This window comes from Silene latifolia, chromosome Y (assembly GCF_048544455.1).
Source record: "Silene latifolia isolate original U9 population chromosome Y, ASM4854445v1, whole genome shotgun sequence".
NCBI classification, from domain to species: domain Eukaryota; kingdom Viridiplantae; phylum Streptophyta; class Magnoliopsida; order Caryophyllales; family Caryophyllaceae; genus Silene; species Silene latifolia.
Window position 1 is genome coordinate 467495129 of NC_133538.1, and position 72089 is coordinate 467567217.

Here is a 72089-nt window from a genome sequence, read left to right on the forward strand (position 1 = left end):
TGGATTAACGCTTTAATCGATTCTACTTCTAGAACTCTTGGTCGATAATATTACATTAACATTTATCTATAGCCCAAAACACATTCAACAAGGGGACGGTGTGGCCGATGAAACCCTTATCGAAAAACTTTTGTTGAGTTCAATCCAAATTTCGAATAAATGTGTCCATGATCCAAACCCACATTAACTTGGGCACGGTGTGGCCGATGAAACCCTCATCAACATGAATTCGGTGGATAGACATTTATCACCCACTTCCCCTACGTAACAAGGTTTGTACCCCGGTGTGGCCGAGTGCACTCCCTCACGAAATAGGTTTTCATGGTTTCTACTCTTTGGTAAGGCTATGTCTCAATTAATTGTTTTAGCGAGAGGTCATGTCAATTTATTATCTATCACGTTTTAAGTGAACTAAAGCGGTGAACTCGATAATTCTAATTGACACGGTCGATAAACTCGATGAAATGACAATGCATGTTTAGTTATGGCGATTTAGCGATGCATGTGACATAAAATAAAATGCAAGCATAAAATAAATAAATCCTAGTATGGCCTTTCCTAAAATAGAAAAACTCTTTAACTATTACAAATTCGGAAACCAACTCCATTGGTCCCTTGAACTTCGGTTGTGGCACGCATCTCGAGGTAACACCGTCTTTATGTATCGCCATTCTTGAAGTAATCCGTCTTTTGGAACTCCGGAATGAATAAAATTACATAATAAATTACATAATTTCCTATTATACATTTGTAACTAAAATAAAATAAATCTATTAAATTACAAAACGGTGATACGAGATCATAATAAAAATTACAACCGAATCGATATTCCCATACATTTCGGGAAATACCAATTAAAAACTAAGGCCATACTAAGTAAAATTACATAATTCAAAAATTACATAAATTAAAATTATGACAATCATAAAGAAAATGCAGCATTATAATATGTATAAACATGCTCAATTTTTATGCTAAATCGCCTTTTAATTAGCCAATATCGTATATTACTCGGTTTTTACGGATTTGCGTGATTTCAACATTTTATAATCACAAAAATACATAAACTCATATTTATGCATAAGTTAATTACCCTAACCTCTTAGGACTCAAAATATAGTCTTCACTAATAATTTGACCATAATTAACCCTTATTTATAAAATTGTTCATAAATGGACCAAAAATACAAAATTAAGCCATTAAACTTCAAATAAATCGAAAAATTTCAAATAAATTTGAAATTTGAAATTTAAATTCATGAACATTCTGGAAAAATCCATGACACTCATAATGTTCAAAATCTTAGGTTAAAAATTTCGAAATTTTTCCGGAAAAACAATGTTGCGGTTTATCGATTTTTAATAAAATAATCATAAAAACATGCAAAAATTATTTTCATTAACTTTTCAATTTTAGATCTGAAAAATATGATAAGATGCAACATTACACGTTTTTCTTAAGTCATAGATTATGTTTTATTAATTTTCAACTAATAATGTCACTATTTATGCCATTTTTCTTCAAAAATTCATAAATCATGCTAAAAGACTTCTTTATAGCCAATTATTTTACACACATCTTGTAAAATTGCATGTGACAACATATAAATTTTCTATGACCAGATTCGAAATTTAACTCATATTGACCTATTTTTCTCTTAAATCCGAATTTAATAATGAAAAATTCATTTTTCGAGCATAACAAGTCCAAAAATTATGAAAATTTGCAGGTTATCTCAAAATAATATATGTGACAACATATCCAAAAACCAAGTGAAAATTCGAAGTATAGCTATTTTTAGACCAAAAATGACATTTTTACTCATAAAATCACATTTAAATGCCATTATTGCAAATCATGAACAATAAAAATCCGAAAAATTAACCAAAATATCCTAAAACACTTTAGGACCAGAAATATTAACATGCATGTGATAATTTCGTGATATATCATAATAACACAAATTTTACAAGTTTTATTTTGTTATTCATATAACTCGGAAAAACTTTTAACCAATTTGCATGCAAACAACCGTGGCTCTTGATACCGATTGAAGGAAATGTAGATTCATATACATGTTAACATACTCTTATATGTCTAAATAATTTGTCATAAAATTAATTACGGATTTTATGCATGCAAACAAAATAACAAAGAGAAGAAATCATGTTCTTACAATGGGTATTTCGGTTTAATAGGGCACAAAAGAAATCTCCTTTTCTTTTGTTCTTGAGCTTTCCTTATGGATGAACAAGATCTAAGTATAAGATCTCTCCCTAAGCTTTATACCCAAGGCTTTCTCTTAATCTAATTAATATTATTTGATCTAGTATAATATTAATCTTATAGAAAAATTGAACCAAAATGCTTGTTTTGGGTTCTCAAAAACCGGTTGAGAGAGAGAGATTTTAGAGGATTTTATCTTTCTAAAACTTAATACTTTTAGAAGTGTAATATCATGAATGAATAATGCACTCTTGCATGTAGTGTATGTTAAAAAATAAAAGACAAAAACACTTTTCCCTTTTTCTTTTTTCAACCGTGTAAGAGGAGAGGAGAGGGGAAGAGAAAGACCCAATGCATACATTAGTTTGCCTTCACAAGGTAAATAGGGTTGCATGCCTACTCTCCTAATATAATCATTATGTTTACCACTAATTGTAAACACAATATTAATCCTAATCCTCCTCCAAATTTTCGGCACATTTGTATAATATGGATTCCATATTATTTTGTCAATTGTCAATATGTCACATGTTACATGTCACATAAATTTGTTATGTATTTTTTTAACATATTAAAAATCATCGTATTGTCAAAATACGTCACATACAAAAATCGACTTAGTAATATCATAATTACTAGTACCAAAATTTTACCAACTTATAAATCGCATTTATAATGATTCATTCAAATCCAATCGTTTCTTTAAACAATAATTTCATCCGAGTAATGATACAATTCGATTACTCAGACCGTATCTCATTTAATCATATTTCAATTTGATACGTAAATTTTACTTCCAAAATCGTCCGTCAATTTTTCAAGTAATTTAATTAACTCGTAACATTATACGATTAATTAAATGATCAATTAAGAGTATCGCCCTATAGGTATGACCAGGGGGTCAATCGATCACCACCGTCACACGACATTAATGTCAAACTCTAGTCACCAATCATTACCGATATATGTTGACCGATTTGATAACACAATTACTTCCCAATTGTATTCTTCAAAATGAGATTTAATAATGATATTTAAATCATGTGATCGCACTATTGTTGAGGACACATTTCCCAACAATATCGGTAATGATTGGCTGACTAGAGTTTGACATTACTGTCGTGTGACGGTGGTGATCAGTTGACCCCCTAGGTCATACCTAAAGGGCAATACTCTTAATTGACTATTTAATTAATCGTATAATGTTGCGAGTTAATTAAATTATTTGAAAAATTGACGGACGATTTTGGAAGTAAAATTTACGTATCAAATTGAAATGTGATTAAATGAGATACGGTCTGAGTAATTGAATTGTATCATTACTCGGATGAAATTATTGTTTAAAGAAACAATAGGAATTGAATGATTTATTATAAATACAATCTGTTGTGATTTATAAATTGGTAAAATATTTTGGCACAAGTAATTATGACATTACTAAGTCGATTTTTGTATGTGACGTATTTTTATTAATACGTTGATTTTTAATATGTTAAAAATACATGACAAATTTATGTCACACATGACATGTGACATATTGACATTTGACAAAAATAATATGGATCTCATATTATCAAAAGTGCCGAAATATTAGAGGAGTATTAGGGTAAAATTGTGTTTATATTTTAAATAGAAAACATAATGATTAAAAAGCTAAAGTAGCCATGCAACCCTACTCACCTTGTGAAGACAAATATGGGCATGCATTGGCTCCCCAAAAAGGCTCCTCCCAACCGGTTTTCCTAGAGGCTTTTAGAGAGTTTTTCCTCTCTAAGATTATTCATTCATTCACATTAAAAATTTCTAGTGTTAGAAAGATAATTTCCTCTCTACATTTTAATGATAAATTAGAGAGATAATATACTCCAAAAATACCTTCTCCTACCCGGTTTTAGGAGCATAAACCAAACAATTTTTGGTTCAATTTTTCACTAGATTAATATTATACTAGCTCAAATAATATTAATTAGATTAAGAGTTAAGCCTTGGGTATAAAGCTTAGGGAGAGATCTTATACTTAGATCTTGTTCATCCATAAAGGAAAGCTCAAGAACAAAAGAAAAGGAGATTTCTTTTGTGCCCAATAAAACCGAAACATCAATGTAAGGATGTGATTTCTCTTCTATTTATATTTTGTTTGCATGCATAAAATCCGTTTTAATTTTATGACAAATTAATTAGACATATATGAGTATGTTAATATGTATATGAATCTACATTTCCTTCACAAGCACCTGAGGACCATCAACATCTGTTCCAACAATGTCGTTTTACACAACAATGCTTGCAGCTCCTGGCAAATTGGCTGGGATTATCATCTGGTTTACTACTGAAACCTGAGTGTCATCTGAGACTAAGGTACTTATCTGCATATGCTAGGAAGGTATGTAGTGCTGCTGTGGTTGGTCTATATTATGGAATATGGAGATGCAGGAATGTTTGCAGATTGGAGGGGTATGTTCCTACTCCTACTCTGTTGGTACTTCAGATCCAAGAGGATTGCAACAGACGGATTCAAGGTTGCTTCAAAGGATACATGAAACATACTGATAGTGACTGGAATAGGCTGAGAAATATAAACATATAGACTCAATTTTGTATGATGTATAGCTTTTTGATAGTTTTATAAGTCACAAGATTAGTGTAATGATTCATACTGTCATTTTTTGAGTTTAATGATATATTTACATTCCACAAAAAAAAACCTAGGAGCCTTACCTTGCAAATTGCCTTACATTTTGACAAGTATGTTATGTATACCAAAAACATTGATTTTATATTCCATTCTTATCTAATTGTGTCATAAAACTGCAAATCTTATCTAAATGATGTTAGGCATGATTTTAAAATTTTAAAATTTTGTCTTAAAGCTTTTCTTATTCAATTGAGTAATAATAAGACTTCAATTTCGTTAATAATACTATGTATTGCCCTAAATCGAGAATCTACCTAAGAATTTTGCCTAACATTTCATATATATATACCATAGTGTATATGATTAAATTTTAAAGTTTGTATTTAAAACATAGTTCTTTTGCTTCATAGTGTTGTTTCTTTGTTAATAATATAGTGCTTTGCTTAGATGTGGATCTCAATGTTTGCTTACCTTGAGGGTAGTATAGTTTTGATGAGTGAAGACGCGTAGACACGCGTGGTTGTGACTGAGAGGATGTGAAAAGAGAGTGAGTTGATGAGTTTGCGAGGATAAAGGGGTGCCAATAACGTGCGATGAATGAGTATAGTACCTTGAGAGCTATGAATGTGAAACATGCGTTTTATTGGAATCAATGTGAGTTTGTCCATTTTCTTCGGATTCGAGCCATGTAAGTAGGTAAGTGCATGATGTTGTGAAAGAGAGAGTTGTTGCATGAACGAGGATGCTATTAGGCTATATTGTGGAAATGGTTTTTAGTGCCTATATTGAATTCGATAAGATGGTGATGTGGGTATTGGGAATAAGGGAATCAACTTTTGAGGAAGGAAACTTTTATGCTAAGTAGTGATGTTTCGCTATTAAGGAAGTATTATTTTGTGATCCAAGGCTATTGATGTGATCTTGTGGATAGTTTATGCCGGAAATTGGGAGAACAAGAAAGTGAGTTTAGCTTACCTGAGGTGTCTTGGGTTGAGTAAGATGAGTACACGAGGTAACTTATGGATAATGGGTGATGTGTAACCAAGGTTAAGTATTTGTGGATGGTTTGGACTTATGGATTGCATGTTGAAGGATGTTATAATTGAACATGATGTGAGAATTATAGTTGACAAATAGTTGAGATTTGAATTGTGGAATAATGAGAAATAAATTGAGGTACCTAAGGGTAGAATGAGGCGTTATCTTGGGTTGTTCATAGTCGTGGGAATATGTAAATTGAGTTCAAGGATTAATGAGAATTGAAAAGAAGGTAACTAGATGGAACTTGAGGTGATCAATTAGATTGGACGGTGAAAGATATCTAATAAAAGCCGTAGTAAGAAGTGAATGATGAGACTATTTGAAAGCTAGTGTACACGTTTGATAGGGTAATTGATGGTTATCCTTTGAAAGTCGGATTTCGGGGAGCGGTAAATTGTGTTGTTAAGTTAGTTAAACATTGAGGTTATATAGGGTAACAGTTTAATATAAGTATGCATGCACGACGAGAGAGAGTAGTTGGTGAGATTTTGGTCGAACGGTGATAGTATAGACGTTGCTTATAAAGTTGCCTCCCAATCGTCGAGTGAAGCGCCCACGGCGTATATTGTGATCTTGTTGTAGTGTCCATGTGAGGAGCTAGAATAATGGTCTTAGGCCAAGAGTTCATCTATTAGCGTTGGTGTGATAAAATAGGAAATTTTGGAACAGAGTTTGAGAAGGAAAACCTCATGCCCAGGTGACACTCGACCGAGTGGTCGCCTACTCGGCCGAATGGTCGCCTACTTGGCCGAGTGGCCTCCTACACTCGACCGAGTGGCCTGCCTTGACCATTGTTTTGTCAATAATCGACCAAATATAGAGTGTATACCCTTATTTTCGTGATTATATCGGTCGGTTTGTGCCGGATGAACATCTTGACCCCATATGGGTAAGACCTTGAGAATTGTTTACGTTTGACCGATTTATGTGGCTTTTGATATTTAAGAGTGAAATTTAAATGAAATTTGTTAATTGACATGTGTTAATTGAAGTGATTTGATGTGTATAAATAAGACGAAAATGCAAGTTATGTGTCACATAGTGGTCATTGCATGATAGTGATTGTGGTCTTCCGTATAAGCGGAAGGGGTGATGATGGATGAGAACAGATATGGAAACACATGCGTGATCATTTGATGGATTTGACGTGGTATATGCGTGGCATGAGGTCCGGAACTGGAAATGTTAATCATGTTGAGTTAAATGACAAGAAACTTCGCATTAATTGATTTTTTCCTAGAATTCACATAATTGGTGTTTTGATGTTCTTACATGTGAAAGCATGAGGATTGACGTCATATAGATATGTATTAATAATCAATTATACCCGTGATAGATATGCTTACATATAACCAACATGAATTAGGAGTTGTTTATAGGATTTAGATTGAAACCGTGGGTTTAACCTGACGTTTGACTTTTAGGAGGCTTGTAGATGGGGAGAGGGGGTTATATCGACGGAATTATAACTATATGAGATCTGATTATGGATTTGCAATAGGTAAGAGAGAGTGTTGAACCAGAAACATAAGCATTTGTCGAATTTGGTAATGAGCGTATGAGAACACATTATGCGGTTTGACAGTTGAACTTCGGGACGAAGTTCTCTTTTAGGGGGAGTGAATGTAACAATTCGGAAATTAAGGAAAGAGAAAGTACAGAACGTGAGAAAGTAGTGAGTATTGAGTAAAGAACTTTGGGATTAGTGCGTTGTTTAGAAAAAGCATATACGGTTGATAGACATGTGAGGTGCGAGAGAATGCATGAGATTTGTGGAAAGGAGAGAGTGAGGTGAAATTCGGGGACGAAGTTCTTTTTAAGTGGGGAAGATTGTAATACTCCGTATTTTATAATTATGTAAATAATATTTTATTGTATTTATACGAGTTATATTTGAGACAGAATAATAAATTAATAATTATTATTATTATATGATGGTAATGATAATAGAAATAGTAGTAATAATAAGTTGTAATAATAATAATAATAATAATAATAATAATAATAATAATAATAATAATAATAATAATAATAATAATAATAATAATAATAATAATAATAATAATAATAATAATAATAATAATAATAATAATAATAATAATAATAATAATAATAATAATAATAATAATAATAATAATAATAATAATAATAATAATAATAATAATAATAATAATAATAATAATAATAATAATAATAATAATAATAATACGATATACGATACATGTATACGTATACCGCACTCACCCATATATACTCCACCCTATCCTATCCATACTACCCTTATCCTATTGTAATCCCAAAAAATCCACCAACCACCATACATTTTAGAGAGAAAAGAGAGATGAGAAGAGAAAGTGGAGATTTTGCCCTCCGCCTCGAGATCGTAAGGTAAACCGTCTCACACTACTTTTTTTATATTATTTTATTTAATCCGACTCGACCTTGACCCGCCACAGATCACCGTTGACCACCCACGGACCCCGTTGACCACCCAATTAGGGGTTTGACCGAGTATATATATATATATGTTTATAGCTGTTTTGTGCGACGATCTTAAGACGGATTTTTGACCCATAAACCATGACTGACATGGGGTGGTATTGGGTGGGTTTTGTCGAGGGTAGTGAGGAGTAGACCTGGCAAACAGATCGGGTCATGTCGGGTTCGTGTTCGTGTCACATGTAAACGGGTCACAGACCCTTCAACCCAAACCCGGCCCATTTAAATCTCGTGTCGTGTTCGTGTCGACCCACTTACATAAATGGGTCATCAAGGCTCAACCCTAACCCGCTAATATCGTGTCGGGTTCGGGTCGTGTTTTCGTGTCATGACAATATTTGGAAAGTTTGAGTATATTTATCTGATGAAAGATAAAAAAATTAGGATTAATTTATTAAACAAGTTATTCGTGTCGGGTTCGTGTTTAGAGAGCTCAACCCAAACGCGACCCAATTAAATATCGTGTCGTGTTCGTGTCGACCCACTTACGTAAATGGGTCATTGAGCCTCAACCCAAACCCATTAATTTCGTGTCGGGTTCGTGTCGTGTCATTATTTGCCAGCTCTAGTGAGGAGAAGCTAGTGGTGGTCTTGGGTGGTGGATTAGGTGGCTGTAGGTGTCGAAAATGGGTGGTAAAGGAGGGTTGTACAGACTGTTTTGTTGTTGTTGTTGTCATGTTTGGAGTTGTGGTGGCCGTGGTGGGAGCCAAGGGTGGTGGCTGGGTCCACCGTGGTCAGGAGAGGCCACGATGTTGGACGGTGACGACAATGGTGGTGACCGGTGGCGATTAAAGTTGTGTTTGGTGAGGTTGTTGGTTGTGTGAATGTGTGTGTGTGTGTTTGTGGCGGTTGTGGCGGCTGTTGCTGCGGTTTTGGGTGCTGGCCGTACACCACCATGGCTGGTGGTGGTGGCCCGTAGAGGCGGCGGCCAGTGGTGGCTGTTTTGGTGGTGGTTGGGTGTTGATCGAGTCTTAAGACTGATTTTTGTATAAGCTTTAAGACGATGTTTTGTGTAATTAATTATATACTTAATTTAATTAGAGTTAAGACGGGATTTAATAGTTAAATAATGGGTTATAAGTCGGGATTTAAATAACTTAATTAAGAAGGGTTTATATTTAATTAATTCGTATTTAATTTAATTAGATTAGTTAGTAATTAAATATATTTGATTACTTTAATTAGGTGACGGTTTTATGAAGTGGAGTTATTATTGGATCGGGTTTGCTTATGGAGCTTGCGAAAAGGTAGGTTTATCCTACTCAGTTTTGATAATGTGTCTATTTGTTAAATGAGTTGTTTGTCATTAATTGTATTTAATGAGTCGGCAATTGGCATGTTATACGGTATCTTGCATTCATTGTGTTTGTCATGTATATTGGAGGATATTGCGGTGTTGGTTGGTTACTTGTTCTATGGAGACGGAAGGCGGTTGGGAGACGGTCTTCCGCTTGAGTCACCTATTGGGGTTTCCCACCCCAATAGAAATGTACACATTAATGACTTGAGTTTGGAGGGACGCGTGTGGTGAGGCACGATGTCTGGTAGGGGAGCCGAGATGCTCTTGGGCCCGGTACCACCGACGTGTTCGGAGTACCTTCTGTGAGTATGGTGTCGTGGACGTGTTCCTGGCACCAGTTGTTGTGGGTACGCCTAGGCGTGTCCCGGTACCGGCGTGACGGTTGGATATTTGTTTGTCATTCATATCACGGTCATATTGTTGACTCACGCACTTAAGTCGTGTCACACTTTCTTTTATCGTTACTGACGTGTGTGTGTGTCTATGTTTGTCACCTATCTCTTTTGGGGTGGCCTGTGTCGATCCATATGATATCCTTTGGTCATATGAGGAGCAGATTTTGTTCAGGTTGTTTGGATAGTACGCGGAGGACGGGACGAGCTTGATGAGTCACGAGACAAGTATAGTTGACTAGAAGAGTATAGTGTCATGAGTTGTACTTTTATTCATTTGTTTACATTCATGTAATTCATTAACCATTATATTTATAATAAATGTTCTTTAATTGTAATTCCGATCTCACTACCTCGAGAAACCGAGATGGTAACGCTCCAATTATCTTGGCCGGATAGTTGAGGTGTTACAAACCCACCCCTGCCGATACCAACCCGCAACATGGACATTAAACTCCAGCTCATCGCAACGAGCGAACCCAAGCTAATTAGTGTGCACATCACCCTTATGATGGGAGTTACAAGAGGCGAAATAAGGGGGTAAAACCATCTCCCGACATGGCTCACAGTATCCATCTCATCACCACTAACATCCACAATCGTAATCACCACAATAATATAAACACTATGACAACAACCACAATAATGCAAACAATCGTAAACTTTACTGTAATAACCCATATAAGATAGACTTTTGTTTGTTTGTTTTCCTAATTCGAATTGTATAGTATGGTTGCCTTACTTCCAACTTCTCATAAATAAAGGAATTATTTAAACGCTTAGTTTTTATTAATATTTCCTCTTATACGTAAAGTGCTTTCTAAACCCTTGCCTTGCCCTTGGTTTTTGGTTCATCTGCCTCCTTATATGACAATGAGCCAATAATCATTATTCTAAATCACATGTATCTCGGAGCTCCTCCACTTTCCATGATCAACACGTTTTTGTGATCTTAATAATTTTCTTCTTGTGAGATCTGGTTAATTAAAGTTCTCCACCATCGTTGCCTCTGTCTGTTGATCAACCCGCCTTACTTCCACTATTCTTTTTATCTAATTCATCCAAATCAGATCTGTTCTACTTGGAAATATTGCAATTTATCTCGTAATTGTTAAGGTAACACGATTCTACCGATCCTATTAATCTTATTATTGTTCGGGGTTGTTTGTATTTGTGCTAATTGTTGTCGTCATAATGATGTGTAATTAAAGTTATAAACTTTGATATGCTAATGTGCTATTATATATATTGATTAATATTTATATTATTCCTTATTAAATAATCAATTGTTTGTGAGACGGGTTGAATTATGAGATGGTGTTAATTTAGACGTATGAACCATAAAGTTGAATGGATAATTATTGCAGGTGATTACATAGATTAGCAGAATGATGATACTTCATTAATGGTTGAGTGTGTGTACGTACTCACGTTTTATTATTATAAGCAATCAAGGTCTTACTTTGGAGAATGGTAATGGAAGGGATGATACGATTATGGGACTTCTGTGAACATGAATTGATATGGCCTTTAACCGTATGGAGTTGTACGGGTTTAGGAGTGGTTATTTTTGTATTGTGTTTTTATTGTCGATTTCTTTGATCGAGTGATGTGAACATTATTTGTGCACATTTAGTCCTCTAATTGAGCCTATTTTGCATACTATTATATCATTCCATGACCATTTTATCCGTCAAATACTTTCTATTTTGCTTTCCTAGTGCATTTTATATGTTTTATAGGAAAGGAGGTAATAAGGCGAAAATTCCCGTCTTTTGTGCATATTTGGAAGCTTTTTGATGATATTGGATGGACTAGTATGAAGACGAGACAAGAATGATGACCAAGGATGTAGGAATAAAGTGTATATAGAAGGATCAAAGGGTTAAGAGTAAGGATGAAGAGAAGGAAGACATTGCAAGAAGAAATTGCTCGAAACCCAAATCAAGAGTTGCTCCTTTGACTCTGAAAGTATGCTATATGGAACGGCATCGAAAAATCAAGTGATCTAGGCTTTTGAATCACTCCAATAGGAGTCCGGATGAGAAAATGACGTCCGTTTTACAATCCGAGCTCAAACAAAGAAGCTGTCCGCCAATCCGCTCGTCCCGAGACCAATCCGCTGGGATTCCCTTACAGCAACTTTCGCGTTCTTCTTTTTCTATGAAGGATGCGCATATTTTTCAAAGACCGGCGAAAAGGAGACCGGAGTCTCTCTTGAGACCGGCGATTCCCTACCCAACAATTAGCATTGTTAAATTACTATTTTACCCTTGTTTAACCTAATGATGCTCTACTATATATACCCCATTTGTAATAATCAAACCATCAAGTTTTCATTAGGTTAAATCAATCCTTCCTTAGATTAGATTAGGAGTAGATTAGAATAGATTATCATTTAATCTTTCCACAAATTACACATTAATCTTTCCTTAATTATTGTTCAAGTTTATTATTGAGTAATTCAAGTTTATTATTGGGTAATTAGAAGATTATTGGGTTTATTGAGAGATTGACAACCTTCCATCAATCATCAAGTTCTTCTATTATTCTTTACATTATTATTTTGGAATCTCCATAGGTATAATTCTCTTAATCCTTATTTTAATTATTGTTAATCTTTCTTACTTGTTCATCATGTTTGGCCTTGTTAATATGATTGACAACCTTGTTAGCATGCTAAACTTGATAATGAGTGAGTAGTCTCTTAGCTAGGATTAATGTGTAATTAGGAAAACCAACATGGGGATTGATTCATGCTTAATCTAATATGTTCATATAATTAATTTGCTTGCTTGTTGTGATGTCAACCTATGCACATGTTATGTTTGATGAAATGCTAAGCCTATGAATCCTTGCATTTACAACCATCTCTTATCTATTCAACTTGACTTGTAAGATATAAACCAACTCGAGTCTTGTTAGACCATGCATAGAAGTGATTAGGGGGAAAGTAAGTCGACTTGTAGGTGTTGTACAATCTAATCGATTCGGCTCCGGGACCCAACTTTTCCTAAGAACCGTAAGACATAAACCAACTCGGTTCCTTTACAACAATAATTGCTTGCTTATAATTGAGAACATGTTTGTATGATCAACTCTCATGAATCCCTTATGAACCCATGATATCCTAACATTTTTAATCAATTGTTTACATCTTTTCTTTTGTTGCTTGTTTATTACTTTTATTAGATTAGAATCATTAACCCATTATAATTGTGACAACTCCAAGCACAACCATAATTAGATTGAATAATTTGAGTAACCACCGTCTCATGGATCGACCTCAACTTACCGCTAACTAGTTTATGTTGAGTATTATAAATGTGTTTTATTGGATGTGACCCGACGATATCACCCATTAAAATGGCGCCGTTGCCGGGGATGGTGCTATGTGATTAAGTTCTTACTTGTTTGTCTATTTTGATTTTGCTTTCACCTTGAAGAACTTGTTCCTCAAGGATCGTTCTTATCGTTTTTGTGTAGTTTCCATGCTTGTAGTTATTTCCTTGTCTTAGCTATGATGGCTCAAGACTTGACATATGGAGTATGTGTTGGATCTTTTGATTATGACTATGGGTATGGGGAGTTTGAAGAGCAAACACAAACCTACCTTACTATTTGTACAATGAAAATCCTAACCACTACCCCCACTTTTCTTACCAAAGCCCCCACATCCAACATCCACAACAACCACCCTCCCAAAACCCACTTTACAATAAATGCCAAATGTCATCCTACAATGAACACCCATACCACCAAATTCCCATGTACTCCCAACAAGAGAATGAGCATAATTTTGACATGCAAAGTGTGGTTCTCCAAATGCTAAGAGACCAACAAAATCTCTATATGCAAATACTAGAAGATAGCCAAGCTAGGGACAATGTTCTCAAAAACATTGTTACTAATGGTGAGAAGTTGGCAAATCAAATTGCCCAAATGGAAGCCACCCGAATACTAAATGCAGAAAAGGGGAAGATAATGAGGGTGAAGAAGAATTTGGATGGCATTATGAAGCTACTCTTGTAAATCCTCCCCCACCTCCTAAATTCATAAGTATTGAACATCCCATATTCCAACTTGTACCCAACTTTACAAACATTCATGATGGATGTGAATATGAAGATGTAACTTTTGAGGAAGGGGAGTGCTTGATTGATTATGGACCAAGAGTGGATGATGAATTGAAGCATGATGAAGTTGGGGTGGAGAGCAATGATGAATGTGAGTTGAAGGTCAATTATGAGACAAGCACTTTGTCTAAATTGTCTAATGAATCTAGCTCACACACTAGCCTTGCTTCTCCAATTTGGGATACCTATGATGATGATGAGGAAGACCTCCCACCACAATTTCCTTCTATGACCCATGTAGAGGAAGTGTGTTCCCTTGACATTTATGGGAGTGAAGGTAAAACTTGGAAAGAAGAGGTTGATAAATTTGAACTTGCTATCTTTGGAGAATTGAGAGGCCAAGAGGAAAACTATGATTTTGGCATCTTTGATCATAGTTTGGAAGAAATTGAAGCTCTTTTCTTTGAAAATGGTACAAGTTCTAAGGAGGGTCAAGAAGAAAGTGAAGAAAATGAAAGCATGAACGACCTCAATGGTGAGAAATTGACTCCTCCACATCTTATCCTTCAACTATCCCCTCATCAAAGAAATGTGAACTCTCCTTCTACTATTGAAGGATTGATGAATTAATGCTCTATCATCATAGAATTTGAAAGAGATGGTAAAGAGTGGAAGCCTCCGGATGAATATGGGCAATACTTCATACATTGTATTGAAAAGAATCATGTGCTTGTTGGTTTGAAGCATTGGAAGAAGTCAAGTGCCAAGGGCAAAACAAATGGGAGAGTGTTTAGCAAGTTATATTCCAAGCCAAGATGGCTAAACTACGTTTTGACATCACCAATCTCCTATTTATGCTTACATGAGTCCCATTCAAAAGCCTTTGACCGGTTGTTGAGAGCATTAAGCAACATGGACAACATCAATAATCATGGCAACAAGGAATGAGTTTGGTGGAGTCCTCCCTCAAACCACCATTTGTAAGATATCCTTTCCTTTGACTTTGCATTACATTTACACTTGCATTTAGTTATATACATATACATTTAGCTTGCATTTGTATTATATTTCATATTGCATTTGCATTAGTTAGTTCATATAGTATAGTTTGCATTGTAATATATCTCACATGATTAGATTAGTTTGCATTGTATTTATCCCACATGATTCATGTAGATAGTTGCATATAGATTAGAATTCATGCATAGTTACTAATGACCAAACCTATTCATTTCTACACTAGAGATAGTGTTTAAATCGGTTTGGGAAGGTTTGATCATAGGTGACCATAGTTTACTAGAAAACATGCATCATATAGTGTAGTTTAGATTGCATTCATTTGTTATATATGTTATATAGAATTTCATTTAGTTAGAGCATGCATTCATTCATATCATATCATTGCATTTGTACTTCAATTTCCATAAAATCAAAAAATCCAAAAACATGTTTTTCTTTTTCATCCCTACTCCTACATGTACATTGAGGACAATGTCCAAAATAAAGTGGAGGATGGGAATTTATATTCCAAAACACATAAAAATTGAAAATTTTCGAAAAACCCCAAAAATATGTTCTTTAATTTCATAAAATCAAAAATCATAAAAATTTGAAAAATTTAAAAATCCAAAAACATGTTCATTCCTTTATAGTGTAGAATTGTATATATTGTTTACATTGTGTTTGTCCATCCTTTTTCACATTTATCGACTACGCCACATCCGAGACATGAGGATATTGAAGACCGCATGGTATGATCTTTCCAATCTCCTTTTTCCTCTTTATGTTAATGACTATGTGGCTTTATTTTGATTGATGCGGTATAAACAATGTGAATTTAGGACTTGCATTTAGATTATATGGCATATTAGTTGGTAGAATCATATGCATAAGGATGTATATATGTTAGTTGCATCATGGCATGTAGTTGCATGTTAGAAATTTTTTTGTGAAACCGTCTACTTGGGAAGCTTGACAAGTGTATATAGGCCCTAGTAGATGCTTTTTCTTCTTAAGATTTTGCTTGTTAGAATACTTGTAAAACACCCTAGGATGTGTCATGCTAGTATCCTTTGACCCATGGATTAAGGCCTAGTCAAGAGTACCTTGTGGTGTGATAACTCCTTGGCTACCGTTTATTCCAAGGTGACCCTTGAAACCATGCAACCATCATTCATCCATGTTCTACCACATTTTGTCATCAAAAAGGGAATGGGCACAAAAAGAAATTGTTCAAAAATTTGAGTTCAAGAAATGAAAAGAAAAGAAAAGAAAAAGTTTGCAATTGCATCAAAAGAAAAGAGGAGTAACAAAAATGAAAACTCTTATGCTTCAAATAGAAGGCATCCTACCTCATGGTTGTCTTGTTGTGAGTTGAAGGGGCGGAGTGAGACCCGTTAATTGTCTCATATCGGTTATATTATTATGATAGTTTAAATAAAGGTCTAATTTTTGTCACCTCTTTACTCGGGACGAGTAAAGGTTCGGTTTGGGGATATTTGATGTGAACATTATTTGCGCACATTTAATCCCCTAATTGAGCCTATTTTGCATACTATCATATCATTCCATGACCATTTTATCCGTCAAATACTTTCTATTTTGCTTTTCTAGTGCATTTTATATGTTTTATAGGAAAGGAGGTAATAAGGCGGAAATTCCCGTCTTTTGTGCATATTTGGAAGCTTTTTGATGATATTGGATGGACTAGTATGAAGAGGAGACAAGAATGATGACCAAGGATGTAGGAATAAAGTGTATATAGAAGGATCAAAGGGTTAAGAGTAAGGATGAAGAGAAGAAAGACATTGCAAGAAGAAATTGCTCGAAACCCAAACAAGAGTTACTTCTTTGACTCTGAAAGTATGCTAGATGGACGGCATCGAAAAATCAAGTGATCTAGGCTTTTGAATCACTCCAATAGGAGTCCGGATGAGAAAATGACGTCCGTTTTACAATCCGAGCTCAAACAAAGAAGCTGTCCGCCAATCCGCTCGTCCCGAGACCAATCCGCTGGGATTCCCTTACAGCAACTTTCGTGTTCTTCTTGTTCTATGAAGGATGCGCATATTTTCAAAGACCGGCGAAAAGGAGACCGGAGTCTCTCTTGAGACCGGCGATTCCCTACCCAACAATTAGCATTGTTAAATTACTATTTTACCCTTACTTAACCTAATGATGCTCTACTATATATACCCCATTTGTAATAATCAAACCATCAAGTTTTCATTAGGTTAAATCAATCCTTCCTTAGATTAGATTAGGAGTTGATTAGAATAGATTATCATTTAATCTTTCCACAAATTACACATTAATCTTTCCTTAATTATTGTTCAAGTTTATTATTGAGTAATTCAAGTTTATTATTGGGTAATTAGAAGATTATTGGGTTTATTGAGAGATTGACAACCTTCCATCAATCATCAAGTTCTTCTATTATTCTTTGCATTATTATTTTGGAATCTCCATAGGTATAATTCTCTTAATCCTTGTTTTAATTATTGTTAGTCTTTCTTACTTGTTCATCATGTTTGGCCTTGTTATTATGATTGACAACCTTGTTAGCATGCTAAACTTGATAATGAATGAGTGGTCTCTTAGCTAGGATTAATGGGTAATTAGGGAAACCAACATGGGGATTGATTCATGCTTAATCTAATATGTTCATATAATTAATTTGATTGCTTGTTGTGATGTCAACCTATGCACATGTTATGTTTGATGAAATGCTAAGCCTATGAATCCTTGCATTTATAACCATCTCTTATCTATTCAACTTGACTAGTAAGATATAAACCAACTCGAGTCTTGTTAGACCATGCATAGAAGTGATTAGCGGGAAAGTAAGTCGACTTGTAGGTGTTGTACAATCTAATCGATTCGGCTCCGGGACCCAACTCTTCCTAAGAACCGTAAGACATAAACCAACTCGGTTCCCTTACAACAATAATTGCTTGCTTATAATTGAGAACATGTTTGTATGATCAACTCCCATGAATCCCTTATGAACCCATGATATCCTAACATTTTTAATCAATTGTTTACATCTTTTCTTTTCTTGCTTGTTTATTACTTTTATTAGATTAGAATCATCAACCCATTATAATTGTGACAAACCCAAGCACAACCATAATTAGATTGAATAATTTGAGTAACCACCGTCCCATGGATCGACCTCGACTTACCGCTAACTAGTTGTATGTTGAGTATTATAAATGTGTTTTATGGGATGTGACCCGACGACATCACCCATCACCGAGACTCGTGGGTGAGTAGCTTTGAGTTTATACTCTAAGTGATGAGCATGGTTCTTGGAACCTTTGACAATATCGATATTAAAATTGAGTTGGAAATTGGTTACTGGTATTGAGTTATGATTTATGGGGCCTTTGAGCCGGGTTATCTTTACGGTCCAGTGTGACCATGGTTATTGAGTTAGTTATATTGTTTTGAATCGATATTGAGATGGAAATATTGTTTCGCGGTCTTATCCGCCAGTTCACTCACCCCTTGTCCTTGGCTTAGGTTCGACGATGAGAATATGATATCTGGTTACCTTGGATATTATATTATAAGTAAGACGGAGTAATGTGTATGACGTAGTGAGTTGAGATTTGTTTAGCTATAGTGGCGAGAGATGAGTATTATATTAAAGGAAGAGTATGGAGTTAGTATGAGGTTCAGATTAGTTTATGGGGAGTGTTTTTATTATTCTCTCTGTTTATTTTTATTTTTACGTGTGCTTGTTTCCACGCCATGACCAAAAACTATTCTGCTTATATTGAGGTATTATCTGTTACTCAGCTTTCCGGCTGACGTGTTTTCTCCCTTTTGGGCTACTCGTCATGGGGGTAGTTCCTTTCTGTCTTCAGGTTTTATTTCAGGTTACTTCCGTTGCAGTTCAAAAGGATTTTTATTTCAAGAGAAGATTTCATTTATAGTTTTGTAAAAGTTTTTTATTCCAATTTGTATTATTTAATTTTAAAAGGGATTTGTAATAAGAGACTTTGTATTTTAATTATAATATCCTTGTATTTCAGCCATTTTTGTATGTAAAAGTTAGTCTTAATTTAGCCGAAAATCAGGGGTGTTACATTTATTGAGTAGGAAAACCCTACCTTTTCGCAATCTAAGCATACACAAGCAATCGCACTACCAATCCTCCATGAAACTGTCACCTACAAATAATAATCACATATAATTTCTAGCTACCCCTCAATAATCAATCTACTGCCCAATTACCACTTCCCCCAAATCCCCCAAAATTAGGGTTAGGTCTAGTATAAACATAAGAGAAGAGATCGAGACTTACAACAATGATTGACGCGATGTAAGGTGAAATCCGACTACAAAAGCTAGATCCTTGCTAAGTTGATGATTCGAGTGATTAGGGAGAGTTTAGATAAATATTTTAGGGTTACAAATGATTAAGAAAACTTATTATGTGATTATATAACTCCCAAGGCATTCTAATCAAACCGCACAAAACACGACCCCAGACCGGGCACTCGGCCAAGTACCAGAGGCACTCGGCCGAGTACGCACTACTCGACGGATTGTCTCACCAACTATTTAAGTTTCTGAATTATATCATTCACCCTTAGACGCTAAATTATATATGTATTTAGCGTTGTTTATTAGATTACGCACGAACAACTGTGGCTCAAACACTTGCATTAAAGGGTAGATCACAAAGTTTAGGAGGATAGTTACGACCTTCAGGGTACCTTATGGCGATGTCCTTGTTTCCACACAAACAGGTGTGCTTGCTTGCAGAGGGAATTTGTAGAATTTTATGTCTTCTTCATCTTTTTGAAACTTGTGATTGTTGTTTCTCAACCCCTTGAAATGAACGAGAAGAGCTTTTTTTATAAAGTTCTCATTCGCCTTGGTGGACTTAGGTGGTCTCGGGCCCATTTGTGGGGGTAATTATTGACTTTGCCCAAAATTTCGGTTTTTTTTGTCTAGTGACTCGAATAATCTATTTTGTCACCTGAATCGACCCATATGTTATTTAAAGGGCACAAAATAATTAAATTGATTTAAAATGTGTTATTAACTCAAAAATAATTTATTTATTTTATGTACTCGACATATTAATAAATTTTCAGTGTCTATAGGCGGTCCACTCGCTTGATTATTCCTAACCCTTTTTAATTGTGAGGTGCTGCCATTTAAGAGGGGTTACTTTTTTTGCCATTTAAGACTACTAGCCAAAGACAAAATCACGGGGAGAGTATAAAAATTTAGGTTCAATTTGAACGGGTATGCCAAATTCATACTCCCTCCATTCAACTCCACAAGGCAATTATGTTTTATCACGTTTGCCAACGTAGCTTTTACTCGACAAATATTTTTAGTTACGTATTTGCAAAAATTATAAAAGTTAGATATTTTTAATGTACTCTTAAAGGCGAATCAAATAAGATCTCACATGAATATATTTTCACTTATGTATCGAGAGAAAATTAAAATTGAAAGTCCGCTTATGAATAGTGTGCAAAAGAGATAATGGCCTTGTGGAGTTGAATGGAGGGAGTATGTTGCATTATATTGATCGATTTCTCTCCCCGTGGATTTGTGAATTTTTTGGTTAATTGGCGTAAATTAGCAAAACAATGGGGAATTAGTGTCCGTTTCAAACTATTTTGCTCCATGATGTCCACGTCATCACTTTTAATTTTTTTCGAATTTTTATGTGAAGTCGCTAAGAATCTTAGCAGCTTTATCCATACCATTTTTGTAGTACCAAAGTGGAAGTTATTAGCAATTTTTTTTGGTCGGCATGAAAGCCGCTAAGGTTATTAGCGTTTTCGCCTATTTGCATGTATTTTGAGTGACACAATGTTGCAGGAGTTGCAGGCTTCACATGTTTGGAAGATGACAAAATGTGGAGCCGCTAGGGATCTTAGCGGCTTCACATATTCGGTATTTTTTCTAAACTTGCACTTGGTACTACAAAAATGGTATGCATCGAAGCCGCTGAGGATCTTAGCGGCTTCACATAAAAACAGGAAAAAAAAATAAAAGTGATGTTGTGGACACCATGAAGCAAAATAGTTTGAAACGGACGCTAATTCCCCAATTATTTTGCTAATTAACGCCAATTAACCAAAAAATTCTAAATTTGTTGTCGCGCAAGAAAAAATATTCAAAAACAATACATCCCCCCTACTACTAAGAGAATAAAAATTCTCAAAAGTTTTCCCTCCAAACTCCACCTAATTATATAAGGAAAGAAATAAAATTTTCCCACTAAACTATAATCTTTTTCTTAAAGCATGACTTTTTTTATTAAATTCTAAATTATAATTATATAATGTTTTAATCAAAATAAGATAAAAGGAGTATAAAATTATAAAATACAAAATCGTTAATTTTTCTTCGAAAATGACTTAATGCATAGTTAAACTATATAAAATAATAAAATAATATTATTAGCTACGTGAAAAAAACTCATCAAGATAATTTAAGCAAAGTTATAAAATAAAATCATTAACTTTATGTTAAAAAAAATCATGACATACTACGTTTTTTTTTCTCATATTAAAATACAATTAAGTGAAATATAAAAATTTGAAGGTATAAAATTTGGAATGAATCCTCATATATACTAAGAGTATAAAATTCTCCAAAGTTTTCCTCCAAAAAGGTATCAAGCTAAATAAGAAAACAAAAATACTTCTTTCTTTAAATTATTATCATTTCATCAAAATATAACCTTTTAATCAAATAATAATATTTTCTTTGAAAATCTAAATTATAATATTTTAATTAAAGAAGATAAATTCACTATAATTTTATAAACTGTAAATTTCTAAATTTTTGTTATGGATTATTATATATGAGAGAATGACTTGACACATTTTGTATAAAACAAATATTAAACTGATATAATTAGCTTCATCACAAAAAAAATAAAAAATCATTAACATAATTTGAGAAAATTTATTATTTGTAATCATTAATTTTATGTTAAAGAAAAAAAATCATTAAATATATTTTATAACTTTACTAAATTTTCTTGATTAGTTCATAGTTCATTTTTTTCTCATATCGAAATTCGATGAGGTATATGAAAAATATGAAAAATTAATAATGTATCAATTTAAAATATTTAAATAATAACTAAAAATAAAACCTCTATATATACTGCAAATGTGCGGGATTTACATTATTAAAATACCAATAGTATAATTGTTACATTCTCTAATATCCCTATCTAAAAAACCGCGCATTTGCGCGGGATCTATACTAGTAGGGTTATTAATGTACAAATTCTTTGTTGTTGCTTTCAGTAAGGTGTTTCTTAACCCTACCCATTAATATATTACTATTCCTAATCCATATACACCAAAACTATAACCCACTAAAACAACCTCCCCTACCTTTTTCACCTACTCATTTTCCAATCCAATCCTTAATAACCATGACAATTTAACAAACTTATTGTTTACACGTAAAAAATAATACAAGCATAATGTTAGCTTCAACAAGGGGAATACGAAGCAATTTCCAGATCCTTACAATTATCTTAATTTTCATTGTTTGGATTTCTGTTCTTCATTTTACAAAGGACGAAACTTCGTCGTCGACATCGCAAAATCAAGTGACGGAGGATGGTATAAGTAGCAGGAAGGTCATAGAAGAAGTGGAAATGATAATAGAAGAACAAGAATGTGATTATTTTAAAGGGAAATGGGTGTATGATAATGAATCATACCCATTGTATAAAGAGAAAGAATGTTCGTTTATGTCAGATCAACTTGCTTGTCACAAATTTGGACGTCAAGATTTGAGCTATCAATTTTGGAAATGGCAACCTCACCATTGTGATCTTCCTAGGTTCTTTCTTTCTCTCATTTCCATTTTTAACTACACTTTCAAATTACAGTTATTGGCTTTAATAATAAAAATGCATGAGCAGTTTAAATTTCAGTCAATTTAAGTATTTCCATATCATTAATTCTTGTATGAGACGATTTCATGATGAACTTATGACTTATCATAAAACCTCTTTTTATTTGTTTATAGTGTGTTATATACAATGTTGATCCTCTCCACCAATATTTGTGTAAGGCTCTTTATTCAAATACTTGTTTAAAACTATTTTATATCCTCTAGAAACAGGTTTAGTAACATTCTTAAGTTATACGAACCGTCGTTATACTATGATTTTATATTATTTTGTTATCGTTTTACCTAAGACTTTTATTTATAGAACTCAGTTAGTATAATAATCACAATAAAATCAACTATATTTCATACTCCCTCTCCCCCGGTCATTTGTTGTTCTTTTTCATATTGTGGTATCTCAGTCATTTGTTGTCCTTTCTATTTTAAGAATGAACTTGATAAGCAATTTGATCATTCATACTCAATTTGTTCCACTTGCCATTTAGTAATTGACCCCCTCCTCTATCCTTGGTCTTTATGCCAAAACCAAAGGACAACAATTGACCGGGACGGAGGGAGTATATCGTATTCTATAACATGTCTATGATTGATTATATTATTTAAAGTACTTACTAAAATAACGCATATTAAGGCAAATTCATAACTTCATAAAGTTCATACAGGTTTTTTTCAAAAGTCGGACATTATTTGAGTGGTTTTTTTGTTTGAGTTTGAACAAATATTAAATTCTTCAAAAGTAATTAATTAGCACATGTAGAATTTGTGTTAATATAAAGCACAAATAGTTTACAAATAGGATTCTACATTTAGTTGTATAATGCTCATTATACAACTGGCTAGAATTCGAGCTAATATATAAAGAACTCGGGCTATATATTTTGAGCTTATGTTTACCCATTCCAACAATTCTTCATATTTTTAGTATATGTTTCGAGTTCTTGTCATTACATCTACTAATGGTTCAACAACATTTTAATTACATGAGATTTTGAGTCTACATAGAGTATTTTGATTCTAATTGTAATGTAGAGTTTTTTGTTGAAATTTTGTATACAAATCCTTATTAATCTGTTGCTGAACAGTCTATATATATACATAAAAAAGAGTTTTTTCGAGCGATTCTAGAGCGTCCACATCATCAAAAATTAATTTAGGAAAGTTTCATAAATAATATTTTCCACATAAAAAATAAAGTGGAGAATCTTTTAATTATTATAATATCTATATTTCCTATTTTATATTCATGAGAAGTTTCTAATTTTTATATAAAAACTTTGACATTTCATCTGACAAAAAAATGTCGTTATAAAAATTATGAAAATAATATAATTAGATTCGTGGCAAAAAATGCTTTCATTAGATTATATATTTCATATGATTTGCACATACGAGTATTAAAGATGGTGTACTTCTTTTAATATGTTATATGTCCCACATTGAAAAACAATGTTAGTGTGGTGATTATAATACGTATAAATTATATAATTGTCCCACATCGAAAGATTAACATAAGGTGGGTAATCCTATGATTATAAATAGAAGTCATCATTGGAACCTATATACCAACCAAAAACCTTTTGAGTCTCTTAAGTATTGTTTTGGAGAGCTCTTAAGAGTTTATATCATTATCTTCACAGTATGATATATATACATATTTTTTCTATATTATGTATCTTCACAGTATTATATATACATATTTTTTCTATATTATGTATTATATTCAAGTGATGTTTAAAATCTATATATAAAAACTTATACATCTCATTTGCAAAAAAATATTATAAAAAAAAACATGCGAATATTAATAAATAGTACTCCCTCCATTCAAGACCAAATACAACATTTTCATTTACGCACTTGCCAAGACACAAATTACAACGTAAATATCTTTAAGTTTACATTATAAAAAATTTCAAATTTAATATTCTCATTATACTTTATAGGTGAATCAAATAAGATCCCACATGACCATATTTTGTCTTACATATTGCAAGAAATCGTAAAGATTCTATTCGTTCATGAATAGTGTAAAAAAAGGAATGTTGTATTTGGTCTTGAATCGAAGGAGTATAGTATTTGTTCATTATTATTAACCTGAGTTAGATGTCGAATTATGTACGAAAAAGATGGTGTATTTCTAAGTATGTTATTTGTCCCACATTGAAAAATATGTTGGTGTGGTGAATATATTACGTATAAATAATAGAATTATCCCACATCGAAAGTTTAGCATAAGTTGGGTGATCATATGATTATAAATAGAAGGTATCCTTAGAATCTAAATACCAACCCAAAACCTTCTGAGTCTCTTAAACATTATCTTGGAGAACTCTTAAGAGTTTATATCATTAACTCCACGATATGATATATATATTTTTTATATGTCCAAATAATGTTTATAATTTTTATATAAAAACTTATACATCTCATTTAGCAACAAAGTAACATAATTTTTTTTTTTGAAAAATTATATAATTAGATTCGTGGTAAATAAATGCTAGCATTAGAATATAGTATCATATTATTTGCGCATATTTTAATTACGATAAGAAGTTAAAAAAAATGTATTATACGAATATTAATAAATAGTACTCCTATAGTATTTGCTTATTATTATTATTATTAAACTGGGTTAGATGTCGAATTAGGTGTGAAAAAGATGGTGTATTTCTAAGTATATTGTTTGTCCCACATTGAAAAATAATGTAGGTGTGGTAAATATACTACATATAAATAGTTGAATTGTCTCACATTAGAAGATTATCATGAGGTGAGGTATCACATGATTATAAATATGAGTCATAACTTAGGGGTATCAACCCAAAATCTTTCGAATCGCTTAAAAATTATCTTAGAGAGTTATTATAAGAGTTTGTATTAACAACAAACCTTAATTACAACTGTTCCGAGTGTAATTCCAGAGCAGTTATTTGTTACCACCCGTGCTTGTAGAATGACGTCTTTGGTTGGCTTCTCCTTTCGGTCTCCTGAAACAGTGAACAAACTGAGGGCTCGGCTTTGGACCGAGCGAACTCACTCCGACGCTCAAGTCAGTAACTTAGAGAGGTAAGTTGTGGTTACTTGGCGAAGTATGTATTGTAAAGAGATAAGGAAGATATTACCAGATGAATAGTGATTCTTAGGTTGAATTGTGGATCCTCTCCTCAATGAGGGTTGAGGAGTATTTATAGACTTTCACCTTTTGTCACGTAGTGGCCAAGTGGCCAAGTGGCTAGCAGGTGGAAAGACTGATGTACCCTCGGCTGATGGACCCATGGCAGGCCGGCGGGCACTGATGACTCGCCGCCGAGGGGTCTTGGATATAAGTTCGCGGATATGTGCCCCGGCTGGCTAGTTGTCCTAGCCGAGGCACAAGAGACAGGCCAACAGGTTGCGTCGGTTAGGTTGTCTAAGTCGTTGACTTGCTGTGGATATCCTTGACCTTGCTCAATATGTTGACTTGGTCAGAGGGTGCAGAATATGCCCCATCATGTTGACTTGGTCAGAGGGCACAGAATATGCCCCATCAATTTGCCCCCAGCGTAGTCTATGCCGTGGTATGGGCTCCGATGTATGTTGAGCGTATATTCTGTGCAAGTTTGAAAAAATCGTCTGCCCCGGCTTCTTCTTCCTCGGCTTGGTTCTGCTTAGGCCGTACCATATCCCCCCTCCACATGGATGTGTAATGGACATCCGATGTGGAAAAGAGAGTGACGCTGGCCGAGACCGAGGTTGTGAGCGCCGTGTGCTTTTGATTGCCCCCAGCCGGTGCTGACAAGCTTGGTTGATCATGTGGCCGGCGGAGAACAGATACCTAGGAATTTGTTGAGGAAGATGAATAGGCGAAGAGATATGAAGGGGCGTGTTGAAGACGCTTGGTCACTGTTGCATTGATTGACGTTCAACTGTTGCAACGATTGACATTCCGTGGTTGCATGTCTGACACGTGTACATTCGCCGATTGGTGACGTTTCATGGGTTGTGCCCTGATTGGTCCTTCTTCATGGGCTTTCCCCTATAAATAGGGCAGTTAGTCCCTGAAATTGGCCACCAATTTCATTTTCTCTAAAAAATTTTATTCTTTCTAGCCCTCTTTGACGAAACTTCTCCCTAGCTTTCAGAATCGTTACTCCGGCGTAGCACTTTCTTCGAGGTAAACAAATAAATTTTTAACTTTTTCATTGTTAAGTCTTCGTTGTGAATCATGTCTTCTGCTGATGCCGGTCCTAGTAATCGTGCGCCGGGGGGTTCCCCGTCGCGTCTTGACGAGGAGGAGGCACTGGCCGCCGTCCCGCTAAGGTCTGGGGGCCCTAGGTCCCCTTCTCCCGAAATCGACCCAAAAGTTTTGGAGGATTGGGAGGATGACGCCGAAACTGATGAGGACTTTGATGATGTCGGCGAGGATGTTGGAAGGAATCGTCCTAATGAGGGGAGGCAGCTCATCATGGACCATGGCGACGCCTGTAAGGCCGGCCCTGACCGTGCTTGGACCCACAAATTCGCCAGTTGTTCCGGCGAAACATTCTTCGAAGGCCATTTCTACTTCGGCAGGGGATACAAAATTGTTGTCCCTGAGGAGGGTCAGGTCGTCTGTTGCCCTCCACCGGGTTGCATCGGCGTATACATCCGGCACTTGGAGTACGGGCTCCGGTTTCCGCTGAACGAATATGTTATGGCCATTATTAGAGCCATGAACGTCGCCGTGGCCCAACTGCACCCCTTGGCTATCAGGACCATAGTCGGCTTTGTCTGGCTCTGTCTCTTCAAGGGGGAGGTCCCAACGGTTAATTTATTCCGTCGGCTTCACCATCTTCGGCCGTCATTTCCTGGTCGCGTCGGATGGTACAGCGTGCAGATGGAGCCGGGTTACGTCTCCGTTGATAAGCTTACTTCCTGCAAAGACTGGAAAGATCGGTGGGTGTACGTTGAGGTGCCGGATGACTATCCCATTGCCCGGTCCTTTCAGCACCAAGTTAATTTGCGGTGCGAGACTAAGGCGGAGCATGACAGATGGGTCACCCGGAATAAGCTTAAGATGGACGCCGACAAGGTCCCTCTTAATGCGGATGAGAGGCTGGCGATGAGGCTTTTTGAGGTGGACAAGAGTGGGTTGCCGAAAAGATGGATTCCCCCGACGCAGATCATTCTTCAGGATGAGCTGCTCTGCCATGTCGGCCTCATACCGGCCCTAGCACAGGGTGAGTGGGTCGGTGTGAGGCCCATCTCTGCTCTCAATGTTTCTGTTTCTTTGAATTTTGATTTAGTTTTTATACTTAACTCTTGTTGTGTTTCCTTCGCAGACCACTTTGGACCGGACACATCGAGGATATCCTCCGGAGAATGGGGGCCGCACAAGGATAAGACCGTTCCTGATTTGCATCCTAAGGCTCTAGCCCGTGATCGCAGAACGTCGCCGAATGACCTCATGGATCAGAAGCTGAAAGGCTTGAATGTGGAGGCGGCCCAGGCGAAGGTTGCTAGTAACATGCCGCGCCGAACACGGAAAACAAAGTCTTCGGCGGCGACGGCGTCGACGTCCGTTCCTCCTCCCATCCCTTCAGTCCAGAAGGAGACGGTGGTGATTGTTGATATTACCAATGGGGGGGACTCTGATGCGGAGGAATCTCCCCTTGTCCTTAAGAGGAAAAAGTCTACATCTGCTGCTACCGAGGGCGGCAAGGAAATGGGCCCTCCGACCAAAAAGTCCAAGCCTGGTACTGATCTATCCTATGGCTCAGACTTAGCCGGTTCATTGGGCGTTCCTGATGACAGGCTCTCTGGTTTGTCCATGAATGTTGACATGGATGATTTGATTGAATTTTTTGTAGATCAACCGCTGCCGTCCACCGGACACACTATTGAACGGCGTGCCGAGGGGAAAACTGCGCAAGCAAGTGGTCGAGATGCCACCGTTGTCACCTCCTTCCCGAAGCCTACCCCCCTCCAGATTAAGTCGGAGGGCCTAAGTTTGATCAGGTTACTGGCGAAGTGGGCTGATACGGCCGGTGCTCTTATTGTGGAGCAAGAGAAGACCATGGCTGAAGCTGCCCCACAGCTCGAGCGACTAAGGCTTGAACTCGACGCGGCCAACAAGGAGGCTAAAAGGGGCCAAGGCTGAGGCTGAAGAGGCAGTCCGTGCTGAGAGAAAACTCAGGGAGGACGCCGAAAAGGAGGTCCTTGCTGAGAGAGCCAAGGCCGAGGCTGCGGCGGCTGAAGCCGCAAGTCCGCTTTGGAGATGCGTGACCTCGTTCAGAAGCATGCCAACCTTTACCGCACGCAGAGGGACGAATTTAGGGGCTTGTTCCAGGCCCAGGGGAAGGTGGTCCGGAACAAGGATGCTATCATCGCCCAAAGGGAGGAGGACATTGAGACACTCCAAACCGTTCTCCTCCCTAACATGTGCGCCCAACACGGACTCGGGCCGAAGAAGTCGCCCGAGGGAAGTGATTGGGGAGCTCTTCCCTCTTGATGGCTCCTTTCCGTGGGACAAATTTGACGAGCTGTTTGATGACAAGCTCGAAGCTAAGGAGGAAGCCGCGAAGGAGAAGGCCAAGGAGGAGGTAAGGGTGAAGAAGGAGGAAGAGGTGGCCGCGGAGAAGGCAGCCCTTGCTGAGAAGACTAAGGCGGCCAAGGAGGAAGCTAAGAGGGCAAGGGCAGCTGAGGCTGCCAAGAAAGCTGAGGCTGAGGCTGCTGAGAAAGCTGAGACTGCCAAGACAGCTTCTGGGTCGCCCATCAAAGATGATGCCGCTAACGCCGCGATGGCAAAGAACGGGCATAGGGAGACGGGCGGTCGTCACCAGGCTCACCCGGCGTCTCGGATAGCTGTAGCTGTTCGGGAGCCAATTATTAAGCCTTTCCTCCCTGCCATCTTTTGGCGCTTAAATGATACGTCTGTAACCTTTTGCCTTTCTTTTCCTTGTATTTTGTACAACTTTGGTAGGTTGTGTTTTGGCTTATCCCTATGGGGACGGCCGTCGTCTGTATTTTCCTCACTTGTAACCTGTTATCATTTTTAATAAGAGTTTGCTTATTTTGCCTCTGGCTTGGCCGAGGTCTTTTCTTGTCTTCGTCTGAGTTGTCTTCTTACGTTATTAATTGATCGCTTCTTTTGTTTCTACCTCGGTCTGGCCGAGGCAGTTAGAATGCGTATCTCAACTGTGTTTAACGTTCCTAAGTCATGCTGATCGCTTTTGCGAGTATCAACTGCGCTGGTAGTGGCCTCCTTATAGTGACTGCCGCGGCGTCTACCTCTTGGAGTGACTGCTGCGGCGTCTACCTCTTGGGGTGACTGCCGTAGCGTCTACTTCTTGGGGTGACTGCCGTGGCGCCTGTTTCTTGATGGTGATCGCCGTGGCGTCTACCTCTTGGAGTGACGCCTGCGGCGTCTACCTCTTGGGGTGATCGCCGTAGCGTCTACTTCTTGGGGTGATCGCCGTGGCGCCTATTTCTTGATGGTGACTGCCATGGCGTCTACCTCTTGGAGTGACTGCTGCGGCGTCTACCTCTTGGGGTGACTGCCGTAGCGTCTACTTCTTGGGGTGACTGCCGTGGCGCCTGCTTCTTGATAGTGACTATGGGGGGAAATGAACACTGATGGAAACTTGGATGATTCTTCATTAGATATAAACATGCATCGGGGTGCCCACAGTTGTCTTTGGGCACCTCCGCCGCTATACAAAGTATTTCCTGAGATTGTCAGTGTTCCAATGGCTCATCAAAGGCACACCCTCCATGTCTGTCAGCCGGTATGTACCCGGCCTCATTTCTTCAACCACTTTGTAGGGACCTTCCCGATTAGCCGTCGATTTGCCATGAATGTTCCCTTTGTTGGTGGCGGCCGACTTTCTTAGGACTAGGTCTCCTACTTTTAAGTCCCTTTTGTGGACTCTTCGGTTGTAGGCTCTTTTCATTCGGTTCGTATCCGCCAAGTTGAGGCGTGCTGTATCTCGGCTTTCTTCGACCAGGTCTAGGGAGGTTCTTAAACCTTCCTCATTTTCAACCGGGTTAAAGGTGGTCGTTCTGTATGTTGGCACCGTTGCTTTAATTGGCAGGACTGCTTCGGACCCATAGACTAGGTGGAATGGACTGTACCCCGTTGCTTCTTTCTCCGTGGTTCGCAGGGACCACAAGACGCCGGGTAGTTCATCGGCCCATCTTCCCTTTAGGTCTTCAACTGTCTTCTTCAAACCGTTGAGGATTGTTTTATTGGCTGCCTCCGCCTGTCCGTTGCTCTGTGGGTGACAGACGGAGGAGTATGCAAATTTGATACCAAGTTCCTCCAGCCAGCTCATTATTGTGTCACTCCAAAACTCTCGGCCGTGGTCGAATACCATGACCTGGGGTAACCCAAAACGAGTTATGACATTTTCCCAGATTACCTTTCTTACGGCCGCCGTCGTCTTCGCAGGTACTGCTACAGCTTCAATCCATTTGGTGAAGTAGTCAACGGCGACGATCAAGAACTTTCTTCCGCCGGATGCCGTTGGAAATGGCCCTAGGAGATCCATCCCCCACTGTGCAAAAGGAAGGGGACTAAGTACCGGCTGCAGGTCTCGGGATGGCGCATGTATCACCGGAGCATGCATTTGACAGTTGTTGCACTTTTTTGTTTTGGCTCTGGAATCCGCAAGCATGGTGGGCCAGAAGTAGCCGGCTCGGAAAGCTTTGTGGGCTAGTGTTCTTGCCCCCATGTGATGGCCGCAGATGCCTTCGTGAATTTCTGTCAGTATTAGCTCCGCGTCGGTTGGACCGACACACTTCAAGAGTGGCCTTGTCACGGACCTCCTGTATAATTCTCCTTCAAACACCAAGTATCTTGCTGCGATCCTCTTTATCTTCTGTGAGAGACTGCGGTCCTCCGGCAACTCATTCATCAGTTTGTACTTCATTATCGGAGTCATCCACGTCGTCTCGGCCTCTATGTCGCCCACCATGCCGACGGTCTCAGTAATGCTTTTGGCATTCCGATGTCCACCAAGACGGTTCGCGATATTCTTGATGGTTGAACGGCAAGCTTTGAGAGAGCATCGGCTCGGTTGTTCTCGGACACAGGAATGCATTGTATCTGGAAGGATTTCAACTTCGAAGTGTCGGCTTTTACCCTTTCCAGGTATCTTACCATCCCGTCGTCCCGAGTCTCGTACTCTCCTCTGATTTGATTAGCCACTAAGAGTGAGCATGTTTTTACCACGGCGTGCTCCGCCCCGGCAGCCCTAGCTAACTCGACTCCCTTTACCACCGCCTCGTATTCGGATGCGTTGTCTGAGGCCGAGAAGGTAAATTTCAAGGCGTGCTTAAACACGTCCCCGTTTGGGCCGGGGTGATAAGGATGCGGCTCGAGCGTTCGCCGTAGGGGGCCCGTCAGTAGTTATTTCCCATATGCCGGGATGCGGTTCTTCTTGGACGGTCGGGGTTCCTCCAACCATGCCGACGTTGGTATTCATCGGGTCTTCCTCCTGCTGCAAGGATGGGCTCTTCCCCTTCTCTGACTGCTTTGCCACTTTGAGGGATTGCATGTTGCACCCTCTGGCGGATATCTGGGTGTTGACCACCTCGTCCTTCTCGTTCTTGGAGACGAGCTTATGCGCTTCCCCCCGGTCCGAGACATACATCAGTGTCAGGGCCCGGATGGACATCACTGCGTCGGCCTCACTTAGAGTGACTCGGCATATGAGAACGTTGTAGGCGGACGAGCCGTCGATGACCACGAACTCAGCTAGGATATTCTTAGCCGCATCTCCCTCGCCGAACATCACTGGCAACCTGATTGACCCCAGGGGTACCAGGCCGGCTCCGGAAAAGCTGTACAGCGGATTGGTGCAGGGGCCCAAGTCCTCAATCTTCAGGCCGAGCCCCAGAAAGCACTCCCTGAACATAATGTTCGTGTAGGCGCCTGTGTCAATCAGGCACCTCTTGACCAGGTGGTTGGATATGTCCAAGTGGACTACAAGTGGGTCGCTGTGAGGGGCGATGACTCCCTCGTAGTCCTCCTTCCCAATAGTTATACCGGGGATGTTGGAAGCGGTGGCCGCTGTTTTTGGCACAAAGTTGATAGCCTGATACAGCTCGTTCAGGTGCCGTTTGTGCCCATGAGCGGACCCACCGTTCTCGTTGCCCCCGATGACAACATGGATCACTCCTATTCATTCGAAGACGGATTTCTTATTTGAGCCGCCGGCATCAGTCTTTTGGCCTTTGGCAACATACTTGCCGAGGCTCCCCTTCCGGATCAACTCTTCAATGGCATTCTTCAGATGCCGGCAATTGTCAGTAAGGTGACCGGTGTGGCCGTGGTACTCACAGTACTGGCTCGTGTCACCGTCTCCCTTCGGCTTGGGGGGCCTTTCCCACTTCTGGCCCTCGCCCTTGCTCAGGGCGAAGACCTCGGCGGCAGATACAACCAGGGGGGTGTGATCGTTGTACCGCTTTTGGTGGTACGTTCCCGAACTCCCCCCGGCGCCCGTCGAGCTCTGCTTCCTGGCAGATCTGTCAGACCGTGACCTATTATCGTCACGGCGTCTTTCGTCTGGGTTGTCCTCCCGGCGGCCCTTTCTCTCTGAGTGCCCGGCCTCGCTGGGGCCTACCCAGGTTTTGTGGTAGTCCTCCACTTTTATGGCTTGATCGGCCATCTTCCTGGCGGACTCCAGGTTCAGGCCGCCGCACTTGATGAGCTCATTCTTTAGGTCCCCTCTTGGGAGGCCTTTCATCAGCGCGAAGGCCGCCAGTTCGCTGTTCAGCTCACGAATCTGCTGAACCTTGGCGTCGAACCTCTTCACATAACTTCGGAGAGACTCGCCTCCCTCCTGTCTGATAGTCAGGAGGTCCGAGGTCTCCACGGCCCTCCTCTTGTTGCAAGAATACTGGGCTAGGAATGTGTCCTTTAGGTTGGCGTAACAAAGATACCGATCGTCGGGTAGCCCCTTGTACCAACTTTGTGCCATCCCATGCAGTGTCGTTGGGAAGACTCGGCACCAAACCTCATCGGGTTGCTCCCATACCGACATGTGAGACTCGTAAGCCTCTACGTGGTCGGTTGGGTCGCCTTCTCCTTTGTATGCTATGGGTGGCAACCCGGCTTAGTCGGACACGGGGTAGCTAGGACGAGGCGCCGAGGGGCCAATCGACCACGTGTCGAACAATACGCGGCGATCGGCTCCTCATATCCCTAGTCCGGCTCCTCTCCCCGTGGCGGGAAGGGCTTCTTCTCCGACTCTGGTGAGTCGGGCTTCTTCTCCGACTCTGGCGAGTCGGACTTCTTTCACTCCTCTGGGGAATGCCTCGTCGGTGCTGCGGCGACGCCGTCCTCTCGCGAGTGCGGGAAGGACTCAGGTCTACCACTAGCATTCTGGGCTCCCCCGGCGTCTCGACAGGGCCAGCTTCTTCCAGTGCTCCGTTTAAGTCTCTTGAAGTCACATTTTGGGCCCTGGTCTTCTGGACGGGTTCCGCCGCTCTTGTCGGTGTGACAAAGTGTGAGCTGGCGTACTACGATTATATCCAGGAGTAGCTTCAGTTTCGCTGCATCAACCACATGTCCCATGATGGTGACCTGGTTGGCAGGCAGCGGCGTATCTGGTATTATTGGCATCCCGTACTCCGGCTGAATTACTAGGACGGTGGAGGGCTGCGCAACACCAGAATTGTGGACGGTATCCTCATGGTAGAATTCGGTTTCGTCAGTCACGAATACCTCTTGTTGTTTTGACATCTTCTTAGCTTTTTGGGTGGGTTTTTGTTTTTTGTTTGGGAATGAATGTGACTAGCTTCTAGTATCTTATCCCCACAGACGGCGCCAATTGTTCCGGGTGTAATTCCAGAGCAGTTATTTGTTACCACCCGTGCTTGTAAAATGACGTCTTTGGTTGGCTTCTCCTTTCGGTCTCCTGAAACAGTGAACAAACTGAGGGCTCGGCTTTGGACCGAGCGAACTCACTCCGACGCTCAAGTCAGTAACTTAGAGAGGTAAGTTGTGGTTACTTGGCGAAGTATGTATTGTAGAGAGATAAGGAAGATATTACCAGATGAATAGTGATTCTTAGGTTGAATTGTGGATCCTCTCCTCAATGAGGGTTGAGGAGTATTTATAGACTTTCACCTTTTGTCACGTAGTGGCCAAGTGGCCAAGTGGCTAGCAGGTGGAAAGACTGATGTACCCTCGGCTGATGGACCCATGGCAGGCCGGCGGGCACTGATGACTCGCCGCCGAGGGGTCTTGGATATAAGTTCGCGGATATGTGCCCGGCTGGCTAGTTGTCCTAGCCGAGGCACAAGAGACAGGCCGACAGGTTGCGTCGGTTAGGCTGTCTAAGTCGTTGACTTGCTGTGGATATCCTTGACCTTGCTCAATATGTTGACTTGGTCAGAGGGTGCAGAATATGCCCCATCATGTTGACTTGGTCAGAGGGCACAGAATATGCCCCATCAGGCCGACAGGTTGCGTCGGTTAGGCTGTCTAAGTCGTTGACTTGCTGTGGATATCCTTGACCTTGCTCAATATGTTGACTTGGTCAGAGGGTGCAGAATATGCCCCATCATGTTGACTTGGTCAGAGGGCACAGAATATGCCCCATCAACAACAATACCATACAAATATTAATCACGTAGATATTTATAAAAGCGATTATATATTACTATATTAGTGATATTATAATATTTATTTTAAGACAATCGATAGTATAATAACTTTATTTAAGACAAAGTCATAATTAAAAAATAAAATGGGTGCTAAATATAAATAAATTTGTTTGTATCATATAATGATAATCTCTGCACTAAAATAGAAAATTTATGAATTATAATACAATCAAGTGTTGCATAAAAAGATCTTGAATCCACAAAGAAATCAATAATGAGCTTTTTTACTTTGATAAATAGTAGAATTAAATCTTTTTAACTTACAAATATAGGTAATTATTATGACTCATTACATTTGAGTAACTAAAATACATCATAATTTTTAACCATTAATCAAAATCGCACCAGAAAAAAGAAATATTTTGCATTTGTTTATACATTCTATTGTCCCTCAATTACATCTTAAAAGTCGTGTTAGGAAAAAAATGTAATTTAAATCATATCATTTGTACATATTTTAATTATGACAAAAAATGGAAAAAAACGTACAAATATAAATAGATAGTATAATATTTTCTCATTATTAAATCGGGTTGGATATCGAAATAGGTGCAAAAAAGATGGTGTACTTTTTTGTGTGTTATTTGTCCCACATTGATAAAATAATGTAGGTGTAGTAAATATACTATATATAAATAGTTGAATTGTCCCACATTAGAAAATTCACATAAGGTGGGGTGATCTTAAAAATTAATTTAAGAAAGTATTATAAATAATATTTTTTGATGTAAAAAATAAAGTGGAGAATCTTTTAATTATTATAAAATTTATTTCCTATAATATATTCAAGTGATGTTTCTAATTTTTATATTAAAAAATTTACATTTCATTTGGCAAAAAAATATCATTAAGAAAATTATGAAAATAACATAATTTGATTCGTGGTAAAAATGATATCATTAGCGTATAGATTTCATATAATTTGTACATATATAAAATTGTGTACTTCTTAGTATGTTATATGTCCCACATTGAAAAATAATGTAGGATTATATAAAAATAATATAATTGTCCCACATCGAAAGATTAACATAAGATGTAGTGGTCTTATGATTATAAATATGAGGCATCCTTGGAACTTAGGTATCAACCTAACATCTTTTGCGTCTCTTAAATAAGATGTTTTGACTTTTGATCATATCTAAATAAATGATTACATATAAGATGTAAATATTAAGACCTTATAACCAATTTTTTTTAACTAAGTTAATTACCCCGTTGCAACGCACGGGCATCCAAACTAGTATGATATTAAACATGACTTGTCAATTATATTTCCCAAGACTTTTGCAAGTCATCTAAGAAGTCGAACTATTACCCATAATACATGTGTTATTGAACATAGAACTCGAGCTTATATAAAAAAAAAATCGAGCCATCAGTCAGTAGCCATTAAAGCTCCACCTAATGCGTGACTTGCCAATTGAATTTCTCAAGGGTTTTGCAAGTCATCTAAGAAGTCGAGCTATTACACATACTAGATGTGTTATTGACAATAAAACTCGAGCTTAAATATGAAGAATTCGAGCCATCAGGCATCAATCATTGATAGTAAAAATTGATTCGATTGAAGAAAGAGAGTTATAATAGTTGATTAAATAAATTAGAGGGAGATGATGCTTAAGTAAGGCATAATGGAAAAAGATGGATATATAAAGAATTCGAGCCATCAATCATCAGCCAATAAATGTCCGTCCACCATTGATGGTAAAAATTGATTAATTTCTTTATGATTTTGATTGAAGAATGAGAGTTGTAATAGTTGATTGAATAATTTAGAGGGAGAAGATGATTAATCTGTATAAGAGAAGAAGATGGAGATCAATAGTTAGAATAGGGAAACAATTATGGAGAAGAGGGATTACATTTGATTTGTTTTAGGTTTATTATTTTAGGATTTAATAATTGTATTAGAGAAAGATTAAAATAATTTTGGATGTACAATAGCATTATCCAGTTGTATAATCTATAAAAAAATATAAAGCAATTAAACAAAGAAACCTCAAAACATAAAGGAAAACGTAAACACTACTCATTGTGTCGGGTTAAATGCATGATTATTACGGAGTATTTATTATAACGTTAATCAAGGACGTGCGATGTAATTGGTCTTGTCATAACGAGAATATGCAATAATTTACTTGCTTTGACAGCATAAATTACCCTTATGAATTAGTGAACTGAACCTAACGACCTAAACCACATGACTTTGTGAACCAAACATTTGAAAAGTATACCTTAATTATTTGGCTCCGTACCAATCTGCAGCATGATTATTGAAGGGTGTGGTACCTAGCTTTAGTGGTTAAATTTCGATTTTATAAACTACGGCCGTAGTCCGTCCCATACTTCTGCTTTAAGTATACGTAATTAAATTATTCATTGTAACGGAGATAGTACCTTTGGTTTTATGGGTCACTTATTTGTTTCTTTGTATGATGATAAATAAAGATTCAATGCCACAACATTGCTAGAGACTCTAAAGAACAAAAGACTTGTATTTGTTGGAGATTCCCTAAATAGAGGCCAATGGATCTCTATGGTGTGTTTGGTGGAGCAAGCAATTCCTAATACTTCCCTTAGATTTATGCATACTAACGGCTCTTTATCCACTTTCAAAGCTATTGTAAGTCCAACTTGAAATTGAAATGTTATCTATTATTTACCTTTGATTTTCAATGAATTAACTTGGTAAGTTACTAAATGTGATATATCTTAAAATGAAGGGATACAATGCCTCCATAGATTTTTATTGGGCACCATTATTGGTGGAGTCGAATTCAGACCACCCTATAAATCATCGGGTGCCCGAGAGAATAGTACGTACCCAAGCAATCGAGAAGCATGCTAGATATTGGACTGATGCTGACATCCTCGTTTTTGATTCATATCTTTGGTGGAGAAGGCCAAGAATGAAGATCTTGTAAGTACAACTTACGTACCTTTTTAACGTATTATCAAAAATTCAAAACATTGCTATTTCGCTCAATTTAGTACGTATTGTAACTATATATAGTCTTGTAAAATGGGAGGAGTGTTTATATTAGATGCCGATATGTTTGTACCACCTAATTCGATACACAAGAGACAATGCGATAAGTGTTTTTTTTTTTAGAAAAACCTCAATAACGCATATATACTTTATCATTTATTTACCTTTAGAAAGTATTAAAATATTACTCACGGAGAATAGAAAATATAATATGGGACTGAAAAAGACCAATAATAACATTAATTAAGTTTCTGTTTTTGACAAGTATACAACACTAACTAACATTGTATGATGTAAAATGATGGTTAGGTGGGGATCTTTTGAAAGCCAAGAGGGAATATACAAGGAGGTAGAAATGCTAAAGGGTTATGAAATGGCGTTGAGGACATGGTCCGATTGGTTGGAAATACATGTCAATCATTCCAAAACTCCAATTTTTTGGATGAGCATGTCTCCTACTCATGAAAGGTACTCTTATAATAATGCATCACAACTTGGCTAAAATAACACACGGAAATACGGAATACGGAGTACATGTTTTTGCAGTATTGTCATCCCAATTATTTATTTATTTATTTTAATTTAAATGAGCGCACTTATGTCGCGTGAAAGAATCAAACCCCTAACTTCATAATTAGTGTAAGAGAGTTTTTAGTATCTATGTGAGAGCCACATGTAAATAATACTATGAAATATTATTAACTCTCATACAGATCCGAAACTCCTTATCTTTGAGAAACGAAAGCAATAATGAGAACAAATCTTATATATATGGCAGGAGCGAAGAATGGGGAGGAGCAACAGGGTCAAATTGTTACAATGAAACACAACCAATAACAAGACAAGATTATTGGGGAAGCGGATCAGATCCGAATATGATACAGATCGTCGAGACGGCAGTAGATAATCTGAGGTCCAAAGGGGTAAACATACATGTACTCAACATAACACAACTATCAGAATATAGAAAAGAGGCACATCCATCAGTTCATAGAAAGCAATGGGACCCCTTGACGAAAGAGCAATTAGCAAATCCAAGTAGGTTTGCTGATTGTTTTCATTGGTGCCTCCCCGGAGTTCCCGATACATGGAATGAAATATTATATGCTTATATTATGAGTTTCTTGTGACAAATTTTGTATTTTTTGATAACTTGTAAACTATTCTTTGTGCACAAGCAATTGTACAAATTAATGACTACAAAATTGTTTCCTTGAATTTGTTGGTTGTTAATGGGTAAAGGCCCATGATGATTATGAAACGCGTGATTTTAAGTGGTATATATAAACTAGAATCACAAATTGTATTATATTCCCTCTCATTCAAACCAAAGATAACACTTACTTTTTGGCACTATTTATGGCAGTAGGTAATATTTGATATTATTCTTAATCTATAAAACTAAATATAATCATGTGAGATCTTATTTGATTTATCGTCATGAATGCTATAAGAACATCAAATTTTTATAATTTTTAATAATGTCTAACTAAATATATTCACGTTACAAAACGTGCATCGGCAAATATGATAAAGCAACTGTTACCTTTGGTTTTGATGGGAGGGAGTAGAATTGATAATTGTTTTTTAGCTCACTTAGATTTCAGCTTATAATAACTTTTGTTTTAGATCGTGTTATTCTGGATTGTTCACTTCTATCTGTTTTTTTTTATTTATTTTTGATAAAATGTGAGTGTATATATCAAAAAAGTGTCACCATACAATGAGACGGTTTATGGATCAGGGAGATCCATATTCCGTTCCACCCAAACTTAAATCCACATGCTACAACCCAGCATATGGTCCATCAAATAAACAAAGGAACCGAATTAACAAAAAAAGGAAAAAGACAACAAATCTCAGATTTGTTGGCAACCCTAATTCTGAAGAAAAACAAACTTGAAAAACATAAAAGTTATATTTAGGAAAAACAAACTTGAAAAACAAAAAAGTTATATTTAGAAAAAGTAAATATAGGATTTGCATTTATAATATTAACGGTGATAGAAATGCTGAAGATAATCATCACAAATATTTTAGTAAACTTAGAAGGATTGTAAACTATATAAATGCATTGTAAATACTTTGATCAATATCAAGAAGCTAATATATTTTCCTAAGTCATTTTATTCTCTTCTCTATATTATATTGGTGTTGGAATTCGCAAGTTCCTACTCCTACATTTGGTATCAGAGACATCGTAGGCTCATACCCTTTTGTTATTTAAAATAATGGCAGCATCAACAAGTACCACATTTCAAGTTCAACTTCCGAAATTGAACACAAAAAATTATGATAATTGGTCAATTCAATTAAAGGCGTTTTTTCGTTCGCAAGATTTGTGGAGTATTGTGGAGAAAGGTTTTAGAGACGAAACTAATGAAAGAGTATTTGAGGCTTTAACGCAAGAGACCAAGGCTGCCCTGATAGATACTAGAAAGAGAGATCAAAAGGCTTTGTATCACATTTTTCAGGCAGTGGAGGAGCCTATATTTATGAAAATATCGATGGCTGAGACATCACATGAGGCGTGGGATATTCTGCAGAAATCCTACAAAGGTGACGATCGAGTTAAGCAAATACGTTTGCAAACATTGAGAGGAGAATTCGAGTCATTGAGCATGGAGGAATCTGAGTCAATCTCAGTTTATTTTGATCGAGTACAATCCATTGTCAATCAAATGAAGACTAATGGAGAAGATATTAAAGATGAAAGGGTAGTTCAAAAGATCATACGTTCATTGAATGGGGACTTTGATAATGTCGCTTCCGCTATTGAAGAAAACCATGATTTATCAACCTTATATATTGAAAGGTTGTTGGGTTCATTGTCGGCACATGAACAAAGAATGAGACAACGAGGAAAAAGTTCTAATTCAGAACATGCTTTGCAAAGTAGGACAGATGTCACAAACCATGGTGGTTATCATGGTGGCCGTGGACGAGGTCGTGGCCGAGGAAGAAGTGGAAATATTTTTTCCTATAGAAAGGATAATATAAGAATGTAGATTTAAATTCTTCAGGAGACCACAAGCGCACGCCATTTGTATGTCGGGATAAATCAAAGGTTCAGTGTCATAGGTGTGAACGGTTCGGACATTATGCGTCGGAATGTCGAACAAAACTGAATAACAATCAAGCTGAACGAGCCAATGTTGCAGAAGCAGAGGAAACATTAGTTTTGGCTTGTAAAGAAGGACCAGATGCCGAATCAGGCAATATTTGGTATCTAGACACGGGTTGTAGTAATCATATGACAGGGAATAAAGAATTATTCTCATGTTTGGATGAATCTGTTCAAGGTGAAGTTAGCTTTGGAAACAAAAGTAAAGTTCTTGTTAAAGGTAAAGGAAACATTAATATCCAGTCAAAAATTGGAACAAATGTTACCATTGTAGATGTATACTATGTACCTGGGATATTTTGGAATTTATTGAGTTTAGGTTAACTCACAGAAAAAGGGCACAAAATCAACATTGAGAATGGGGTTTGTGAAATCAAAGGAAAGAATACCAAATTAATTACTAAAGTGAGTATGACAAAAAATCGTATGTTTCCTTTATATCTTCAGCCGAAAACTATTATGAGTTTACAGGCAATGACTAAAGACAACAATTGGTTATGGCATCTTCGCTATGGGCATTTAAATTTTCGAGGACTGAAGTTATTGGCTCAAAAGGATATGGTCACGGGTCTGTAGACACCTCGTTTCTGCACCTTCCGCAAACCACCCGGTGATGATTGGGCCGCATGTTTGATACGCGGAATGATTTGTGACAGTTCGTAAGATTATCGTCAAGTGATTGCTCAAATATTAATGTTTACCTCTTAGTTGTCATCTACGTCCCGATCATCTGTCGTTTTGTGAGAATTAGAGTACATTGAGTCCGGGCCTAAAACCGTCTCCATTTTCTCGATAACCGCTAAATCCCGAGTCGAATGTTCGGAATGTTCGGATATTTCTATTCCATATTTCATAAATTTTATCTTTTAGTAAGCAATTTCCCGTAATATTCACATAAGATATTAAGGAAAACCGGATTATTTCCGTCCTACCATAACTCAAACACGGAAATCTTTCTTCAGCAGGAGGAAACCACTTGGGAACAGACGCAGCAGGTGCTGCGCCTCTTCCAAGAGACGCAGTGGCTGCTGCGCCTCTTCCCAGGCCCTTTTTCTGCATGTTTCTCGTATCTTTTTCATATCTTTCCGAGATTCACTTCCAAAGAGTCTCCGAAACCCTAATTCCTTCACGTGATTAGTATAAATAGGAGCTTTCGTTCCTCATATTTCACACGCGAGTGTCCGCCCTTCTCTTCTCCCTTTGCATTCTAGACTTTGTTCTTACTTTTTGGCGTCTACGTGCTTGAACATTCGACCACGTAAGCTCGGATCCTTCTGAGTACCAGCCTCCCCGTTGCATGACCGACCAATTTGACCAACTACACCAATAATCAACTTAGTTAATTAATCGATTTCCTCTTACGAGGGCACTTTCTTTGCATTCGTGTCGAGCATCACTAATCGATATCTTAGTCCTTCTCGTTTCGTCAACATGTAAGTCTGAGGGTGTATAATCTCTCTTTTATTTATTGTATTTTAATTATTGTATAATCTATTGTAAGGTTTACGTCGAAAATACCATTAAAACTGATTTCTAAAACCATGCTTTAAAACTTCTTTTTTACGGATTTCCAGTAGATAACCGTCGAGAAAGGACGCAGCAACGCTGCGCCTCTTGAAGGAGCGCAGATTCTGCTGCGCCTCTTCGTGAGGCCGCCGCATTCCTCGCTTCCTTTCTTCTTCGTTAAATCTCTCGTTATTCATCCCAAAATCCTTTATTTGTTTCGTTTGTTTGTTAATTCTTCATCATGATAGCATCATAATTCACATGTATATTATAATCATTGTCATTAATATGTTTTTATCATCACAAATCCGACTTAAATCCCTTATAATCCAATATTTGCGGGTTTTCGTCATTAAATTCAATTCCGGGTTGTAGAGATTCAATTCATCAATATTGGGTTTCTGGAATTCGCCTTTGATATAGTTTACATCCGCTTATTAGCATGTTCATCGTATATTCATCATTAATCTATCGTATCTAACCTAGTTAATTCAATTAATTTGTTTGACTCATTAATATTTTTCACTTCTGTCATTATTCCATCATGTTAATTCGTAATAATCCGTCTTATCCATGTTTTATTGCTTTCATGACCCTTAATCACATGTAAATAACGTGTTAATCACTTTCATCCGAGTAAATAATTTTAATCGATCATTAAATTCACCAACGAGCATTAACAATTCGCAATTCCGGCTTCACGGCCCAGAATTCGAAGTCGGACAACACAGACGCGTCTGTGCGCTATTCAAAGGACGACGGCACTCTGCTTTTTTGTTCTGGTTGAGTTCTGCCTCTGAACTCCGTTGTTGCCTTGACCTAGTTTAATTAGTCTACAATTAACTAACTATTATTCGTAATATCACGCTAATTCCTGTTCGTTAGTTTATTTTATTCTTTTATTCCTTTTTCTCAAATTATCCGTTTTAAAGGTATTTTCGACATAAATCGCCTATCCCAATGTAATTAATGTAATTTCATTATTGTAATTCATAATTATTGTATTTCTTTTATTGTTTGTATGTTCTCACATGTAAATGAGCATTAAATCCCACTTCGACCCAATTGTTTGCTAATTACGTGTTTACCGACTTAGTATTAATTCTCACATGCTAGGATTAAAACTTGGATGTTGCATTGCATGCATATAGCCGACGATATATCGAGTACGAATAACTTCCCTAATCATTTGTAGAGGCCGCTATCGAGGCGGGCGAGATTAGGTGTTCGATCAAAAGAGCTTCCTAATACGTACCCTCACCCCTTACTCCAGATATCTGTGAACACCCGTGTTCATTGGCATCCACGAGAGTCATTCTAGACATAGAATGCTAAGGGTAACGATTGCTTAGTGTTCATGTCTCTACTTTGTGTCTTGACATGACACGAGGTACTCGAACGGTTCCAATTTCCCATAAAAATTGGTGGCGACTCCATACAAATGCAAACGCTTGTTTCCCAAGCGCCCCCGTGGCCCTCGCTGTCCACAGTTTGGCGAATCCGCTGGGGATAATACACTTACGTGTAGCCAAGGGTGAAACTTGAACAAGGTTAGGGAATAGTTTGTACAAGACAATTGTCGGTTTTCATAACTCGGTCTTCCTAGACCGTTTTATTCGGCCTTCCTAGGCCCAACCCAACCCAACCCATTCGACCAATCGTCCCGTCTAAACGGTCCTAATTCTTATTTGGGCCTAAGGATGGATAGCGATTGACTCATCCATACCATGATGCTTACTCTTGTTTGTATCAAGGGCCTTCACTACTTGAGGAAATGGACTAGGAATCGGCCTTACTCTTGTTTGGCACGAGCCTCTCCACAGACTTCGGGTTTGATGGTTCGGTATGGCAACCCACCCCTTTAAACCAAAACCCTTCTAAATGCACTCAGCATCCCGTTATAATGCTTGTATAAATATGTATACCTTACATGATCACCATTTCTAAACAAAACCATGACGATTTTTTCAAAAAAAAAAAACATCAAAACCCGTTTTCAAGCAAAATTTCGAAATGGGCTCTTAATTAGCGCAAAATCCGGTCAAAACTCTGTCCATTTGTCGTGTCAAAATTCGGGCCACAAACCCATTTCAAAACCTCACTTCGAGTCCACTCCTACAACTACACTATAGTTGACTAGGACACACATTTTCAAAGACCTTGTCTTTCTTCGAAACTCACTCAACACAAGTGGCACACACCCACTTCACGAGTCAAAACTTTTCCTCTTTTTAGCAAGTGTGTTAGAATGGTCGATCGTGTTTTGATTCGTCGCCGATATCTTATCCAGTTTCCAAGATGCCCGGATCAAGTGATGAAGCAAACTTCAACCAACTTCAAAATAGTAATGATCGAATCCTAGCCGCGCTAGCCCAAATGCAATCTACTCAAGAACAAACCTATGACCGCCTTGAGCTCATCGAAGGCCGTATCTTTGCCGTGGAGGGAAGGTTGCCTCCTCATGAAAGTGAAGTACTACGTGACTCTGACAACGAATCCAAGGACGAAAATCCTCTCATGGGGATGATCAGGCGAGAAAAGGCTCCAATACCTAGAGGAGCAATTGATGTACCTTAAGGGTGATGACATTTATAGGGAGAACAATCGCAAGTATGAGGCCGTCAATTCCAAATTGCCAACTAACTTTAGTATGACGGATATCCCTAAGTTCAAGGGACACGAGAACCCTTTGAACCACATCCGTGCCTTCAAGGATTACATGTCTATCAAAGGCATCAAACCCGAGATGTTCTTAAGGATCTTTCCTTCATCTCTTGATACCATCCCAAGGCAATGGTTCTACTCTTTAGATCACAAGAAGGTCGCTACTTGGGAAGATGCCGCAATCGAGTTCTCCAAGCAATATGCGGATAATGCCGAGATCCAAGTCAACATGCGTACTCTAGAGGTTCTTACCCAAAATGACAAAGAAGGATTCACCGACTTCCTAAGTAGGTGGAGGAAGACTAGCACTCAACTAGTAGAACGCCCGGACGAGGCCACTCTTGTGGAGAAGTTTGTGGATAATCTCAAGCCCATTTATGCCAATCGTTTGAGATACCAAAACATCAAGACTTTCAAAGACTTGACCGTACTAGGGACAAGGATTGAAGACGACATCCGTAAAGGACTCTTGTCCAAAACGGTAGGTCGAGGATACCAAGGGTCCACAAGTCGTTCATACGGCTCTACTAGTAAGACCGATGAAGTTAACCTTCTCGAGCCATCCAAGAAAACTACCCCACCAAGGAAATTTACAAACCTTGGGGACACTAACTCCAATGCTCTAAAGAGGTTAATGAAGCAAGGTAAACTCCAACCCATTGGACCTACTCCCGAACCCGAAAGGAAGTCCAAGTTTTGGGACGAGAATTCGTACTGTGAATACCATAGGGGCAAGGGGCACGACACAGAAAAATGCTACAAGTTGAAAAACGTGCTTCAAGACATGATTGAAGATGGTCGACTCCCAATACCACCAGGAGGTAAGCCCAACAACACTCAGAATCCTCTTGGAGTTCTAGTGATCACAAGTGATGAATCTACCTTAGATTGCTCACACCTCATTTCTCCCATCGAAAATGAAATTCATGCAATCGAGAATGAAGGGCTCTACTCTACCATCTCCCCTACCATTTCCGACTTCATCACATGGGCAAGGAGTGTAGATAGGCAAGTTTGGGAACTAGAAAACATGGTAACAACTTTACGCAATCCCAACGCAATACCCGAAGAACATGTGCCACTAATCTTCTCTCAAAATGCCACTATGCAAGAAATAATCACCGTGGTTGATAAACTAGTCGATCAAATCATACGACTAGAAGATGATATCGTGAGAATGAGGGAACTAGCTGCAATCAATGGAGTTTGGGCCGATGATGATGAGGACGAATATCTCATTGAAAACTCCCTAGTCAAAGAAATAGTCGAAAATGGTGAAGACCAAGATGTGGACCACCTAACTCGTTCGGGTCGCCCATATCAAAGCACTACTCAAAATGGTCCAACCAACGTCGTCACACCAAATGACAACGAAGATGACTCCACTGATCATTTGCTCAAGCAATTACGAAAACAAAGGTGGTCTTTCGGTCGGCAACTAGTAGCAAGCTCATTCCCACATCGCCAAGCTTTACTGCAAGCTTTGGCCAAACTAAATGTAGCACATAACTCCACTCCTGAAGATTTAGTCAACTTGGTCTTCCAAGAATCACCTAAGCTAAGTAATCCTATTACTTTCTCGATTTAAGACTTGCCACCTTTTGGCGCTAGTCACAACCTTGCTCTATACATCACTGTCATTTGGCTAAAGAAGAATGTGCCAATGACCTTGGTGGATGATGGCTCCGCGGTCAACGTCATACCCCTCAAAACGGCATACAAGCTGGGCATGAAAGAGTCGGATTGGACCCCTACCAATCAAGGTGTGCGTGCATATGACGGTACACGACGAAAGGTAGTAGGACTTGCTAACTTAACCATAGCCACAGGACCAATCGAACGAAAGGTTAGCTTCCAAATAGTGGACATTGAAGCTTCATTCAACATACTTCTGGGAAGGCCTTGGATTCATGCTTCCAAAGCGGTAACATCCACCCTTCATCAAAAGATCAAGATCCCACTAAATGGCAAAGTAGTGACGATCACTTCGTCACCCATCAAGGCAATAATCGAAAAACAGTCGAACAATCAAGTCCTTGCGGATCCCGTATACGAACTTGGGGGCTTCCAAAGTGTAAGCGTCATAGAAAGTGAGTTGGCACCCTTATACTATAATCCCTACTCTAACTTGGTGGTCAACCACATACTCAAATCCCAGGGATACTTCCCTGGAATGCCTTTGAACCCTATTCGGAAGAATACCTTCGCACCATACAAGGAAGGCAACTCGACAAGGATACCACTTAGACTAGGGTACAAACCTACAAAAGAGGAGGTTCTCGAAATGCTCGCCCAAGTCCAAAACCGCAAGCACGTAGGAGTCCAAATGAGGCCCTATCTCCCCACTTTGAATGGGTACTTTGTTCAAGAAGGAAGTCTAGAACTCTTTCACGGATTTCCCGAACCTTGGCATTATCTCGAGAGGAAGTTAGCCGGAATCGAGATCTTTCACGATTGCTACTTTATCCCTCCGAAACGGTTCCCTCTTGTCAAAACCCGTCAAGCACCTTGCTTAGACGAACAAGCTGTTAGCCTATTGTTTGGAGAAGATTGATTCGTTAGGGCGCGCAGATGAGATCATTACTATGATACTTCAAGACGATCGTTTCAACCCCACCGCGTTAATCACGTAAAACCGACGCAAGACAGCGAGAAAGGATGGAGAAAATCTATCAAATGGACCAACAATCAAGGAAGACTCTTCAAGCTCACCACTGGAGAAGGAGAGATGTTCAAAGGAGAACCAGAAGACGATGAGTTCGAGTCGGAGTTGGAGTCAGAGTCGGAGTCTAGAGAAGTCATTAGAGAGTCTACTCCTGTCGTTATCCCCACTCCCTTCGTTTCTCCTAGCTTAGTCTCGAGTAGTCACAGTAGTTCGGGAAATGCCCCAACCACTGTCCCTTTGCCGCCACTGACCATGGATCAGTTGGCTTCTTTGTTTCAACTTTACTCAAATTTTAATATGAATAAATCAGGTTCTGCTTACTCTTTGTGTTATCTTGAGTGCAATTCTGTTTACGATGATACTGAGGATGACCAAGACCCAGACTTAATCGAAATACCTCCCTACGTAGCCAAAGAAATACTACAGGAAGGGAAAGGGGGACCAGTAATAGAGGACACCGAACCCATCAACGTAGGAACCGAACTAGAACCCCAAGAACTTAGGATATGGACTACCTTGAGCTCTACCGAAAGGGCCGATTTCATAGATCTCCTAAATGAATTCAAAGACGTTTTCGCTTGGTCCTACAAAGACATGCCAGGGATCGACAGGGATATCGCTAAACATAGGATTCCGATTAAGCCAGGTTTCAAACCTGTGAAACAGAAGCTTCGACGAATGAGAACGGAATGGGCTCTAAAGATTAAGAAAGAAGTTGACAAACAATTCAAAGCCGGGTTCATCAAAGTTTCCGAGTATTCTGACTGGGTAGCTAACATAGTACCCGTACCCAAAAAGGATGGGAGAATCCGTGTTTGTGTTGACTTTAGGGACTTAAACAAAGCAAGTCCAAAAGATGACTTCCCTCTACCTCACATCGACATATTGGTAGACAATACTGCGGACCATGCATTACTATCCTTCATGGATGGGTATGTGGGTTATAACCAAATCAAGATGGCCATGGAAGATATGCACAAGACCGCGTTCGTCACCCAATGGGGAACCTACTGCTATACGGTAATGCCGTTTGGATTAATCAACGCCGGAGCTACATATCAACGCACCGCAACTACACTCCTACATGACATGATGCACAAAGAGGTTGAGGTATATGTAGACGACATGATTGTCAAATCTAAGGAAAGAGAGGGACATATCGCAAACCTTCGCAAGTTCTTCGCAAGACTACGAAAGTACAACATGAGGCTCAATCCTCAGAAATGCACATTCGGGGTAACATCTGGTAAACTCCTGGGATACGTTGTTAGCCAACGAGGTATAGAAATAGATCCTTCCAAAATCAAAGCTCTGATTGAAATGCCACAACCTCAAACGAGAAAAAAGAAGTCGAGGATTCCTAGGAAAGGTGCAATATATAAGTCGATTCATATCGAAACTTACGATGATTTGTGAGCCTATCTTCAAGAAACTCAAGAAAACAGACCACACCATGTGGGATGACGATTGTCAAAAGGCATTCGACCGGATCAAGGAGATATTGGCTAAACCACCAGTGCTCATGCCTCCACAACGAGATCAACCTCTTGGTTTATATCTCACAGTAACCGGAACGGCCATGGGTGCCATGCTGGCACAAACTGTAGGAAGTGAAGAAAGAGCTATCTACTACCTTAGTAAGAAGTTCTTGGAATATGAGTGCAAATACTCATAACTCGAAAAGACATGCCTCGCTCTTGTGTGGGCAACGAAGAAGCTACGCCATTACATGCTTAGCTGCTCCGTCAAAATATATTCCAAAATGGATCCAGTCAAATACCTCTTCGAGAAACCCGTCCTCAACGGACGTCTAGCAAGATGGACCTTGATGCTCTCGACCGACCTCAAATACGTGCCACTGAAAGTTATAAAAGGTCGCGCCGTCGCCGAATTCTTCGCAGAAAATCCTATCAGTGACGCACAAACAATAGATACTTAGTTATTTCCAGACGAGGATATACTCCAAACTGATGTAGACTCCTGGGACCTATACTTTGATGGAGCATCAAACTTAAGAGGATTCAGAATAGGAGTGTTGCTCATTTCTCCTGAAGGCGAGCATACACCCATTGCTGTCAAACTCGACTTCGAGGTGACAAACAATGCCGCAGAATACGAAGCTTGTCTCATTGGACTACAAGCGGCAGTGAGTTTAGGCATCAAAAACCTTCGAGTGCATGGGGATTCATCGCTAATCATTAACCAAGTTACAGGATCTTGGAAAATCCGAAGCGAAAGCCTCGCACCTTATCAGGCTAGGATAGACCAAGTCGCTCAATTCTTCGATCACGTAACCTACCTCGGGAGGAAAATCAATTTGCAGACGCTCTTGCGAAACTTGCATCATTGATTAATATGCCAGATCGCATGGTGGAAATGCCTTTGTGCATCGAACGACGGTCAGAGCCGGCTTATGTCCACCAAATCACCGATGAAGAGGAAATCGCGCAGGAACCCTGGTTCCAAGCAATCCTGAATTTTAAGCTTAATGGTACCTATCCACCAGATATGGATAAGAGGGGACAACGTGCTATACGCCTACTAGCTTCCCAATACATTCTGATGCAAGGAGAATTATACAAAAGAACACCTCTTGGTGTAGTCCTACGTTGCCTGGATCATCCACAGGCACGAAAGGTGATGGAAGAAGTCCATGACGGAGAATGCGGTCCTCACATGAGTGGGCCCATGATGGCAAAGAAAATCACACGTTTAGGATATTATTAGACCACAATAGAATCCGATTGCGTCAAATACGTAAGACATTGCCACAACTGCCAAATCTTCGGGAATGTACAACATGTCCCTCCTTCATTTCTCTATACAATGACATCCCCCTGGCCATTTTCTTCATGGGGAATTGACATAATCGGGAAGATAACCCCAGCCGGAACAGGAGGTCACTGTTTCATTCTAGTAGCGATTGACTATTTCACCAAATGGGTAGAAGCGGCTTCCTACACTGGTCTTACGGCTAAAAATGTGGCAAAATTCATACAAAACAACATCATCTGTCGATATGGTTGCCCACATGAGATCATTAGCGATAACGGATCGCATTTCCAAGCTGAAACCGAACAATTGCTAGCCAAATACAAGATTAAGCATCACCACTCTTCGCCCTATAGACCACAGACTAACGGCGCGGTAGAGGCGGCAAACAAGAATGTTGTCACAATTCTCAAGAAAATGATTGACAACTATAGAGATTGGCCAAGCAAGATACCCTTAGCCTTATGGGGGTATCGTACATCTGTCAGGACGCCCACTGGGGCTACTCCTTTCTATTTGACCTACGGCATGGAAGCTGTACAACCAGTCGAGCTAGAAATACCATCCTTGCGTATTCTACTCGAAAGTCAAATCCCGGAAGCCGATTGGAAGAGGGACAGATATGAAGAGCTCATCCTCCTGGATGAACGTAGGCTGCGCGCCTTGCATAATGTCCAAACATATCAAGCACGTATCAAACGGGCTTTCAACAAAAGGGTTAGGCCAAGGAACATCAAAGAAGGAGACTTGGTGCTTAAATCGGTTAGAGCTCTCTTACCTGTTGACCCACGGGGAAAATTCAAACCTAATTGGGCCGGACCATTTCTAGTCAAATCCATACTCCCAGGGGGTGCGGTTAGGATCACAGACCTAGATGGGAATGAGTTTTCAAACCCAACAAACCTTGACCAACTGAAACGATACTATGCCTAGAATAGGAATGAAAACGCGCCTCGCGTAACCCCACGTGTCGCTCTTGTGGCACTAAATAAACGGCCCCTGACCAAGCTGAAATAAGCTAAATGTCACTGTGCTCTTGCATTTTGACAAATTTGTCATCCTCGTATCATCAAACAAACTAAATTCGCACCTTCAGAGTAAGCAAAAGCTCATGCTTATTTTCTACGTTCATTACAAGCTCTTGCTTCGAACAATTATTGTTTTACATTTACTCGAACTACGCGCAAGGGTTTGATTTCGCTTTTTAAGTGAATACGTAGGCAATCCTTCACGGGATTCAACCCATCATATCTAAAATGTAAATAGAAGGATATTTGCATTGCATTTGAAATTCGACAAGAATAATAGATAGAAAATCACCACGGTTTCATAACCACTTAACCTTTTTATTTCATTCATTTTCTTCTAATAATAATACGCTACATAATAAAAAAAAATAGAATAGGCTAGGATTCTAAAAATCCCTCCTTTTTATTACAACAACAATAATAATAATAATAATCAAATAATAATAAAGAGACTTGGGCTATTCCTCCATCTTCCCCTTGCCCTTGTCATTCTTGTCATATTTCTTGTCACGACCTCGAGCCGGACGCTCTTGCACCACTTCAGACCTAATCACCAACGGCCTTTCTCGAGGTCTAGCTTTTCCATTCTTGCCAATCACCATTTCCACGACAGGAGCAGTCTTTGGTTTCTTCGAAGGATGAATGACTTGAAACCCGGCTTCTTCTTCTCCCTCTAGCAGATGCTTCTCTCCCTCGCGCACCTTGCAGTCGATAGGCTCGCGCTTCCTCAATTTCTCCCGCTCTTCCGGAGTTGTAGCCTTTCTCCACCTCAGATAAGAATCCGACACCCATAAAGCATTGGCGGAGAAATTCAAGAACCACATGTTTCTTTGGGCCCATTTGATAGCCCACTCTCTTCGGCTCTCTGTAGTAAGCGCCACAGCAGTCTGCGGGACGGTATCAAGCCTCGGAATCGTCTGTTTCAGCCCAACTTGCCTCATCAGCCTTTCCGGAAAGATGCATACCATAAACTCCAGTCCGGGAATACGCACCGACCTAGTGGGATCCAAAGAAGACACCCCAGTGACGGACTTGAGGTGCCACCACGGTACGACCCACCTGATCAACGGGCCATCATCACTCTTCAGCTTGTTCTTCCAATAATCACAGACCCGGGTGAAGTCCACCATATACAACCGCGTCCTCATCGCAATCGAACGAGCGTGATAGGAAAGCGCATGAACTGGGGGCTCGATCAAGCGGAGCCGTTCCATAAGCCAAACCTACCAAAAGCAGGTATTAGACATAAAAAAAAAAAAAAAAAAAAAGCGAAAACGAAAAAAAAAAGAAAAAAAAGAGAAAAAAAAAAGAAAAAATGTCTTTTACCTGCAGAATGACGGGACTCCCCAAGAATGGCAGATCATGGTTGGATTTCCTATTATCCAAGCCCAATATGATCTCTCCTAAGCATAAGCAAGCTGGGCTCCTGCGCAGCACCATCTGCTCAACAAGGCCCAAAAGACGGGGATCACCTCTCAAGTCTTAATCAACATGCCCTTGGAAGACGTACACATCCAACAAGCAAAAGCCAAATGCCCTCCGCCTAGCAACATGAGAAACGGTGGGGTCGGCCCTGTTGATAAATCAATCTATGAAGTCCAACATTCTCACACCTTTTGAGGTAACTAGTCGGTCCACCTCAAGTCTAGTCAATCCAAGCAAATCTCTAAATTTGCTTTTGTACCCTTGAGAAGTAGAAGGAATGGCAGGCAAATGTTCGGGGTCCCATCCACCAACAGCAGCAATTTCTTCAGGAAAGGGGCAGATATCACCTCCAGGGAACGCAAAAACATGGTAATTTGGGTCCCAATAGTCAAGGCAAGCATCCAAGAACGGTTTCACAACCTTGATAAGTTTCAAACTCAACAATGATCCAAAGTTATAAGAGCCCATATCATGCTTCTCCATATTTGAAAATTCGTTGGTCCATTCCTTCAAGCGGATCTCCAAAGTATTCATGATGAGAAAATTTATTTTGAAGAATTTTGTGTATTTAGACGAAGATGAGACGGAAGATTTGTGTGAATAAAAGCTCCATCGACGTTTCTATTTATACTAATTGTTGTTTCCAAAAATCCGTCAGAATAGAACAACCTGGGAACAGGCGCAGCACCTGCTGCGCCTCTTCAAAGGGACGCAGCTCATGCTGCGCCTCTTCCTGAGCTTCACTTCTGTGATTTTCCGCGTTGGATCTTTCCTAATTCCATAACGAATAATTTCCTATTCCTACAGGTTATTATTTTGGTAAATACGGGAAGATTACCATGTTTCAGGTTTCCTAATTTCGCGGGCACGCATTTCGAGGCGACATCGACATTTCTGCCACTATATCACACTTGTATATTTTCATTTTAGGAAATAAATTTCACTTTCATTTTAGGAAATAATTTTCATTTTAAATATTAATTTCTATTCTTTAATTTCATTTCTAAACTTATAGATTTCTATTTTTTCTTTTTTTAGGGGGTAACCCTCCCTACCGTCCGGTCATTTCCGGCAAAATTTTTGCATTTTTGCATTTTTCGCGTTCTTTTGAGTCTCTCATTTTGCGCTAATTAAGGCCATATGTATATAAAAATGTATGCTTTGCGTGTTTTTCTATGTAAATTTCGGCAGCATGACGGCGTAAACCGTCATCTACCAAACCTGTTCGAAACTAACTGCGAGATACAAGCAACACAACCCAAAGAAAGAAAGACACTCAGGCCATCGTATATATACCAAACGGAGGAAATGTATAAACTGGGGGCTCGAGCCCCAAAACAAAGTCCAAAAATGTTCAAAATGATAAGTCCCAATGTACAAATGTACAAGACACAGCCAACAAACAAAAAAGCTACACAAAACTACTGTTGGGCGCCCTCCAACTCTGCAACTCTCGCCACAAGAGCTGCGATCTAGGCATCCCGAACCTCGAGCTCCCTCAACACGCGAGCTGTCTCCTCCCGAGACTGGGTCAACTCTCGCTCCAGCTCGCGGTCACCCTAAACGATAAATTGGCTCATGTCAATCAATTCAAGCAAAATTAGAAAATCAAAAAATGGAAACAGGCGTAAGGTTCATACCTGACGACCTCGACCGCCGACAAGTGCCTCGACGGCAGTAGCTCGCAGCCGGTTGGCCACCCTCCATAACGCCACAAACCGAGACAGCGCAACCTGCATTTTCAAAAAGAAATTCTCAAACAATTAAACAAACTCAACCAAATGTGTTCTTACACAAAGGATATATAAATTAGAGGCTCACCCTCCGAATCAGATGCTGCCAATCGTCCAGGCCAGCATCCGTCACGACTACGTCAAAGTCACGCAGCTCGGAGATCGTCGTCCTCCCGGTCGCGTCAGTGTACTCGAGGGTCTCGGGGTACTCTGGGGGCTCGATGCCCGCCGCCTCAACCTCCTGCAAAGACAAATGGTTCTCATCAATCGATGATCTTTCATCATTCTCAAAAATCAAATCAAAAGGAAAAATAAAAGATCCTCACCACTACCGGCCAGTACGCCAATCTCCCGTAAAGGAACGCCGAGTAGTCCTCACCAGGAAGAAGAAGGGCGTCACCACTGGCACCAGCCAAGTCTGCCTCCCTCTCGGCCTCAGAAGGCTCCCTGAACATCGTCCTGGGAGGATCGACGGGAACCGTCAACACGCCCCGCGAGCACTGACGAGCCAAGCGCTCGCCAAGTACCACACAGACCCATCGACGTCCTCAACAGCAGTCGGCCCGAGCTCCTAGGCCGAAGGACCTCAGCCACAAAAGGAGGCGCTCCAGCGTACTCCGCCCAAGGTCTGGGCACCCACTGTGACAAGATAAAAAGGATCATTCCTACGATCAACTTAAAAGCAAATATAAGAAGCACGAGCAAACATAAGTAAGATACTCATGCTGCTCAGCTGAAGAGCGTTCACGTCCCGCCGGTAGACAATTGTGAGAAGAACGCTTGCTCTTCGTCCGGCACATCACCCAATCCCTCACCACGGGATAGGCCCTCTCCAGCGGCTCCGTCCTCTTGGGCGCGAGGCTCGGGAAGTAGGAGTACACCCACGCCCGTAAAACAAAATAATCAATCTTCCGTAATTTGATAAAGAAAAGGAATTTACTTTGGTCTAAAGGTAGGTTCATACCTCCAGTGAGTAGTCCAGTCCGACAAAGACCGGGAGAAGTCCCCTTCTCCATCAACTCGGACGAACCATGGCCTTCATGAAGCGGATGAGGACCGCGAAACCAAGAAAGATGACCGGTCCCAACGTCCTAGGGAACTCGGGTCGAAAGGAAGGGAAGAAGCTTCGTCGATGACCTCTCGCCCTTGTCTCCGAGGTAAATCGAAGACGAAACCACGAGCCACGAGGACGAGCCCTCCGCTCACCAGACAGGGAGGAGGAGCCGTCTCCCTCCCATCAATCGTCACCGCCACGGATCTTCCCCGCAAAGTAGTCTCGAACGTAAGAACGGGTATCAAACCCAAGACTATAACACCTTCGGCGACAAGTTCCAGCCGATCAATCTCCTCGCCTCGGCCGAGTCCACCCTCATGGCGGTCTCCGGCCACTCCACCTCCTCGGTCCGCACGGCGGACGAGAAATCATGCCGTAGTCCTCCGAGTGACTCCCACCTCACCAAAAGGCATGTGAAACGTGGAAGTCGTATCCCAGAATCGGTCCAAGAAAGCACGGACCAGGCTAAGGTTAGCCCGCAACTTCCTCTTCGCGATATCCCTCCAGACCTGAACCAAAGGACCGAACGCTCCACGCTCGATCATGGCCGTCTCCTCCGCCGACATCCGCTCGTAGTGCTCCATCGCTGTCGTGTAACCCGAAAACGACCTGATGTTCCCGGCCTCCTATTATGATTTGAAACAAAGCTATCTTTAGTTTTGAATGAAATTTGAAAGAAATTTGGACAAAAAATGAATAGGGATGAGTAGTGAGTAGTAAATTCCTATTTACCAAACTCTTCACCGTCCTGTAGGACAGGTGACCCTCTGCAGCCCACACAATGGTGCCTGCTCTCCCAAGTCTCAGCCCATGCGGGAGCTCCTCTCAGCTGACGACCTCCTCGTCCAACGTTGGCCCATCTCGGGGCCTCCTCCTCCTCGACGGCCTCCTCCTCGTGAGCCTCGTCCCCAGCAGCCATCACCGCAGCGGTGAAGGCCTGCTCCAAAGCCTCCTCGATAGTGGCGGCGTCGATCTCCATGGGAGCTCTCCCAGAAGTAGAAGCCTCATCACCTGCAACATTAAAGCAAATTTAGGCCGCGTCACATGACGACAAGCCTTGGTTAAGGGATTTTCAAGCCTTCGGAAACCCTGAAACCGCTCTTTTTTGCCATCCTTGGCCATATTCTCACCAACCCGACCACTCATGTGATAAATTGGGTCAAGTCAAGCCTAATTCGAAGCCTAATTCCGGGTTCGAGTCGAAATTTCGACAGCATTCCGCTATAATGGCGATTACGCCCTAGAAAAGTGCCCTAAAAAACCTGTCACAAACCAAAATTCCGAGATGGTAGAAAGTTTACCCATCATTCAAGGATCCCAAATATCAAGTTTCATTACAAATGGGCATTCCTAAGGCTACTTTCGAAGCAATTTTACTCATTTGAAACCGTCTCAAAATTCACTCAAAGGCTCAAAACTTGATGAAAATTCGAAACAAATATATGGTTATGTTCCTAACACTACCTACTATCCATTTCTAATGTCAATTTGACAAGGCAAATTCATTTGGGGGAAAAGCCCCAAATTTTCGATCGAAAGGGTCATAAACCCTAGGTTTTTCGGCTCAAAATTGGACAAATGTAGAAGATTAATGCAAGATTGAGACACATAGCTCGATTAGTCATGATTAATGTGAGCTTTTGAATCAAATCTTGGCGGAAATGGTGAAGATTTGAGAGAGAAATGAGTGATTTGTGTTTCGAATAAAAATGAACAAAGCCTCCTGATTTTCGCGTTTTTACGCAGGAAAACCAAATTGGGGAATAGACGCAGCAGGCGCTGCGCCTCTTCCAAGAGACGCAACTCTTGCTGCGCCTCTTCCTTTTGTTCCCCCCATACGAATTTTCAAAAATTCGTTATGAGTTTGTTATTTGTGGGCCCATCTTTGGTGCGCCTCTTCCCCGATGTTATTTTCATTCTTTTGGTCCGTTTGGCAATTTTCTTTCGTTCCGGCCCGCATTTCCAAGCCCGCAGCAGACTGTTGCGTATTATTTATTCCTTCCAAGACCTTCTGCTTATCGCAACGAGCATTGGTTCCCTCACAGAATTCGACACACCTTCATTATGTCTCCAGCGAGAGTAAGCGGATATACTTTCCCTCTCATGACGAGAAGAATGATTCCCAATCGTGTCTTTAGCGAGAGTAAGCGGATGTACTGTCTCTCTTAAGACGAAAGGATTGACGATCTACCTAAGCAGATTTCCTCCTAGCAGTTCCCGCCTGTGTCCTGCTACTCGCAATTATTTCCCGAAGACTACCCAAAGCAGTTTTCTCTCAGCAGTTCCCGCCTGTGTCCTGCTACTCACAATGTTTCTCGTTTCCCCGCGGAGTGCGACAAGGGTGTCGTTCTCCAGAAGTTCCCAAACCCAAAGCCTTCTTTCTTAGGTTCGTAAACCCGAAATTAGGACTTTTTAACTATAGGATCCCAATCCTTTTAGGTTCATAAGCCTTCAAGTTCCCAAACCAATAGAGTTCCTATACCCAAGCTTTAGTTACCCTTAAGTTGAACTTGCTTTAGGCCTCACTCCCGCCGATGCTTTCCTTTAGGGTCCCACACCCTAGTACCAATCCTTATGTATCCTTTAGGTCTTACCCTTAGCTCCCATGCTTAACCTTAGCTCCTACGCACCTCCGGAAGCATCTCGAGAAAGAAGTCTCAGGTATGGTCTCTCCTTATGGCTGGCGAGCCTCCTTACGTAGTCTAATGGACTTTAAACGACCCTTCCCGATAGTCGACAGACTCTAAAATGTTCCCGACGACAGGTCCTTGGTTCAGACCCCTTGAACCGCCTCACGTCGCCATAGTCGTCAGGTTGTAATCTTCGATTGACCTGATGGCTACACTTTAACTTTCGCCTTGTCCAAGCCTCAGCCAAAGTGAGGGCTCTGTAGACACCTCGTTTCTGCACCTTCCGCAAACCACCCGGTGATGATTGGGCCGCATGTTTGATACGCGGAATGATTTGTGACAGTTCGTAAGATTATCGTCAAGTGATTGCTCAAATATTAATGTTTACCTCTTAGTTGTCATCTACGTCCCGATACGGTCGTTTTGTGATAATTAGAGTACATTCGGAGTCGGGCCTAAAACCGTCTCCATTTTTCGATAACCGCTAAATCCCGAGTCGAATGTTCTGGAATGTTCCGGATATTTCTATTCCATATTTCATAAATTTTATCTTTTAGTAAGCAATTTCCCGTAATATTCACATAAGATATTAAGGAAAACCGGATTATTTCCGTCCTACCATAACTCAAACACGGAAATCTTTCTTGACAGAGGAAACCACTTGGGAAAGACGCGCGGCAGTCTTGCGCCTCTTCCAAGAGACGATGGCTGCTGCGCCTCTTCCCAGGCCCTTTTCGCATGTTTCTCGTATCTTTTTCATATCTTTCCGAGATTCACTTCCAAAGAGTCTCCGAAACCCTAATTCCTTCACGTGATTAGTATAAATAGGAGCTTTCGTTCCTCATATTTCTCACGCGAGTGTCCGCCCTTCTCTTCTCCCTTTGCATTCTAGACTTTGTTCTTACTGTAACACCCCCATACTCCGAGTGCCTTACCAGGACCACTCAGGTATGAAGACATCACCATCTCGGTTGCCCGAGGTATGATAATCAAATAGACAAAACAGAAACAACATTTATTATAAGTAGTCTAATGAATAAGTACAATCCTCGAAACCAAACTGAAAGTACAATACATTATTCCAAACGGTCTGTTCTCAACTGAAATGTAAATAAAACTAAACTACAGCGGAAGACTCTATCGTCATGTCGTGGCCATCCCAGCTATCCCAGTATCATCTCTATACCTGCTCAATATCTGCTCACCATCCCCGAATGGATCACCGCAGGTTTTACAAAACAACACCGGGGTCAGTACTAATCACACAATCAATATAGATAACAACCATAAGACAAACAGACAGCTGAACTGTCACACACACACATACACCACCAACTCCCATCATCTCAACACTGACTGTCCACTGGACCACCGCCGATGGGGGACCGCAGCCGTTCCCACCTAAGCCCCGCTCATCATACGAGCGATAACCTTGTCCATTAATGTGCACATCCCCTTTCGTGGCGGGTTCCACGAAGGGCGAAACTAGGGCGTGAGATCACTCCCGCAAGTGACCCCACTCAGCCGAGAACGCATCTCGAGAACCATCAACAACACAACCACAAGCACAATTACAAACACAATCATCATATCAAGCAACTAACTACAGCACATCACCAATATCCCATTATGGGACTAATACTGAGTAGGAAATCCTACCTGGAAAGCATAACACGCAGACGGTATCTACAGCTGTCTCAAAACGCCTCTTCTATGAATTCTCCTCCTAACATATAACATATAAAGACTACCAATTACTTACTATTCATAAAACCCCCAAATCCCAAATTAGGGTTTGACCAAACCTAGCAAAACATTATATAAATTATATTAGAAGCTTACCCTCGACGCAAGGAATCCAACGACACGAACTACGATGCAAACTGACCGTCTGAACTCCGGGAATTGTCAAGAACGCGATTAGGAAGAAGACAAGTTGCTTTCTCTCTTAAACAGGTTTTAGGTTTTGTAAAAAGTGATTTAGAACAAAGACGAATTGGTTTAAATACCTTAATCGCGTAATTAACAAAACCCGAGAAAACTTCCCCGTAAAACCGGACACTCGATCGAGTACCCAAGGTACTCGATCGAGTACCCCCCTACTCGATCGAGTGCCCCAGCTACTCGATCGAGTGCCCAACAGGTCAGAAACTATTTTATTCCGCAACATACCCTTACTCGACAGAGTAAGGGCTACTCGATAGAGTACCCCCAAGACCATAAATACGGAGTATTACAGTCTTCCCTCCTTAAAAGGAACTTCGTCCCCGAAGTTCAAACCACTACCAAAACAAAGGTACTCCCATAAGCTTCCCGACTCGAAGGTCAAACTAAACACAACGTAAAACATGCTACTAACCCAACTTATCCCGACAAACATACCGACACAACATATATAAAAGGGGTGTAAAAACTCTTAAAAACTCTCGCGATCATCTCCTACCCCCCTAAAAGAAACAAGGTTACGTCCCCGTAACCATACATACCTGATCAAAAAGGAAAGGGTAACGCTCTTTCATGATATCCTCCGCCTCCCATGTAGCTTCCTCGGTCTCATGGTTAAACCAAAGGATCTTAAGCAACACTGTCTCACCACTCCTGGTCTTTCTAACTTTTCGGTCTAGGATCTGCTTAGGCATCTCAAGGTATGATAAAGACTCATCCAGCTCTAAGCTCTCTGCCTCCAACACATGTGACGGGTCACTCACATACTTCCGCAGCTGCGATACATGAAACACATTATGCACTCTCTCCAAAGCAGCCGGTAAAGCCAAACGATAAGCCACTTCCCCAACTCGCTCTAAGATCTCATAAGGCCCTATAAACTTCTGACTTAGCTTGCCTTTCTTCCCAAATCTCATAACCCCACGCATAGGAGACACTTTCAGAAGAACCTTGTCCCCAACTTGAAACTCTATGTCCCGACGATGTAGATCCGCATAACTCTTACGTCGATCCCGAGCGCTGCTCTCATCCGTTCCCCGATCATCTTAATCTGTTCCACCATCTCATGCACCATCTCTGGTCCTAAAACCATGCCTCAAAGACTATCGTCCCAACAGATCGGACTCCTACATCTCCTCCCATACAAAGCCTCAAACGGTGCCATACCAATACTGGTGTGATAGTTGTTGTTGTAAGAAAACTCTATCAAGTCCAACCTCTCGCTCCCCCCTACCACCAAAATCCATCACACAAGCTCGCAACATATCCTCAAGAGTCTTGATTGTTCTCTCGTCTTCGCCCATCGTCGCAGGATGAAATGTGTACTCATCTTCAAAGTCTGTTCCCAACGATTCCCGCAACTCCTTCCAAAACCTTGATATAAACCTCGCATCTCTGTCAGACACTATGTCCTTAGGGACTCCATGTAACTTAAGCACGTTCTTTCGATAGGCCATAGCCAATTGTGCCTTAGTCCATGTATCTTTCATTGGAACAAAGTGAGCTGACTTGGTCAACCGATCCACTATCACCCAAATCATATTGTTACCTTGTTGACTCTTAGGTAAACCCACAATGAAATCCATGGAAATGGATTCCCACTTCCACTCAGGCACCTCCAAAGACTGAACCTTACCTTGTGGTCTTCTCTGTTCCCCTTTAACTCTCTGGCATGTCAAACAACGGGACACAAACTCAGCTATCTCTTTCTTCATCCTAGGCCACCAAAACGTTTTCTTCAAATCTTTGTAAAGCTTGTCTCCACCGGATGAATCGAATATGGTGTGCAATGCGCTTGTCATGATTGTCTTTTTCAACTCCTCGTCATTAGGAACACACCACCTACCATCAAACCTCAAGCTACCATCTGTATGAATGGAAAAGGGACACTTTGTCCCTTTCTCTACTCCAGCTCTCCACTCCACTATCTTAGGATCCAAAGCCTGCTTATCCCGAATATCATCATAAAACTCCATGTGTACTGTCATATCACCCATAGCATCTCCTTTCTGCATCATATGAATCCCAAAGCTCGCTACCTCATCCCTCAGCCTCATCAAAGATAGAGCTGTACACAAGGAATGTACACTCTTTCTACTCAAAGCATCAGCAACAACATTGGCCTTCCCTTCATGGTAGATGATTTCCATGTCGTAATCACCAATCAGCTCCATCCACCTCCTCTGTCTCATGTTCAACTCCTTCTGCGTGAAGATGTACTTGAGACTCTTGTGATCAGAAAATACCTTAAAGATTGCTCCATAAAGGTAGTGCCTCCAAATCTTGAGAGCAAACACCACTGCACCCAACTCCAGGTCATGAGTAGGGTAGTTCTCCTCATAAGGCTTCAACTGCCTAGAAGCATAGGCAATTACTTTACCATTCTGCATCAACACACATCCCAACCCATTCTTCGAGGCATCCGTATAGACCTCGAAATTCTCGCTCCCTTCGGGTAATGCCGGGACGGAGCCGTGGTCAAACGCTCCTTTAAGGTTTGGAACGCCGTCTCACAACTCTCATCCCAACGAAACTTGTTCTCTTTCCTCATCAACGCCGTCATCGGTCTAGCTATCTTGGAGAAATCTTTCACGAACCGTCTCGTAGTATCGGCTAAACCCAAGAAACTCCTCACCTCAAAGAACATTCTTCGGTGCTTCCCACTTTGTTATCGCCTCAATCTTCGCCGGATCCTGACTACCCCATCTTTAGAGATTACAAGCCCCGGAAAAGCAACTTTCTCCAACCGAACTCACACTTGGACAAACTTAGCATACAACTCATGATCCCTCAAAGTCCGCAACACGATCCTCAGATGCTCCTCATGCCCCTCCTTAGTCTTAGAGTAGACTAAGATGTCATCGATAAACACTACTACGAATCGATCCAAGAACGTCAAGATCCTATTCATCAAATCCATAAACACCGCCGGCGCATTAGACAACCCAAATGGCATCACCACATACTCATAATGGCCATACCTCGACGTGAAAGCTGTCTTCGGTATGTCCACATCTCTAATCTTCACCTGATGGTATCCCGACCTCAAATCGATCTTAGAAAAGACCGTTGCACCACTCAACTGATCAAACAGGTCATCTATCCTTGGCAAAGGATACTTGTTCTTTATCGTCACACGGTTCACTCCGGTAATCTATGCATAACCTCAAAGTTCCATCCTTCTTCTTCACGAAAAGAACTGGTGCTCCCCAAGGCGATACACTTGGTCTAATGTATCCCTTCTCTATCAAATCATCCAACTGCTTCCTAAGCTCCTCCATCTCCTTAGGACCCATACGGTACGGTGCCTTAGAGATTGGCCCGTCCCCGGGCTTCAACTCAACGGTGAAATCTATCTCCCTCTTCGGTGGCAACCCCGGAATCTCCTCTGGAAAAACATCTGCATACTCTCCCACCACTGGTATCTCATCAACTGCCGGGCTCTCTATCCGGTCATCTCTCACATGGCACAAAATTAGCGGACATCCCTTCCTCAGATACGACTTCAAAGTGACAGCTGCAATCAACTTAACTTTGGGTTTGACTAGAAACCCACGATAAGACACACTTACACCCTTAGGACCTCTTAGGGACACTCTCTTTTGATGACAGTCTATCTTAGCCTTATACTTTCCTAACCAATCCATCCCAACTATCATCTCAAAACCATTAAAAGGAAACTCTAGCAAGTCTACAGGGAAATCGACTTGCCCAACTATCAAAGATACATCTCTAAACAACCTCCCACACGATACAGACTCACCTGAAGGTATGAAAACTTGCTCCCTAACAGACTCATATACTCTCAAACCCAACTGTTTTACATGACTCGAAGACACAAACGATTGAGAAGCCCCTGAATCAAACAAAACAAACGTAGGAATACCATTAACAAGGAATGTACCGGTGATAACGTGCGCATCCTCCCTCACCGCCTTCTTGTCCATCATGAACAACTTGCCACATCGGTCTTCCGCCCACCTCCCGGACAAGATTACTAGCGATGCGGTCGGCTTAGCACCCGACCCTTGATTGTTGTTGTTGTTCATCGGTGTCTTCTGATAAGAATTACCGCCGTTGCGGTTGCCTCCACTCTGATAGCTCTGACCTCCCCGGTTTGGCCATGATCCAGCTGGTCTGTTGCTTGCAAAGCTCTGCGCAGGTCTCTGAAAGGATCCCGGTGCGCTCGTGCACTCATGTCTCTTGTGGCCTACGCCACCACAACCAAAGCAGTCACTCCCGGTGTTGCTCACACTCCCACGACCTCGCCCAAAGGAAGTTCCAAAGACTAAACCCGGACCCGGAAGAAAATCCCTTAGATTGATTGTGGTTGCCTTTCTTGAAATTAGATTGGCCACCACCCTCGCTCTCGGACTTCCTCTTCTCTCCACCCGACCTCTCCTGAGCCATCTCCACTAGTCTCTCGGCTCTCCCCCCCTCTCATATGCTTCCTTCACATCGCAAGGACTCCCACGGGTAACTTATCCATAATTTTCGTGGTTAGCCCTCTCTCAAACCTCAAAGCGAGATTCTCCTCACTCAAACCCATATCCTCGGATATCTGGATTTCTCATTGAAGCGCCTGTAGTACTCGGCCACAGAGACATCTCACCGTCATCTTAAACTTGTCGAACTCCTCTCTCAACTTACTCCTCACATGTTCGGGTACGAACTCCTTCCTCATGACCCTACGAAACTCCTCCCAAGGTATAGCGGGTAACCCCTGGTTGGTATATATCTCCTTGGCACTCACTTTCACTGAATCCCACCATTTGCCAGTTTGCCTCCCTCGGATAGAATGCGGCTGATCCACTCTCATCTCATCAGGACAGCGAACTAAATCCAGTATGTTCTCCATCTCCCTCAGCCAACTATCAAGATGGTTAGGCTCCTCAACTCCCTTGTACTCCTTCGGGTTAAACCTCGCAATATAGAGGCTGACTTTAGCATGGTCAACCTCCTTCTCCTTACTCTTATCCTTGTCCTCATTCACTCTCTTCAGGGTCTCAGTAAGAGCGTCCTGGTGCTCTAACATCTTGACGATGTCATCCGTAGTCATAACCTCAGCTCTCGCGTACAAAGCATTTCTCTTGGGCGGCATCTTGAAGCTATATAAGAAAGGGATAAACATAAACACGCGTACTAAACCTCAAAACACGAAAACGCGCTGCACAGGACCCACTCGATCGAGTATCCAAACCCACTCGATCGAGTAACGGGCTACTCGATCGAGTGCTCCCATGTACTCGATCGAGTACCCAAACTCCAGAACCAAACAGACCTTCTGATCTCTAACCCACTCGATCGAGTATCTAGGCTACTCGATCGAGTGACCCCCTACTCGATCGAGTACCCCTAGTTACTCGATCGAGTGCCCCAAAACTCGATTCTGGACTCAAAATTGCCAAAAACCTGTCCGATCGAGTCAGCCTTACTCGATCAAGTACCCCCCCAAAACGTAAGAGCTACCCGCATATTACGTCGTATACTAACATGCTAACTTTATAAAATCATATGGTATCATAATACATATGCTACGCATCTATTATACTATCAACAAGATCAATTCATCATGCTATTAAAGCCACATTGTAAACATCCAACATGTTATTCCATCATCACGTCTACATATATATATTACCTTTCTTTCACATTCTCAACTTCTCTTTCAACATCCAACAATCAAATCACACATTCCATCACATTGTCACGCAAGTTACTTAGCACACACATGACTCAACACACATTTCCCCCATGTGACCGGTTCAAAGTTGTAGGGCGACCCCCGCGACTTTAGGACGTCTCCCAAGCCTTTGCACTAGCTCCTACAACTTTTACCCCGGGTTCATTTTAATTGACTCCCTATGTTCATTAAGTTCATTGGTTACAGGTTTCAGGATCGTCGCTCTGATACCATTTGTAACACCCCCATACTCCGAGTGCCTTACCAGGACCACTCAGGTATGAAGACATCACCATCTCGGTTGCCCGAGGTATGATAATCAAATAGACAAAACAGAAACAACATTTATTATAAGTAGTCTAATGAATAAGTACAATCCTCGAAACCAAACTGAAAGTACAATACATTATTCCAAACGGCATTTCTCAATCGAAATGTAAATAAAACTAAACTACGCGGAAGACTCTATCGTCATGTCGTGGCCATCCCAGCTATCCCAATATCATCTCTATACTGCTCAATATCTCGCTCACCATCCCCGAATGGATCACCGCAGGTTTTACAAAACAACACCGGGTCGGTACTAATCACACAATCAATATAGATAACAACCATAAGACAAACAGAACAAGTGAATGTCATACACACACATACACCACCAACTCCCATCATCTCAACATCGATCGTCCTTTGGACCAGCCTCGCCGATGGGGGACCGCAGCCGTTCCACCTAAGCCCCGCTCATCATACGAGCGATAACCCTGTCCATTAATGTGCACATCCCCTTTCGTGGCGGGTTCCACGAAGGGCGAAACTAGGGCGTGAGATCACTCCCGCAAGTGACCCCACTCAGCCGAGAACGCATCTCGAGAACCATCAACAACACAACCACAAGCACAAGCACAATTACAAACACAATCATCATATCAAGCAACTAACTACAGCACATCACCAATATCCCATTATGGGACTAATACTGAGTAGGAAATCCTACCTGGAAAGCACAACACGCAGACGGTATCTACAGCTGTCTCAAAACGCCTCTTCTATGAATTCTCCTCCTAACATATAACATATAAAGACTACCAATTACTTACTATTCATAAAACCCCCAAATCCCAAATTAGGGTTTTACCAAACCTAGCAAAACATTACATAAATTATATTAGAAGCTTACCCTCGACGCAAGGAATCCAACGACACGAACTACGATGCAAACTGACCGTCTGAACTCCGGGAATTGTCAAGAACGCGATTAGGAAGAAGACAAGTTGCTTTCTCTCTTAAACAGGTTTTAGGTTTTGTAAAAAGTGATTTAGAACAAAGACGAATTGGTTTAAATACCTTAATCGCGTAATTAACAAAACCCGAGAAAACTTCCCCGTAAAACCGGACACTCGATCGAGTACCCAAGGTACTCGATCGAGTACCCCCCTACTCGATCGAGTGCCCCAGCTACTCGATCGAGTGCCCAACAGGTCAGAAACTATTTTATTCCGCAACATACCCTTACTCGACAGAGTAAGGGCTACTCGATAGAGTACCCCCAAGACCATAAATACGGAGTATTACACTTACTTTTTGGCGTCTACGTGCTTGAACATTCGACCACGTAAGCTCGGATCCTTCTGAGTACCAGCCTCCCCATTGCATGACCGACCAATTTGACCAACTACACCAATAATCAACTTAGTTAATTAATCGATTTCCTCTTACGAGGGCACTTTCTTTGCATTCGCGTCGAGCATCACTAATCGATATCTTAGTCCTTCTCGTTTCGTCAACATGTAAGTCTGAGGGTGTATAATCTCTCTTTTATTTATTGTATTTTAATTATTGTATAATCTATTGTAAGGTTTACGTCGAAAATACCATTAAAACTGATTTCTAAAACCATGCTTTAAAACTTCTTTTTTACGGATTTCCAGTAGATAACCGTCGAGAAAGGACGCAGCAACTGCTGCGCCTCTTCGTGAGGCTGCCGTAGTTCCTGCTTCCTTTCTTCTTCGTTCGTCCTCTGTTATTTATCCCAAAATCCTTTATTTGTTTCGTTTGTTTGTTAATTCTTCATCATGATAGCATCATAATTCACATGTATATTATAATCATTGTCATTAATATGTTTTTATCATCACAAATCCGACTTAAATCCCTTATAATCCAATATTTGCGGGTTTTCGTCATTAAATTCAATTCCGGGTTGTAGAGATTCAATTCATCAATATTGGGTTTCTGGAATTCGCCTTTGATATAGTTTACATCCGCTTATTAGCATGTTCATCGTATATTCATCATTAATCTATCGTATCTAACCTAGTTAATTCAATTAATTTGTTTGACTCATTAATATTTTTCACTTCTGTCATTATTCCATCATGTTAATTCGTAATAATCCGTCTTATCCATGTTTTATTGCTTTCATGACCCTTAATCACATGTAAATAACGTGTTAATCACTTTCATCCGAGTAAATAATTTTAATCGATCATTAAATTCACCAACGAGCATTAACAATTATTCCGCAATTAAAACTCACGCCTGAGAATTAGTCGAGGTCGACGCAGCGCGTCTCGCTGCGCGCTATTCAAAGGACGGCCTTCTGCTGCTTTGTTCTGGTTGAGTTCGCCTCGAACTCCGTTGTTGCCTTGACCTAGTTTAATTAGTCTACAATTAACTAACTATTATTCGTAATATCACGCTAATTCCTGTTCGTTAGTTTATTTTATTCTTTTATTCCTTTTTCTCAAATTATCCGTTTTAAAGGTATTTTCGACATAAATCGCCTATCCCAATGTAATTAATGTAATTTTCATTATTGTAATTCATAATTATTGTATTTCTTTTATTGTTTGTATGTTCTCACATGTAAATGAGCATTAAATCCCACTTCGACCCAATTGTTTGCTAATTACGTGTTTACCGACTTAGTATTAATTCTCACATGCTGGGATTAAAACTTGGATGTTGCATTGCATGCATATAGCCGACGATATATCGAGTACGAATAACTTCCCTAATCATTAGTAGAGGCCGCTATCGAGGCGGGCGGGATTAGGTGTTCGATCAAAAGAGCTTCCTAATACGTACCCTCACCCCTTACTCCAGATATCTGTGAACACCCGTGTTCATTGGCATCCACGAGAGTCATTCTAGACATAGAATGCTAAGGGTAACGATTGCTTAGTGTTCATGTCTCTACTTTGTGTCTTGACATGACACGAGGTACTCGAACGGTTCCAATTTCCCATAAAAATTGGTGGCGACTCCATACAAATGCAAACGTTTGTTTCCCAAGCGCCCCCGTGGCCCCCGCTGTCCACAGGGTCTACCTTTAATAGATACCCCTGATAGCCTTTGTGAGGGTTGTATACTCGGGAAGCATCACCGAGATTCTTTTCCTATTGGGAAATCAAGACGTGCTATAAAACCGTTAGAGTTAGTCCATACCGATATATGTGGACCAGTCGAGGTAGAATCTTTTGGCAAAAAGAGGTATTTCTTATTGTTCGTTGATGATTTTAGTAGAAAGAATTGGGTTTATTTCTTAAAAAAGAAATCTGAGGCATTTGAGAGATTTAAGGAGTTTAAAGCATTTGTAGAAAAACAAAGTGGTTTTCTCCTGAAAATATAAAGGTCTGATCGAGGAGGAGAATTTACATCTGATGAGTTTTATGATTATTGCAAGAGAGAAGGCATTCATCGACAGCTGACAGCTAGCTACACCCCACAACAAAATGGTGTAGCTGAAAAGAAAAATAGAACAATATTTGAGATGGCAAGAAGCATGCTTAAAGCAAAAATTTTACTAAAGCCGTTGTGGGCAGAAGCAGTTTGTTGTGCTGCTTATTTGTTGAATATATGTCCGACAAAGAGTGTTCGTGGATTAACTCCAGAAGAAGCCTGAAGTGGGAAAAGGCCAGATGTATCTCATCTGAGAATATTTGGCTGTGTCGCATATGCACACATACCAGACCAGAAGAGGAAGAAACTTGATGATAAAAGTCGAAAATGTATTTTTATTGGTTATAGCGCTTCCACAAAGGGTTATAAACTCTATGATCCGGTAAAAGAAGGAGTTATTATCAGTAGAGATGTTCATTTTACTGAAAATGACGCATGGGAGTGGAATCACTCGGATGATCTTATTGTTACTAATGAAACAGGTGTTGATCAAGGTACTAGAAACATCAATCCTGGCACTACAACTGCAACGACGAATGACAGTTCTACTCGTACAGATGGATCATCTTCAACATAATTACTTCCTAGAAAGCGTACAATGCCATCAAAATATAAAGACTTTATAGTAACCAGAGACGATGATGATACAGATGAAGATTTTATTGATGAATCTTTGGTTAATTTTTGTCTATTTGCTGATTGTGATCCAGTCTTATTTGAAGAAGCTGTAGCTGATGAGAAATGGATCCAAGCAATGAAAGAAGAAATTCATTCTATCGAAAAGAATGACACTTGGGAGCTTACTTCTTTACCAGTTGGAAAGAAACCCATTGGTGTAAAATGGGTATATAAGACAAAATACAGATCTGATGGCAAGGTTGATCGTTACAAAGTAAGATTGGTCGTAAAAGGCTACAAGCAAAAGCTGGTATTGATTATTCTGAAGTATTTGGTCCAGTTTCTAGAATGGACACCGTTCGAATGATTCTGTCGCTCGTTGCTAAGAATAAATGGGAGATTCATCAAATAGATGTTAAATCTGCATTTTTGAATGGAATACTTCAAGAAGAAGTATATGTTGATCAGCCTCCTGGTTTCACAAAGAAAGGTGAAGAAAATAAAGTCTATCGACTCAAGAAGGTTTTATATGGTTTGAAACAAGCACCTCGTGCATGGTATTCTCGTATTGATTCATATTTGCTACAAGATGGTTTTAGAAAATGTCCATATGAGCACACCTTATATATTAAGACAAAAGACAATGGTGAGATATTGATATTGTGCTTATATGTTGATGACTTGATATTTACTGGAAACAGTAAAAACATGATTGAGGAATTCAGGAAGGCTATGATGAAGCATTGTGAGATGACGGATTTGGGATTGATGTCCTATTTCCTTGGTATTGAAATACGTCAAACCAAGGAAGGTATATTTATGCCGCAACAAAAATATGCCACAGATATTTTGAA

General features: G+C 40.2%; 1 protein-coding gene and 1 long non-coding RNA gene across 2 annotated transcripts; both read left to right on the forward strand.

Moving 5' to 3' along the window:
- Positions 1–10819: 10819 nt before the first annotated feature.
- On the forward strand, positions 10820–12598 carry LOC141627195 (uncharacterized). Its single transcript, XR_012536749.1, has 2 exons — positions 10820–11210; positions 11837–12598. It is a non-coding gene; the product is annotated as an uncharacterized LOC141627195 (long non-coding RNA).
- A 9955-nt stretch (positions 12599–22553) lies between these two features.
- On the forward strand, positions 22554–40014 carry LOC141633486 (protein trichome birefringence-like 34). The gene is made up of 5 exons (XM_074445945.1): positions 22554–23014; positions 38168–38342; positions 38443–38639; positions 39018–39176; positions 39487–40014. Exons 1-5 carry the CDS (start codon positions 22650–22652, stop codon positions 39836–39838), a joined length of 1248 nt encoding a protein of 415 aa, XP_074302046.1. The 5' UTR covers positions 22554–22649; the 3' UTR covers positions 39839–40014.
- The last annotated feature ends 32075 nt before the right edge of the window (positions 40015–72089 follow it).

Bases quoted from the DNA above. Each gene is read 5' to 3' on its own strand.
- LOC141633486 (XM_074445945.1), top strand. From the start codon at position 22,650: ATGTTAGCTTCAACAAGGGGAATACGAAGCAATTTCCAGATCCTTACA. The intron at 23,015-38,167 runs GTTCTTTCTTTC...TGATAAATAAAG, and splicing joins CACCATTGTGATCTTCCTAG to ATTCAATGCCACAACATTGC. The intron at 38,640-39,017 runs GTAAGTACAACT...AATGATGGTTAG, and splicing joins AGGCCAAGAATGAAGATCTT to GTGGGGATCTTTTGAAAGCC.